Raw genomic sequence first — 68,662 nt, 5'->3', positions numbered from 1 at the left:
TGTGGGAGGCAATGAGACTCAGAGCAGGAGAGTGACTTGCCCACGACACACAGCAGACCTGGGACTCAAGACCCCAGCTGCCCCGAGGGCTGTGCCAGCCTGGGCCAGACAGAGCCTCTCTGAGCTGGTTCCCTCACTGGAAAGAATGGTCCAAACGCCCCCCCTCGCAGCTGCGTGGGCGGCAGCACAGCGGCCCCTGCTCTGGGGCAGGCACAGGTGCCCCCCCTCCCGCCTCCCACCAGAGAGGGGCAGGGTGGTGGTGCAGACCTCCTGGCGAGACCCCTTTCTCCGAGGGGGAGGGAAATCGATTTCTGGTTTCAAATGTGCCCAGACTAGAAGGGACCCAACAATGGTTAGCTCTGTACCCAAACATCTGAAGTAGTTTCTGGGGTGCCCCAAGGGCACTCACCAACCACGGATGTTGGTGATCTAAGTGTCAGAGCACAGGGAGTCCTCTGGGGTCCCAGGAAGGACTGTGACCACCAGCACTTGGGCAGTGAGCCCCAGGGTCAGGGTGAAATCCTCCCCCCATCCCCTGCCCAGGTCCGCTGCAGCCCGGTACACCCCGTCCTGTCTGCTGGAAGGGGGTTGTTAGAGAGCAGCCCTGAGCGTATGCCCCCAAACAGGGAGTACAGTGCCATCCCTGTCTGTCCCTTCCTTCTGGTCCCCTTCTCCACGTCCCTCTCTGCGGGTGCTGGTCATCCCTCTCTTCTCTAAGGCAGGAGCTGGCCAGGCCAGGACGGACTTCCTTCTGCTCCCTGACCTGTGGCCTGCTGGGTGCACAGCACAGGGTGCGGCCACCTGGGAGGGGCTGAGAGGCGGGGTGGTGGTCCTGGGCCAGGGGCCAGGGTTCTGGCTCAGAGCTGCTTCCGTTTGCACCTGTGTCTGTGGCCATCTTGGCCCCTCACCCTCCCCAGTCCTGGGGGCCACAGGTCTCCCTGCCCCACCCTCCCAGCCTGCCTCTGACACCTTGGGGCTGACGGAGCAGGGGGCGGCCCATGAACGGAGGAGGCAAGGGCTGAGAGCGCCAGCCCAAAGCAGGTGCCAAGGGGAAGGGGGTTTAGGAGACCAAGAGTTTTTGTGTTTTGTTTGTGACAGCTTTGCTGGTGTACGTTTTACAGTTCACAAAATTCACCCGTTTCAGTGACCGTTAGCAGTTTTTCCAAGGGATGTGAGGGTCCCAGTCCATCAGCTTTGGCACATTTCCATCCCCTTGCTGCCATTCCTCATGACCATTTACACTCCCTCCTCTCCCCAGCCCCCCCGCACCCCCTCCTCTACTTTCCCTGTCTGTAAATTGGCCTCTATGGACATTTCACACGAGGGGAGTCACACCACGCGTGCTCTCCTGTGTCTGGAGCATGAATGAGGCTCACTGATGTCACGGTGCACATCAGCCGTTCCTTCCTTTTCATCTCCGAAGGCTGACCCGTGGGAAGGGTGTGCCGTTCACCAGTCGGTGGACATCCAGGCTGTTTCTGCTTCTGTTCTGAATAATGCTGCCATGAACATTCACGCAGGAGTCGTTACGTGGACACACGCCCTTACTTCTAGACGTCTAGAATGGGACTGCTGGGCCATGCCGTAACTCTGTTTGCCGCTCTCCCAGAGTGCAGACCGCTTTACATTCTCAGCAGCTTGTGAGGGGTCCCCGTTCTCCCCATTGTCGCCAGCGGCTGTCATTCTCTGTTTTTGTGGTAACCATTCCAATGGTTGTGACTTGATGATCTCATTGCGCTTTTAATTTGCATTTTCCTAGTGACTAAAAATGTTGAGCATCTTTTCATGTGCTTGGCAGCCATTCATGTGTCTTCTTTGGAGAAAAGTCTGTTTCTCTCTTCTGCCCACTCTTGATTGGGTTGTTTGTCTTCCTATCATTGAGTTCTCAAGAGGTCTTTGTAAATATCTTCTCCCATCCTGTTGAACATTGTTTTTATTTTCTTTGCTGTCTTTTGAAGCACAATATTTTTAATTTGGATAGGTCTCATTTACTATTTTTTTAAAGATTTTATTATTTACCTTTAGGGGGACAGGGAAGGAGAGAGGGAGAGAAATATCAGTGTATGGTTGCCTCTCATGTGCCTCCTGCTGGGAACTGGCCTGCAACTCAGGCATGTGCCCTGACTGGGAATCGTACTGCAATCCAGTGGTTCACAGGCCCGTGCTCAATCCACTGAGCTATACCAGCTAGGGGTCATTTACTGATTTTTTAATTGATGGACTGTGCTTTTGGTTCCATGATAATTAATCTTTGCCTAACCCAAGGCGGCAAAGTTTTTCTTTTGTGTTTTCTTCTAAAAGTTTGTTTCATCGCTTATGGTGAATTCTGTGATCCACTTTTGAGTTAGTTTTTGTGGATGGTGTGAGGTGGGGCTCTGACGTCATCTTTTTGTGTGTGGGCATCTATTGTGTGAGCGCCCTTTGTTAACGGACTGCCCTTTCTGCTATTTTCCTTAGTACCTTTGGAAAAAATCAGTTGACTGTACACAAAAGAATCTACTTCTGGACTCTTAAATCTCTCTCATTGAATGATATGTGTCTATCTTAATGCTAAAACCAAACTGTTTTTTTAAAAGATTTTATTTATTTATCTTTAGAGGGGAAAGGAAGGAGAGAAGGAGAGAAATATCAATGTATGGTTGCCTCCGGTGTGTCCCCTGCCGGGAACTGGCCTGCAACCCAGGCATGTGCCCTGACTGGGAATTGAACTGCGATCGTCTGGTTTGCAGGCCCGTGCTCAATCCACTGAGCTACACCAGCCAGGGACAAAACCAAACTGTTTTGATAGTTGTAGCTTTATAGTATGTTTTAAAATGAAGAAGTAAAATTCCTCTAACTTTTGCTCTTTGTCCAAATTGTTTTATGGCTTTCCTATATATGTTATATAAATATTAATTATAAATTATATAAATTTGGGGCTATTTGCTATAAATTTATTTATTTATTCTACATAAATTTTATAACCTGTTTATCAGTTTCTGCAAAATATGAAAAGGCCTGCTGGAATTTTGATAGGGAGTGTGTTGAATGTTTATATCAATTTAGGGAGGATTACCATCTTAACAATATTGAATCTTAACAAGCATGAATATAAATGTCTCCCCATTTATTTAGATAAATATTTCCTTTGGCCACGCTTTATAATTTTCTTTGTATAAGCCTTGCATTTTTCTGTTAAATACTGTTCTGGACATTATTCTTTTTGATACTACTATGAATAGAATTATATTTTTAATTTTCTTTTTGGATCATGAAAACTGTTTGTAGCAAAAATATAATTAAAACTGTGCCCCGTGACCCTGTTGAACTTATTACTTCTGATAGTCTTGGGGACTCCTTAGGATTCTCTACGCAGAGGATCATGGCATCTACAAAGAAAGACCATTTTACTTCTTTTCTTGCCTGGGTTTTCTTTCCCTTGCCTTATTGTTGTGGCGAGGACCTCCGGTACTGTGTTGAAAAGAAGAAGTGAGAGTGGACACTTTTGTATTGTTCCTGGTATTAGGGGGTAGGGCATTTATTCGTCACCATTTTAATACAATGTCCACTATAGATTCTTCATAGATGCCATTTACCAGGCATCCAGGCGGTTTTTAAGAGCTCCGGGCCAATCTGGTTCCGCCCTCACGCGAACTGCGTAGATTCCAGCAACAAAGCTGGGCTTGGCGGGGGGATCTGTCTTTCTGATACAGAGGTGAGCGGTCGTGACTCAGGTGCACTGACCCGCTTGCTACACCACTTACTGCGGCCCCTGACGAGGAGTCAGGTGTGTTTTCCTCAGTTCCCTGGGCATCCCCTGGGGAGATGCTTGTAGACGCAACCATCCAGGGGGGTGGATTTTAGGCTGGACTTTGCCACTGCCCAGCAGCCAGCCACTCAGCCCCCTCAAGAGCCAGTTTCCACGAGGAGCAATAATCCCTTTCCTGCTGACCTCCCAAGTTCAAGTGGGACAAGGCAGGTGGAAGAACTCCATAAACTGGTGCAAGGGATCATCATCATTTTTCTAGTCCCAGGAAGGAAAAGAACCCAGAGGTTCTGAATGCCTCCTCTAATGTACTGAGAACCGTGGTCCTCTGGCCAGGACAGGGGGAGAGGCCTGGCTTAGCCGCAGGCTGGAGAGGGAAGGGGAGGAGCAGAGAGAGAGGAAGGGGTCTGGAAAGTGCCCCCTGAGGGTTAGGCGGTCTCTCTCCCGAGCAGAGGGAGAAGCCTCACTCCTTGGCCTTTCTCCCAGGACCGAGTCTGGCCACCCTCAGGAGAGGCGTTCGGTGGTGCGCCATATCTCGAGCAGAGGCGACGAAGTGCTCCAGACTGCAGCAGAGTCTAAGACAAGTGCGTGGCCCCTCTGTCTCCTGTGTAAGAAGAAACTCCTACCTTGAGTGTATCCAGGCCATCGCGGTAAGTCAGCACCATGTGTTGGGCAACTAAATGGAGTGGAAGGGAAGTGAAGAGAGGGGAAGGGAAAGGCATGGAATGAAATTTTAAAAAATCCGCGTTCCCCTCCTCCCTCTGCTTTTCTTCCGGGTGCTTGTCAGTTGGGGACAGTCCCCGCTCATGAGACAGGAGGCTCTTTGGCATGCAGAAATTAACATTCAGAAGCAGGGAGACCATGTGTGAGGGGGGACTGGGACCCCAACATGAATTGTTGGCAACGACCGTGCAGAAAGGACACAGCAGCAGTTATACCAGATGAACGTGTAACACTGGCAAACGTCAAGGTCACCCTGCACGGTAACACCTCCAGGAGGCCGTGACCTCTAAGCCCAGAGAGCAGTGAGCTCAGCCGGTCACGGCCACCACATCGTGTTGGGGACATGAGACACGGGACATGGGACACAGGAAAGACATGTGTCCTAGACATTCCAGAGACAGAACAGAGAATCGTGACTTTTGGATGACTTCAGATTCCGTTTGTTTGCTGGGACGTGAGACCTACTGAAATCATTTTTGCTGACTCGCCCCACACGTATGTCCTGTGTGCCATGGTCATGTGTACTGGACTCCAGCACAGGATGGGTAATTGTGTAAAAGTCTTCAAGAAAAACCAGGTTATTAGAACCAGTACTCAGGGGAAAGAATCCAGTTTGAGCAACATTTTAGGATATAACTTTGTAGCTATGGCCCGTGGACACACAGCCCCAGCCTCCCTTGCTGGTTTACAGTGCTGATCCCCCAGCTCTGTTCTGACCTGTTCGACCCAAATGCCTGTGAATGAGGTCACAAAATCTGCCTTTTCCACCAGCGTCTGACTTGAAATCAATTTTACATACCATATACCAAACTAAAGTCGGGATAGATTAAAGGATTAAAAAGAAAACGTGCATTATTGAAAAACTGGAGAACTGATTCACTAGCGGCACTAAAGCAGAAAGAGACAGCTCTTCGCTTTTAAGCAATAAACTAAACGATGAAGTAAGCGGACAGATTTTAACCCATGGAAGTATTGGTTCATAGCCAGTAGAAACATTGATACAAAGACTGTAGAAAGCATCAGAGTGACCACGCACCAGCCCTGACAGGCAATCACAATTCACGTTCCAGAAAGAACGAATTCAAACAGGTAAGAAACGTGGGGTCACACGAGAAAAATGATATGAATGGAGTACTCACAAGCGGAATTCATAATTAATAAAGATACTTACACAACATTTTCCTTGATAATCGATGAAAAAGAAACCCAAGCAATTTGTTAGCACTTGCATTTTCTTTCTTTTAAAAAATATTTATTTTTAGAGAGAGGAGAAGGGAGGGAGAGAGAGAGGGAGAGAAACATCGATGTGAGAGGAACATTACTTGGTTGCCTCTCGCACACGCCCCGACTGGGGACCAAACCCGCAACCCGGCAGGTGCCCTGACTGGGAACTGAACCCACGACCCCTCCCCTTGCCGGACGATGCTCAGCCCACCGAGCCACACCGGTCAGGGCAGCACTTGCATTTTCTAAAGTAATAATGTCCCGAGATGCAAACCTGTCCTGCGGTGATTCTGTGGCATCCGAAGCCGGCAGCAGGAATCTGCTGGAGAGCGGCCTGGCAGCAGCCACCAGAGCCGGGAAGATAAACGGGCTCCTTGCCTGTGTGACTTCGCCCTCAGGTGCCCGTCACGTGGCGACAGGTCATCAGAAAGGAAGAAAAGCCAGCCACCAGGACAGGGCTTTTCCTGCAAGCGCTGTTTTGACCGTTAACGTGTCAGAAGTTTCCCAAGTGCGGGACATGTGGGGGAATTGTTTAATAAATTATGGAACCACCACAGTATAATAAAACAGTACAAAGTCAGTAAAATCCGTAAAGGCTCCACAGAAGTAGGAAAATGGGTGGTTTTAGATGAACAAAGCAGTCGACAAAATATTACCTCCGACAGATTGCAGATACAAGAAATACGTGCGCACACGAGAAGTAATAAACCAAAGAGGATAAACATGGGTTGTTAGGATTCCAAGGTATCTTAATAAATAATAAATAATATCGTATTTCTTCTTCAGTAAAAAAGAACGTGAAGTGACTATACAGCAAAAGCTGGGGAGAAAGTGCCCAGGACGTAAACTTGAAACATAAGCCCCTGGGGAGGGGTGTGTTCAGCAGAATGACACAGGTGGGCAAAGGTAGGCTTACAGTTGTCCAGACGGAAAGTCACTCAATGAACAGCCAACATAATACAGGAATAAACTGTGTCTCACACACTCCCAGGATAAGCCTGCTATTGCCCCTCCCTGCACAGGGGGGCAGGCACATGAACAAGTCAGCGCACCCCCCTCAAGGGCTAAAGCAGCTGGGCTGGTGCGAAAGAGGGACCCTCAGCTCGTGCCCCCGTCGCGGGGTGTGAGCGGACGTGGGCCAGAGCTGACCCTTTAGAAGACCCTCCCACCACACAGAGCCTTCCTCCTGAAGCGGGTCTGGCCTCTCTGCTTTCAGGCGAACAGGGCAGATGCTGTGACCCTGGACGGCGGTCTGGTGTACGAGGCCGGACAGGACCCCTACAGACTGCGACCTGTGGCAGCGGAAGTGTACGGGACCCAGGAGGGTGAGCGCTTCCTGGGCACCCGGAGCTGGGGGGCTGCGCCTTGGCCCTGGGCTCTGTGGAGTCAGAGCCGAGGAGGCGCCGCTGCGGGGTCTCGGCGGCATCACACTTGACGGCATGGAGTCCCTGGTGGGCACACTGGGGCGGAGGCTGACCCACGGGCAGACACCCTGTGCTCCCTGGGGAACCAGGGCAGGCCGCAGGCAAGTCTGCCCCAGAAGAACCTGCAGCACACGGGTCCCCTGCCCACCAGGGTCTGTTTTTCTCCCTGGGGTCCGGGCTGAGAGCGTTCGTTTCTCCCTGTCCGTTTGCAGCACAGCAGACGCACTATTATGCGGTGGCCGTCGTGAAAAGGGGCAGCAACTTGCAACTGAACCAGCTGCAAGGCGTGAGGTCCTGCCACACCGGCCTCAACCGGTCCGCCGGGTGGAACATCCCTGTGGGCGCGCTCCGTCCGTACCTGGGCTGGACAGGGCCACCGGCACCCCTTCAGGAAGGTGAGCTGGTGGGGGGATGGTGGGTGGCCTCAGGCAGGGGTTTGCACTCTGGTGCACACACAGCCACTTAGGAGTCACACAGGTGAATGTCCAGGTGACTCCAAGGTGGGGGGTGAGGTTAACCTGGAGGGCTCACTGCACCAGCTGCCCTTGGGAGCTGGTCTCTGAGCTCCGAATGTTGCCCCAGAGGTCACACACCTGGCAGGGGTGGAGGAAGGGGCTGCCACCTGCCCCTGGCCCTAGGGGAGGGCACACTGGGAGGTGCAGCTGGCTGTGGCCAGGGCTGCCTCACACTCCGTCCGTCTCTCTGTGTCCCACAGCCGTGGCCAACTTCTTCTCCGCCAGCTGTGTCCCCTGTGCGGATGGCACACAGTACCCCAACCTGTGTCGCCTGTGTGCGGGGGCAGGGGAGGATAAGTGTGCCTGCTCCACCAAGGAGCCGTACTCAGGCTACGCCGGCGCCTTCAAGTGAGTGAGACGGTCCTCTTCTCTCTAGCGACCCAGGTGCCACATGTCCTCAGACAGGAGACCTTTTCTCTGGCTCCCAGTAGAATTCGGCCTGCTTGTAGGGACTGGCGAGGCGGTCCAGCCTCCACTGCGGTGCAGACAGAGACCCTGTGCAGCAGGAGGGTGCCGACTCTGCCCGGGGCGTGTCCCCTCACCTATACTCCAGCAGCAATGGCCCCCTCTGTCTCTCCAGAGGACCCCGAGTCTGGTGTTGCCCTGTGTGGTCCTGGTTCTGCCTGTTGACTCTGATCTCTCCCTAACCACACAGATGGGCTGAAGGAGCCTTGTCACAAGAGAGCCAGTCCCAGGCTCCTGGCTGGGCAGGGGGCAGGGAGTCTGTGCTGACATTGGTCTGTCATACGTGAGCCTCCTCCCTGAGCTGGTGACAGCAAGCCCTGCATGAGTGATGAACCTGTGCCCTCTCTGCCGCCATGTGGAGGCTGACGCTGCTCCCCTGGTGCCCACCTGCCTCCTGGGCTAGGCAGTTTTGCAGACGGGGGCCTCCCCGCCTCTCTGCCAGCCAGGGCACATTTGCCCACTTAGTCCTGGAGGAAGGAACCACGTGGCCAAGGATATAGAGACTTTGTCTTCTGGTGCAGAGGCTCCAAAACTCTCTTTTACACAGAAAGAGAAAGTTTTGCCCTCTCAGCTCTCAAAGCAAAAGGTGAAGTCCTCTGGCCAGCTGCAGAGCCCTTCCTCCTCAGAACCCACCAGAGGTGGCCCCTGCCGCCTGCCCCGTCAGGCCGTCCCTAAGCCTCTGGGCCCTGCACCGCAAGAAGCAGATGCCCACAGGAGACAAGCCCCTGTTCCCTGGGGAGGCTGCTCTGGGCTGACGCCCCTGTGTCTTCATTCACAGGTGTCTGCAGGACGGGGCTGGAGATGTGGCTTTTGTCAAGGACAGTACAGTGTTTGGTAAGAGCAGAGAGAAGAGCTACAGGACAGCCTCCTTTCACTTTATTTGATCATAGTCCTGCCTATCGAGCTAATTAGATTCCTGGCACACTGTGTGTGTAGGCTCCATACAGGGTGCGGCGCTGCCTTCCCCTCCCCCTCGCAGACACCGTGCCGGGGTTCTGGACGCCTGTCCTCGAGATGTGTGTGGTCTTGTAAATGCCTGTGTGGGGCTGGGCTCCTGGGCTCTGAGCTCGAGGAAGTTTCACTGGGCATGAGGAACCTCAGGCCTGAGCGTTGGCGACCGTGCTCCGCCCAGGTTTTCCACCCAGCATTTCCTTTTGGAGGTTTCTCTGCGCTCCTGTACACATGTCCAGTTTGGTGGCTCTGACCACAGAGGGACACTCCACAGAACGTGTCCACCAGAGTTTACTTACCCACCATTCTTGGGATGGCCCGGGTCACCCTGTTCTTCCCTTCCCCGCAGACAGCTCCGTGACTCATGCCTTTACCTGTGTCCTCTTTATGTCTTGCTGGGGAATGTCCCCATGGGCCACACACTGCACACTGGAGCACAGTAGCTGGGCACGCTCAGGGACAGGCCTACTGCATTCTATCTATTTTTATTCTTTCTAGAGATGTGGCTAAGGCAGCACCCCCAGCTGGTCCCTGGGTTTGTCTCCATCACGAGGTGCTTTTCTAGGTGGGGTTGCCATGGAAACAGGTGGGGTCAGACGGACGTTCCTTGGCCCACCAGCACCAGGGCAGCCCATATAATCCAGCCACGGCATCGCTGGGCGGGGCCCCAAGGCTTTCTGAGCCCTATCTTTACCTTTCTGAGTGTTCTGGAAAAATGGGTGTCTTTCTTTCTGACACCCCCGTTTTGTCAACTGGGCAAGACATCTCCTTGAGCTCAAGTTCTTTGGGTGGTGGTGGGAATCTTTAGCTCAGGGCTGCTGCCTGGAGCAGGCTTGTCTGGGTCCCCCAACCCCTTCCCTCTCCCTCCCCCAGAGAACCTGCCAAACAAGACCGAGAGAGACCAGTACGAGCTGCTCTGCCCAGACAACACCCGAAAGCCGGTGGATGAGTTCAAGCAGTGCCACCTGGCCCGGGTGCCTTCTCACGCAGTCATGGCCCGGAGTGTGGGTGGCAAGGAGAATGAAATCTGGAGGCTTCTCAGCAAGGCGCAGGTGCCCACACCCCCATTCCTCCAGCCTGCTCGGGTTGCTGCTGGAGCTTCCTCTCTCCCCCAGCTCCCTGCCACGCAGACGCAGAGCTGTACCCGCCCCCCTGGCCCCGCCCTGGCCGCCCACACAGCAGTGTCCAAATTCAGGGGACCGCTTGCCTAGGAGGGTCCTCTGGACAGCAGGCACTGTGAAGCCCTCTGGCGTTACTGACAGATAGCGTCTCGTGGGTGGAGAGGAGCAAGGAGGACCACTTTCTGGGGGCTCCAAGGGGCTCGAACCCGGGGACACTCTGCAGACTGAGCCAGCACTGAGCTGTGTGGCAGAAATGGCCCGAGTCCCTCACGGGAGGAAGTCAGCCAAGGTTCCGCTCTCAGAATCACCCCTGCCTTCCAGACACTCTCTTTTAGTGTTGTGTGTGTGTGTGTGTGTGCGCACACGCGCGTGCATTTCCTTCTTTAGCACTCACATCCTCGATTCTCGATTCTTGTTTTCCTTCATTAGGAAAAGTTTGGAAAAGGCAAGTCCAGGAGGTTCCAGCTCTTCAGCTCCCCTCCTGGGCAGAAGGACCTGCTTTTCAAAGACAATGCCCTCGGGTTTTTGAGGATCCCCTCGAAGGTAGACTCTGGGTTGTACCTCGGTTCCAGCTACCTCACGGTCATCAAGAATCTGAAGGAATGTGAGTGAGGGTGCTGGCGGTAGGGTGGTGAGCTGTGGCTGAGTCCCCTGGGGAGAGCTCGGCACACCCACTGCCCCCTAGTGGTCACTACCCAAGTCACAGCCACTGGACATCTTTGCCAGGGTTGTGTTGGATGCAGGTGCCTTCTGTTGACCAAGTAAAGACACTGTAACATGTGGGAGAGTCTCCACACGCATGTGTCAGCCACATGGTTAATGCCACCACCTGTCCTCATAAACCTCAGGCTCCCCAGCCCTGACTGAAAAATCAATCTTCCTCCTACGAAGTGAGAAATATGAGCAGGAGCCAAGAGAGCGGGGGCCCCTCTTGGGGTGAGGCCAGAGGCCTGGAGGCACACTGCCCTGTGCCTGGGCCCCGGCTGTGACTCAGGTGCCACAGTGGGCCCGCACAGCCGTGGTCCCTCCCCTTCGGGGGGCTTAGGGTGGAGTCTGGTGAACCCAGAGGCTGCACCGTAGTTGCTGGTGGTGACTGCCAGCTCTCGGGGAGGTCGGATCTGGACTTGACTTTTGGGGGCTGTTGCTGCCTCCACGTTCTGGAGCTTTCGTCCTGCGGGACTGAGATATTAGGCCAGTCGTCCTACTGAGGATGGATGGGTGGATTAGAAACCAGGAGAAGAACAGGGTTCAGAAACAAAGGGGGCGACCCTGCCTGAGGAAGGTGCTGGGCGCTGATGGTGGAGGGAGGGTGGTCGGGTGCAGAAGACTCTTTTGGCAGGAAGCAGAGGAGGTCAGGCAGGAAGGGGGCGCAGGGTGGAGCTGGGGCCCCAGGGAGGTGAGCAGAGCTGGGTGTCGGGGTCTCCGGGGCAGGGCACAGCCCCCTGCTGACCTCAGTGTCCCCGCGTAGCTGCCGCGCAGGTGGAAGCCCGGCGGGCCCAGGTCGTGTGGTGCGCGGTGGGCCCCGCGGAGCAGCGCAAGTGCCAGCAGTGGAGCAGCCACAGCAACGGGACGGTGACGTGCGCGACAGCCGCAGACGCCGAGGACTGCATCGTCCTGGTCCTGGTAGGGGCCCACCCTCGGGGGAGCCTGTGTTGGGTGCAGGTGGGGCCTCGGGCTCCGCGCAAGACCCCAGGTCGTGGGCATCTGCTGAGAATCTCGGGCTTCTGCTTAGCAGCGACTGGGCACTGAAGGGGCACTTTCGGGGGGTTAGGGAGGGTGGGCCCCAGGAAGGGCTCCCTGGGGTGGCGCACAGTGTGCCTGCAGGCACAGCTTCCTGTTAGAGAGCCATTTCTTGTGGGGTTGCTGCCCCTCTGATTGTAAGTCAGCTCACAACGACTGCAGCTAATTCGGAAACTATAGAAAACTACGGCGTAAAACAAGTAGTAGACACCAGGTGTGACTGCACACACAGAGACACCAGAGCGGAAGTCTGGGCAGTGACCCACCCAGGATTTCCGGGGGCATCGGTGCACAGGCTGGCCACGGCACTGGCTCCCACCACCCGTGAAGTGGGTTTTGAGTTCTTTTCACTTAACAGTGTATCGTGGCCATTTCCCCACGTGAATACAGAGTCTCTGAAAACACTTTTGAAACAACCACTTCAGGGTACCTTTTATGAAGACGTGGCTGGTTGTGACCCTGTTCCTTTTGTCCCCTTCATCTGTCATTATGGATAGCCCTGTGATGTGTATCCTCGACTAGAAATCTCAAGGCACGTCTCCAGTCACTTTTAGCACCTTTGTAAAAACATGTGACTGGGCCAAAGAAAGAGTCTGGGATCTCGATGGACCCATGTTCCCAGGCTGGAGCATGGGCTCATTCATCCTGACGGTGAGCCGGTGTAATCAGAAAGTCCTGCTTCTTTGTCAACCAACTTTTGCATAGTTCTCCGAGTGTAGCCAGCTGGTCCCATCTGTGCCCTGAGCGCGGGAGGCCTGCCCAGGAGGGGGTCCCACGTGCACGAGCAGAGGTCAGGAAGGGCTCCGTTCAGGGGACGAGGGCTCTTGCGGCCCTGGTCGGGTCTTTCCAATGGAAGTGACGGCATTAAAAGCACATGGGCTGGCTGAGGGCTGACAGCGCACGTGGTGTGTCCTTCGGGTGTCAGTTCAAACGCTCTCTGCTGCTTCAGTGGGACAGCTGACAAAAGGTCATTCTCCTAGAGAGCTGTCGAGACAGGCGGGACACGAGACAGCCTCACTGTGATGCCGAGACTCGTTCTGTCTTTGCAGAAAGGAGAGGCTGATGCCATGAGTTTGGATGGAGGATTTGTCTACATCGCCGGCAAATGTGGTCTGGTGCCCGTGCTGGCAGAGAGCCAAAGTAAGTGGCGGGGGGGGGAGTGTCCTCCCTGGTTGCCTCCACCTGGGCCATGGGGTGGGGCTGTGGAGGAGTCCCCCCCCCCGTGGCAGGTCTGGGGGGTGGGGAGACATTGAGAAGGATGGATACTCTCAAATGGGAGAGGCTCAAATGGGAGAGTCGGGAAGAGTAAACAAGAGGCTGTGTCACCTGACGAAGCACACAGCGGCTTCCTCTCCTTCACTGTGTTTTATAGTTTAATGTATTTTAATGGCAACTGACAGGGACAGCACAGAGGACAGATGACACTAAAGAAACATCCTTGTGTGTAGGGCAATGCAGAAAAGTGTAGTAGTAAGTGGATGGAATCTGCGGTATGATAAAAATGCTACAATCACCATTTAGCTGCCATCAACAAGAAATTCACTTGTTTTTTATTTTTTTAAATGCAAATGCTGGCATTGTCCGCAACAGAGTGACAAGTTTATTGACAATTGTTATAAAGTTGAAGTGCAGAAACGTGTTCACCGAAGCATTTTGACTTGCACGAATGCTTCATGTCGCTGCACATGTAAAACATTCACACACGAGTGAAAACGGAAGACTGCCACTACCCGATTTCGGCCCCTGTTCCCCACTTGGTGTGTTGCACTTAGGCACCTTAAGGCCCCATGGGAACAGAATCTCTAACACGCAGAGCTACCAACCACAGGAAGGAGAGACTTTTTTTTTAAAGAATGAAATGTTTCCTGTCACAGTGGATTCTTAAGCACGTGCTCCACATAGGGGCTTACTAGCTGGATGTCTTTCAACAGCACAGAGGTTGGTATCTTCAACAAGGCACCCCACTTGCCCCCTGCAAGGCACCAGTAGCAGCTGCACTCCAGAAGTCCAGACCTGTTTTGAAGTCCTGAGCGATTTCCCGCACCAGGTGCCGGGGGGAACTTTTCGAATCAGACGCTCAGTGGACTTATGAAAATGTCTAATTTCTCTGAGTGCCGTGGTAATGGGCCTGTGATGAAGAGCTTTCTGCACCCCTCAAGCGGAGGGTGGGTGCAGAATTTTAATCATTAGTTTATGTGTGCCACGAGATGAAAAAGTTGAAAATCTCTGGCATAGAGCCCTCTTCCCATACGTCCCCTTTCCTTCAGCTGGAACTTGGCGGTGCGGTGGTGGCTGTGAGCACAGTGGCCTCTCTTCTTAGTTTTTGAAAAGCTTTAAGTAAGGTATAACATATGTACAGAAAAGGCACGCAAGTGTCCGACTCAGTGACACCCCACGCACTGTCGCAGCCCCAGGCACTAGTGCCCAGATCCAGATGCAGCCTGTGTCCCAAGTTCCCCTGTGTCCTCCCGTCACCAGCCCCCTTGCTCCAGTACGGGTGATGACTCCTGGCTTCCACGGGCACAGATCAGTTCTGCCTGTTTTTGAACTTCCTGGGAGAGGGGCTGCACACCCGAGCTGTTTCGTGTCTCTTGCTCAGTGTTGTATTTGTGCTGCTCCTCTGTGTGGTGCGTAGTTGTAGAATATCCAGCCTTGTTGTGTAGCATTCAGTTGTGTGGCCCTACTGCTGCCCTTTACCCGCACTCCTGTGGACGGGTGACCGAGTGATTTCTGGTTGGTGGTGTTGTGCACAGCGCCCAGGCAAACACCTGTGTCTGCCTTCCGGGGAACTGAGGGACGCACGTCTGCTGCCTGGGACCACCAGGACGCTTTCTTTGTGTTTGACTCTGCACGGTCGAGATGTAAAAGTTTGTGATTTCTTGATACAGCTGAATGTTCCACGGCCTTTTGCTTGTTTTTATTCTTTCAGAATCCAAAGAAGGCAATAACTTGGATTGTGTGAATACACCAGCGGAAGGTGAGTTGGAATCATGTTCAGGGTCAAGGGTAAGTTCTTGTTGCTGGAGGAAGAGCTGGCAGGAACTTAAAAAACCTCACAGAAAGAGATGCAGCAGAGTTCTTTTGATGATGCAAATAATTCACAGATAATCATCATTGATGTTTACATTGACCTTCACACTTGGCCACATCTCGGCCATGTGGGAGGAGTGATGCCACAACCCCATGTCTATGGATGCAGACAGGTGGCTCAGAGTACCTCCCGAAGGGCCCCGGATCTCGCTCATGGGCAGCGATGACGAGGCTGGGGCAGCTTCTGTCCCTCCTGCGAATCCTGTGCTCTGGCCCCAGCCCCCTCTGCGCCCCGGAGCTGGGGCTTGCTCAGCTTTGGAAGAGCTCCTTGTCGCCCAGAGCGGGAGTCGGTCAGGTGCACCGGCAGGAGAGGACAGCCTCCACACGGGCCCCCTCATAGTGCAGGACCCTGAACAGGGCGGTCCTGGAGACACACCCCTGCACCCAGACAGCCCTTTGCCTGGTGGCCGCCAAGGCTCTGGCTCGGTGCATGTTGCTGCTGGGGATTTGTGCTCTATTGGGGTCACACTAGATGCTCAGTGTTCGCTGCTTTAGTAGCTCACACCTAACGTGAATTTGCTGGTTTATAACTCAGGGACAGTGTGTGGCTGGTCAAGGACAGTTCGCAGAAATCACTTAAAGGATCCGCTTTTCTTACTGTCTCATTTCCCAGCCCAAGTTAATCTCACCTTAACAGAGGACAGCATCGATGCCTCCTGGTCTACCTAACAATGCATAACCTGGCGGAGGGGATCGGGCGGGGGGGTTATTGCTGATGATGCTTCTTGACCTGCTTTGGCCTGAGGTGCAGACAGGTGCCCTGGAGTCCATATGGCAGGCCCCCTGGAGAGTAAGACTTACTCTTCTGTCATCCCAGGGTATCAGGCTGTGGCAGTTGTCAGGAAATCAAACGCTGGCCTCACCTGGAATTCCCTGAGGGGCACGAAGTCCTGCCACACCGCCGTGGGCAGGACGGCGGGCTGGAACATCCCCATAGGTCTGCTCTTCAACCAGACAGGCTCCTGCAACTTTGGTAAGGAGTCCTGAGAGAGGAGGGCGGGCATCCTGGGGGGCGGGGCCCTCCGGGAAGGGAGGGCTGCCCTCCGTCCTGAGGCTCAGACTGGCTCTCCGCACAGCTGCGCGTGCCCGGCGCACCCCACTCCGAGGTGAAACGATGGCCTATCAGCCTGTTTCTCTGCACCCTTAGAATGGATGCGGTCTCTGAGTAGCCTAAGCGGTACTTTTCTCCTCTTGGCGCTCCAGATCTGCGCTCCTCACTGGTGCTGGCTTCCTAATTTGGGAAAAGGCCCTGTCTGCTCCATGCGACTTTTGTTACTGAACAGAACCGGCTTCTTAGTCTGCCCTGCAATGGAAAGAGAATAGGACCTCAAGGCTTCGGGCTCAACCTGATCTGGGGCCCTTCTCTGCCCGCCATACCCCATGCCTAAGTCCCGCCCTAGCTGCCTGGTGACGTGGAGGTGTGTCAGTGCCTGGGACGGTGACTGTGTTCTCTCTGTCCTGGGCAACAGAAGGAACCTGCACCAAACTGTGTCCCCTGCTAGGTAGAGGCCACGCACGTTTACTCAGGTAGGAAGATCTGACTCCCCACGCTCCTCCTGCACAGGTGAATTCTTCAGTCAAAGCTGCGCCCCTGGGTCGGACCCGAACTCCAACCTCTGCGCCCTGTGCGTTGGCAATGAGCAGGGCCAGGACAAGTGCGCCCCCAACAGCAACGAGAGATACTACAGCTACAGTGGGGCTTTCAGGTGAGCGCAGTGGCCAGGCCCCAGCAGGGCAGGGCCTTGTGCCTCCGGCGTTTCCAAGGGGCCAGATCTGGCCGGTCACAGCAGAGCCGGGGATCCCTCGATGAGGGCTCCTCCCACCACACTCACTGCCCCAGCAAGTGGAGGCGGGCCCTGGCTGTCTGGTCTTGGCTCTGCTGGGCTCCTCCCTGATGCCTGGAGGCAAAGCCAACCTCCGTGGGCCGCAACGTCCTCACCCCCAAGGCAAACGGATAGAACAGGCGGTAGCTTAAGTCCTACCCACAACCCAGTTTCATGGGGAAGAATTTTTCTTTTTCCCATGGTCACCATCCTCTCCCCTACTCTGTCATCGTGTGCCATGTTCCATTTTTCTCTTTGGTTTTGGCCTTAGAAATGACAAAGAAGACAAGCAGTAACGCAGTGCTATTCTCCACGGGTGAAGTGAAAAATAACCAAAGCATAGGCTTGCGGAATTCTTGGCAGTGAATATCCACCACCCACGTTTTGTGACCCCGTTCACTGGGACGCTGCTTCGCAGTGACCCGCAGTGCCACCAACTGCGTTAGGTGGGGTTTGGGAGACAGAATCCTCTCCTACCCTTTTCTCCAAGCTCCAAGAATATATTTCGCCACCAGATGGCACCGTGTGTCGGAGAGCGATGTGGGTCGAACTGTGGCCTCTGAACTTTCTAATGGGAATTCAGTAGCCTTCTCCCCTGCGGCCAAATGGTATAAAACAAGCTTTCACGTACCGCACTCTGAGCGACTCAAACAATATTTTGTGAATGTACAAACCTATCTTTCAGGGACGATGGATTTGCAAATGGAAAAGTTGTGATATGATTTTACTCAGAAATATTGAATAGACACATGTCTGATTAAAAACCCAAAGGAAGCATCCAGGGCTTTTTTTTTTTTGAACCCATGGCAAGGCATTACTTCACTGGAAACACTCAGGCTTCTGCAGTCTTATTTATACTGGGGGAAAATGCTTTGCCCTTTTATTTTGACTTTTACTTTTCTATTATTTGGAAACTTCTCAGGCAGACATTCTTCCTAATACTATATATTTTTTCACATTCGCTAGTGTTTATTCTATTCTGAACGTAATAGAAAACTTGCGGCCGCTTCTTTGCCACTGAAATAACTCACGTCACATTCTCATCAAAACACCACGCTTTGCCTTTTGTTCAAACGGAAGCTGGGGCCCGAAGTCCCGTTCGCCGCCATGTTTATAACGCCCTCCCATGGCCGGCTTTTCATTTTGGACTCTCAGCTGTTGCTGGTGACTTGCCCCTCAGGGAAAAGAAGCTCCAGGCCCTCATTCTGTTCCCTCGTTCTGCTCATAGCCCCAGACTTCGCTCCCTTATAGCTCCCAGCAAGATTATGTCATATTCAGTGCTTACATTCTTACAAATATGTAAGTATTAGTCTCCTATGAATACGTGTTCTAATAAGCTATTTCCCTCATTGTACGAAGGGTCTGTATGCTCTGTACACAGTTGACAGGTGCCCCACAGTGAAATGCCACCCGTCGGCTGCCCAAGAGTGAGGCCCATTCTCGCCAAGACGTGGCGGCCGACGCAGACCTAACAATGCCGGTGCCTCTCTCTTAAACGTGGACAAGCCGCCGGGGAGCCCCGGCTCTTGGGAGGAATGTCAGAGGCGTGGAAACCAAAGCGACGGCAGGCAGGGGATCCAGGGACAGTAGAAGGGAGAGAATAAAACTTTTTCATTTATGCTGCAATTAACATCATTGAAGAGGGGAAAGGTGGGGGGCAGCGTTCTACATTCTACGGAACAAGAACAGGAAGGTCTGAAAAGGAACAGCCCGACGACCCAAAGAGCTTTTAGGAAGTAAAAAAATAACCGTACAAATTCTTTAAAATGACACCGTGATGAGACCATGAAACTGAGTAAACACCTCAGACACTGGAAGGGAAAGAAGGGCAAATAGTACAAAACTATAAAGAGTTAGGAAAGTCTGTAATTGAAGAATTAAAGTTTAAAGAGAAATCAGAAAAAGAGGATAGACATTATCAAAGAGATAGTGCAGTAAGGGGCTATGATTGGAGCTTCCAGGCTGCAGAGTTTCACTCCGTTCCTCGATTTCCTGTGGGGACGGTGCCCTCAGCTGTGGCTGCTTCTCTAGTCCTCAGCGGTGGTCGGGTTCAGTCTCCCTGGGAAGAAACCTCCGCCTGGGTGAGGGGGGCGCTGCGTGGGATAGGAGGAAGCCTAAAGGCACCCGTGTAGGCTCGATCCAGTCCTCCTGTTGTCAGTCATTTTCAACAACAGCCTTCTAGTTACGGGCCTTTCCGGGGTTCTGCACTGTTACAGCCTTTGTCGCTCTGCCAATTATGCTCCTCCATTGGCTTTCTGGCTTCTACCGTTGTCATTATTATCTTCTCTCTTTCTCTCCTTGCGCCACTCACTCTCATGGGTTTGTAGCTTTAAAAAAAAATCCCATGAATGTCATTTTATTGGGGCTTTAGAAGGAGGGAAGGCATGCATATGTGCTCAGTCTTCTATTTTAAACCCCAAAGTCCGGAAATATTTGCTTTTATCTTTTCCGTGTTTACTTCAATGTTTCAGATTTTGGAATGCATATTGTAAACATTTATGAAAATTCTAATAGTTTCTCTTCCCTGGCCATATGTTTGTCTTCTGGAACATTTTAGGTGCCTGGCTGAGAACGCTGGAGACGTGGCCTTTGTGAAAGCCGCCACCGTCTTGGAGAACACGAATGGTGAGTGAGGACGTTTCTCGTCCCCTTCAGTGCAGAGTCTTTGGTGTCACCGCGCCTCCTCGTGGCCATGTCCGTGGTGGGGAAGAGGGCGCACGGTTTTCCAGACCCTCAAGTTAGTCTTGAAAGTTTTTACTTTGGTATGCGACATGGTGATGTCTATAGTGTCACATCGATCCTGAAACAGTCCCCTCTCTCTGTCTCTCTCTCACACACACACATACCCCAGCGATACTCTAAAGCAAATGTCTCCTGGCTTTGTCTAGACAACCACAAAAACACATGTCCTCCTACCCCAGCCAGTGGGAGACTGAATATGAATGATATTGCAAAAAAAAATCAAACTTACGCAAATAAAATTGCCCTCTTAAAAAGGAAGTAGGGAACCTCCATTGGGCCCCATGCCAGTCCCTGTCTAGAAGCTTCCTGGGAGTACACGGGGACGAGACTCACAGGCAGACGCAGATGATGGAAGAAGAACTACTGGCCCACGTTGAACAATCACTTTCTCTCGGCATCTCTAGATGGAAACCATGGTGCCCAAATTCAAGACTCCCCACTGTGCCCCTCTCAGGCGTCCCGCTCAGCCTCCCCTCCCCTCCTTGGCAGCAGGGGCCTTGCCATTTTGTCCCCTAAGCAAGAACTGCCGGAACTTCTGCCTCCCTCCTTCGAAGATACCGATGGCCATGGCTGCTCCTTCCTCCTCACATCTTTTGGGGGAGGGATGGAGGCCAGACGTGTAAATTTGGAATGACCTCCATATCAAATGGACAAAGCCAACAGAAGGGGTGGAGTGCTTTCTGGAGGGGAGGTGGCAGGAGAGAAGCGGGGGCCTGAACAGTGGACCGGTGTCTGCACGCACGCAGACGAGCGTGCAATTCCCTTGAGAATTTGTGAGCCGTTCACCTAAGTGATCTCCCAGGATCAGATGTCAACTTTAGTTTTAAACTTCTGTAGGATGTTACAGCTGTACTTCATTGGAATTGACTAAGTGTATTGGGGAAACCCAGAAAATTTCCTTCTTTTCTCTGGTCGCGCTGAGAGCGCATGAATGGGAGAGGAACGAGGAAGTGATTTCTCCTTGAACATAAGCCAGCTGTTCTTTTTTCTGGAACTCACTGAAAAAAGATGTAACAGATGGAGGGTAAAAAATTCAACGGCTTTGTTGAGACACGACCCGTGTACCATAAGCCCACCTGTTCAGAGTGCGCAGCTCCGTGGTCTTCAGTGCAACCACCACCACGGCCCCATTCCAGAACACTCACGTACCTGCGTAAAGGAACCCCACATCCACACGAGCACCCAGCCTGGCCAGCACCTTGATGTCGGCCTTGTAAATGCTCTGAGCAGAAAACACAGGCACTCAGAAAGAAAGAGAAAAAAAAAAAAGAAACGACACCCGGTAGCTGTTGGCAGTCACTTCCCCACGCCCATAGCCGGCAGCCATTCCCCTGCCTTCTGTCTCCCGGATTAGGCTGCTCTGCACCTTTTGCCGGGATGGAACCCTGCACTGCCTGGCCTGCTGTGACTGGCTTCCTTCCTTGAGCGTCTCGCTTTCAAGGTTCACCCGCCTCGTGGCGTGTGGGAGCACTCTGGCCGGGTTCTAGCTCGCTGTGAGAATACGGTGTTGACATTCACTGTGTTTGAAGCTCACACAGCCTGTGCAGAACAGTGATTTCGTCTCTGCCCTTCACATCACTGAGACCCCAGGGCGTGCATTTCGAGAGGCCAGTGGGTGGTGACACCCAGAAGGGACCCTTTGCCTGATGCCACCTTCTTCTCTCCCCAGGAAGGGGCACCGAAGCGTGGGCTAAGGATCTGAAGCTGGAGGACTTTGAGCTGCTGTGCCTGGATGGCACCCGGAAGCCGGTGGCGGAGTTCGAGACCTGCCACCTGGCCAGAGCCCCGAGTCACGGCGTGGTGTCTCGGAAAGACAAGGCGCCGTACGTGGAGCAGGTGCTGCTGGACCAACAGGTGGGACACCAGGGCCTCCTGCCCTGTCACAACTGCGTGGGCTTCTGTCAGCTGGGGCAGTCACACAGCTAGGTCAGCCAGCCAATCCCGCGCCTTCCTCTCCAGTCCCTCTGCTTGAAGCTGGTAGTGACAGTATTTGTGTCACCCAGACTGCGGGGGGACCCAGAGTCTCAGTGAAGACGATAGAGGGCTTCTGTCCTGGGATCTCTGGGACTGACCTAAGCTCCACCCGGAGTCTCATGCCCCTGAACTTGTGCTCACTACCTGGCTCCGACCTGATTATTCTCCTTGTTGGTTTTTTTGTTCTTCGAGCCGATGAGGGTGACCACTGAGCCTTCCTCCCACAACCAGAAAGAGTGGCTTTCTCAACGCTCCCTGAGTCTTGGCTGACTGGCCAATGTTCTAGACGAGGCAGCCATGTTTGTCCTCCCTAAAGACACCAACCAAACCCAGAATTTCTGTTGCTTTAAGGCCTCCTATGAGAAGTGGCGTGAAGGAAATCCCACCATTTCCTTCAAGCCTGTGATTCTCTATCGAAACTTCTAGTTTGTGTTAAAATATCATGTCTCTGAGTGTGCTATAAAGACAGGGGCCCTGGGATGGCACCAATAGGCACATTAAGCAGCGGTTATGGGGCCCTCATGGGAGCGAGTACACTGGGGCTGGTGAGAGGTCAGCTGCTGTGGAGGAGCTCAGTGTCCCCGCTCAGCCTGTGGGCGCTCTGGGCGTGGAGGGGGAGCGATGGCCAAGGGAGGCTGCGTGACCTGCCCGAGTGGCCTCATCAGTGGCAGAGGTGGTTTCCGACACAGACTGCCTTTCCGGGAGAGCTGGCCGATTGGAATGCCACTGGTGACCCACTTTGGGAGCAGGTCTCAAAAATCCTCAGCTGTCACTTAGTCACCCCTAACAAGTTCTAAGGAAAGAGGCCACAGATTAAGAAGGAAGGAGAGATGGCAGGAGGGGAGATCAGAGAGGTTGAGGGCCTGGGTGCCGACCAGGGTGGGTCTGCCGGCTGGGCCGCGGGGGCAGCAGGAGGACACGGAGCAGGAGGACACTCCGCCAAGGCAGTAGGACAACTTCAGAACTCAGCTCCTTTCGGCCCATGTTTGTCTCACTGTTGATCCTGGGGGTGGAGGGAATGTCCTTGGCCTCTTTTTTGAATCCATGAACTTGCCCTCTTCCTTTCGTCCCTCACTTGCTGTCGGCCCCTTTGACACAGAGCAAGTTTGGGAGAAATGGCAGCAACTGTCCAGGCACGTTCTGCTTGTTCCAGTCTGAAACCAAGAACCTCCTGTTCAACGACAACACCGAGTGTCTGGCCAGACTCCAGGGCAAAACGACGTACGAGCGGTACCTGGGGCGGGAGTACCTCACTGCCGTGGCCAACCTGAGGCAATGCTCCACCTCCCGTAAGTGCCCCGGAGGTGGCCTCTCTGAGAAGCCAGGGAGGGTCAAGGCGGGGGAGGGGGCCCAAGGGGCACTAGAGAGGAAGACGGGCATTAAAAGGTTAAGGCAGTATGTTATCTCAATGCCTCCGGAAGTTGCAATCTCATTGATGAGGTGAAAGAATGAGAGAAAAAAATAAAGTGGCAAATAATAAGCTAGATTTTATAATTCTGATAGTGACTGTTATGGAGTTTTAAGAAACTGATAATTTTATTCAAGAAAATGGAATGTGGGTGCATGCATGTAAACATGTACATACACTTGTGTTACCTATGTATAAATGAATACACACATATGTGCATATAGACACACACACATTTTTTAAAGATTTTATTTATTTATTTTTAAACCGAGGGGAAGGGAGAGAGCAAGAGGGAAACATCAATGTATGGTTTCTTCTTGTGTGCCCCCTACTGGGGACCTGTCCTGCAACCCAAACATGTGCCCCGACTGGGAATTGAACCTGTGACCCTTTGGTTCACAGGCCGGTGCTCAATCCACTGAGCTACACCAGCCAGGGTGACACATACACATTAAGAAAGGACAAGTTATGATTTCTAGACAGTTTCCACAAATGCCAACTATAGAGAATACAAATGCTCAAAAAATATTTTAACCAGAAAAAATACACTGACAGTAATTCAGTCTTTTAAAAACATTTGGGTGTCTCGGGAGCCCTGTAAGGCCCTAGCGAGGCGGTGAGTCTGAGATTCCAGTATGCACGGCCTCCCCTGTGCCAGGCACCTGCCCCCTGCCCCATCGAGGCAGAGCGCTGGATGGAGGAGGTGGTGGTCTAGGATTGGGGGCACGGCTGACAAGTCTCTATCAGTGGCTCTCGGCTCAGGCGACTTTGCCCTCTAGGGGACACAGGGCAATGGCTGGGGGTATTTTTGATTCTTATACGTTAGGGGATGCTACAGGAAGCGCAGAGCAGCTCTCCCAACAAAGATTTCCCGGATGCACCTGTGCTGCTAGGGTGGCAAGGCCGGCTCTCCGCCAGCTGCGGTCCCAGGGAGTCGTGCTGCAGGTGTTTCTAGAAATGCACTTGGAGAAACCCAGCTGCAGGCCATTCTTGCCAGCAGCCAGCTCACGCTGGCATGGACTGCACACCCCGGAGGGCAGCACCTGTCTGTCCCAGCTGAACCGTCGGCCCTTAGCAGCGCAGTGACCCGTTGGCGAACAAAAGAGCCCGTGAACATTACTGCAAACAGACTGGCATAAAGATGACACATCAGTTGCTCACAGTCCAGAAGTTAGGGGACGGTCAGTGTCAGAGATGAGTTGGGTGGGGGGAGGCCAGAGCAGGGAGTCAGCCAGGGGAGCGAGGGCCAGAGCAGCTGCGTGTTTTCCTGGGCCGTGGGGATGTGGGAGTGGAGCGTCAGCCCACGGTGGTGGGGAAAGAGCAGAGGAAAGTTTATCCTTAATGGACACATTGAGTAAAACAGAACCCGGCGTCTGAAGCTCCTGCTCCTTTCTCTCCCACAGCCCTTCTGGAAGCCTGCACCTTTCTGTCGCGCTGAAACCAAGAAGGCGGCCCAGCCCCCGCCACCCCCGCCACCCCAAGCTGCAGCTGCCACCGCCTGCCCCGTCCCCAGGCCCGCCGGCGCCTGCTGCCCTCTCCCTGAGGGGAGGCTTGCTAGTCACGCCTGTTTTCACAATTTCCTGCTGTCATCTGAACAAGAAATAAAACCGGAAATGCTGTTAGTTTTCATTCCTTAGTAAGCATTGTTCACCTTTTCTAGAATTTCATACTGAAACCTTGCGTCTGACCAAGTCCCTGAACAGTTGGACCTTCCCTGCTGAGGTTTTTGGTTCCGAATGACCCTCGTTCCTGCAGTTGTGGGTGTGGGGCCAGATGGTGTGGGATGTAAGGCCGGGCTGGGAAGTGTTCCCCCCACGGACCTGTGGCTGGACAGTGGCAAGGTGGTCCCTGCCTGTGCAGCTGTGCATTGTGTGAGCATGCATTGTGTGTGTGTGTGTGTGAGGGAGTGTGTTTCTCGGGCAGGGGGAGGGAACAGAAGACAGGAGTGACAGGATCAGTGAAGGACAGTGGATGTCAGGAAGACGGGTGAGTATCTGATATTTTAAGTAAACAGTGGCCGGTATAGGAAATGCACAGTAAGGGCGTCATAGAAAAGCGTGGGATACTTCTGTCCCTCGGCCTTACTTGCCCTTGCCCTCTGGTTAACCTCCAGTTACTAGTTTCCCCTCCACCCCCTTTTCTCAGCCAACATCTTCGAACATGGTCTAAGCAGTCACCTTCACTTACTTCAGCAGGTAGGGTGGGTGGTTGGGTCACTCTTGCATTCTCCTCCCTTCCCCTCCCCCCGCCCCCGGATAATTTGATTCTAACTGTTCCCTCTCCTACATCGTCTGGAAAAAGGACGCCCCCGCCTTCCCGAACTGCTGGGTCTGAGAGCGTTTTCGGATGTCTCCCTCCGGAGCACCTGGCTGCTTCTGGTCCTGTTGACCACACACTCCTGCTTGAAACCCTATTCCCTCAGCTTCCACGCCTCCTCCTCTCACCTCCTTTGTCTGCTTTTGGGGGGCCCTTTAAGTGTATCCCCCATGGCTTTCTTCTCCAGAGTGTTGTTTCTGACCCCTGTCTTGATGCCACGGGAAGGAATTAAGGGAGAACCAAGTGGCTGGGTTTCAGCCACGAATGCACAGACTCCTCCACCAGGGAGTGGAGTCCGGTGCTGAGCAGGCACGTGCTCCCCTGGTGAGTCACTGGGTCAGTGGTTCATGAGTAAACATCCGGGGATGTTCGTGTGCCTGGGAGGCATACGGAGAGAGGCCAGCAGCCCCCAGGATGGAAAGGGTGGTAAAGATCAATGACTGGGGAGCAGCTGAGATGTCGGGGGAGGGGAGATGTCCAGCAGGGCGTGAGGCCCCCCGAATGCGTGCAATTCTGAGAAAGACCCGGAGCCTTGTGCAGTGCAGGAGGGTGCCAGGGCTTATTATCTGAGTTTTAAAGGGGAGTCTCACCCTGGAAAGTCGGAGGAGAGGCAGACTCTTGGGTCAGGTCGGGGCAGGTGGAGAAAAAGGGAAGAAAAGCACGCTTCTCAGCTTCGGCTTTCCCGGGCAACACTCAGAGCTCTCTAGTCTTTGGAAGGAGCCAAAGTGTGGACTTGGTCTCTGCAAGAGAGACCCCCTCTGAAAGGTTGCTGGGAAGTGTGTCTCACAGCCTACAATGGGGTGAGGGGACGAAACCCCAAACCCCATCCACAGGAAGTCCCTCAGACAGCCATGCTCACCCCTCCATGCAAAGGTCAGAAACAGGCGTGTGGAGCCATTCAGTGCCTCTCTCTCTCAGTCCGCTCTGCGGCCAGGCTGCACAGTTCAAACCCCAGAACCACAGCCAGACCTGTGGTCCCTGCCGTTGTTCCTTCTCACACTGAATCTAGCACGGACTCTGCTCTCACATCCTCAAACACCAAGTTCCTTCCTGTCTTCAAGGGGAGCTCATGCCTCTCATTCCACACAGTCGCCAGTCCCGGAGTCTCCTTCTCTGCTTCTCTACCCCCCAGCAGGGCCATGAGGACGTCACATACTGTCCTGTGTGTGTTACCACGGACTCTGCCTTCCTGCCTGAGATCCCCTCTGCCCCTGGGCCTAGTCCCCGGGGAGGTCTGCCTCCTGGCCTTTGTCCACTTGCCCTGGGGGAGAACGGCCTCCAGCAGATTTGGGAATGTCATCTGGCCTCCTTGCTGTCAGACCTTTGTCCTCAGAAACCCACAATGAGATGCTTTCTTTGCCTAGGGTTCTGCCCGAGGCCCCGTGTTTGAAATGTTGCATTTCCTAGCACTTGGCTGTGCTACTTGAACTGTAAAGTACAACAGCAAAGAAAAACAAAACCCAAACAATAGTCTTAACATTCTGTTTCCTCCTCACTGAGTTGGGAGAGAGCCCGAGGGGGTTATTCCCTGGTCATACCCCAATCTTTCAAATTATTAAACTTAAGATACATCTTCTCCACTACCCTCTACTACCAGAGAAAGGGAGAGAAGGAAGACAAGGCAAAGAGAATATGCCCTGCAGGGTGAGAACTCTTGTCCCAACGGGCTTGGCTCCAGGGCCAAGAAGGGCGAACACACTTCGCAGACCAGGGCCAAGGCAATGAGGGGCAGCATGCTGCTCTTCCCTCCACCTCCGCCTCTGGGCATGGTGGCTCAGCCCTGCTTTGCAGAGCTGAGAGGAAAGGCCAGGACGGTAGGGAGGCATGTTCTCTTTTCCGAGCCTCGTCAGAGGAAGTAACACCTTCCTCATCTGCCCTGAAGTGGGACTCACTTTCTGTACACCTCAAGAGTCTTCAGCCAAACCAAACCCCCGAGAATCCCACAGGAAAAGATTGGGCACACGTGCGCCCACACAGGGCGGGCCGTGCCGGGGTGCGGGGCTACTTTGGAAGCAGCAGCTGCAGAGCGATTCGTGGCTCCTGGTCCCAGAGCGGTCAGAGGACGGCTTGGCGGGCCCATTAGGGCCTCTGGGCAATGTCCAAGGAAGGTGGCCCTGTCCTGGGCTGTGTCCTCAGCAGGGACGGTGCCCCAGTGTGCAGTGTGGGCTGGATTTCAGCCCCTGTGTGCCCGTCGTCTGGATGCCGCAGAAAGGCTTCGCCTGTGCAGCTGCTCTGGCTGCCACAGAAGCAGAAGAGTGACCAGGGAGGAACAAGGTAGCCCCAACCCCCCGTCCTTCTCCCAGTGACTTCGGGCTCTTTCATAGTTTCGCTCGAAGCGATGCTACTTCCCCATGCAGAGAACCGTAGCGTGGCTTCCACGGCGGTGTCCCCGTGGGGGAATCACTGGCGTTTCATCTCAGACGCCCTCCAGCCAGGCCCCTGCCTGACCTTGTTGTGTCTGTCACCCGTGACTTGCCCTGGCCCAGCAGTGACTCCCTTCGCCCGACTCCAGGCCACGTTTTGGGGACTGTTTTGGGTGCATGTCCTTCTCATTTTTATATCAGATTAGTGGGGACTGCCAGTGGAATGAGTGTAGCAATTCCGAAATCCTTTATGTGTGAGCAGGAAACTTTCTCATTGAGAAAATGAGTCAATGTGTTGACGTCTGGGGACCTGGAGTAGCTGTGAGAGAAGGAAGGATTGTGGAAAGAGATAGTGGGTGGAGCCTGTGGGCTGAACTGGGATGGGAAACATTAGGGCAGAATCCTCTTTTGGCTACCATTGTTTTGGGGTTTTTTTGTAATATGGGTCCACTAATGAGAAGGATGGAGTTCTTTTGGGGGGATAAAATTTTGCTTAATTGGAGTTCAGAATCAGCATTCTTTATTGTGAAAATTGATGGCATGTGTTCATTGGTTAATACTGGTCTGTGGTGAAATTTTACATCAGTTCATTCCTGAAAATGTCTTCTCTGACAGGCGCTGCCGAGGGCTACTGCCCGTCTGCAAGCACGTGATTTCAACTGTGCGTGGTTGTCGCCAGGAAGGAATGTATCGAATTGTGGTAGGTGCCTCTCTCAAGGTTTGCCTTTGAACGTGGCGTGTTGTTACATTGTCCGCCACTTCCAACCGAAGATTAGATCTTCCATTGCATAAATTGACTTTAAAATATGGAAATCTCTTTTGTTCTTGCATTGAGATCTAGAAGACTCCTGGGCCAGTAGTTTGAGCCCTGAAAATATGTCTAACACAAATTTGTATAAACACGGAAATCTCCTTTGTCTGAGCTTTTAAAAAAAGGTTTTAGTTATTTACTTTTAGAGAGAGGGGAAAGGAAGGAGGAAGAGAAGGAAAGAAACATCAGTGTGTGGTTGCATCCTGTTGGGGACCCCCAACTGGGGACCTGGCCCACAACCCCAGGCATGTGCCCGGACTGGGAATAGAACTTGGTGACCCTTTGGTTCGCAGGCCAGCGCTCAATCCACTGAGCCACACCAGCCAGGGCTGGCTGAACGTGTATTGTTTGGGTAATGTGGCTTCGCACTTCCTGTGACTCAAGTATTAGTTGTCAAGTCACTTTACTGCGGTATATGTTTTATATCTAAGTGCGATTTAGCCTTGTATTTCTAGGTTGAGTTTATTAAGAGACATAATTAATTTTGCGGAGCCTCTCAGTGTTTGTAAGGTGGATAAGGGCAGCCCTTCTTCAAAAAAATTGGATCCTGGCCCTGACCTCAAAATACCATAACAAAATGGCCGACAGTCACTAAGACTTCAAACTGCTGTATGGTAGGGTGAATCAGGATGTTAAATTTTTATTTCTGAAAAAAGGATTCACAGAAGTTGGTGATGGTTAAGTCTATAAGAGCAAATGACGTTCGTGTTGACACTGCTGGTTTAATCCACACCCTGAATTATTGGTAAAATATTTTCCACAAAGTCCCACTGATGGATAATCCCAGACTTTAAACACCTTCCATTTTCAAAAAAAAACAACTTCATAAATTTGTCCAACGAAGCCTTTTTTTGCTTAATATACATTTTAGCCACCATCAGTTGTAACGTGTCTTAGCAGATTTCACTTCAGACTGTTCTGAGTTAGTGTTTTCTCAATTTTCTCTGACAATCTTTTTGCCTGGAGTTATTCCAGGCAGACTATATACGGAGGCTCATTCTTCCCTCGCTTCAGACTCGCTGCTGACCCCTCGGGCAGCAGTGGGCAGCATCCAGAACGGCTGCCAACCATCAAAAGCCAAGGAAAACCACGGAGAATCATTTGCTTCATTTAAAACAAAATGACTATTGGTATTGCCCCCAGTGTCCTCAACTCTTCCAGCAACCGTCATCAATGAAAAGCTTAACCAACTCAAATGAGTTTATTTTCTCTGGACACTTTTTTTTATACTGCTTCAATCAAACGTAATTCAATGAACTCAGCATAATTAAATGGCTTTCCTTGCTTGGCTAACCAATGAGCCATTCAGAAACTTACTTTGCTTGCAGCCTGGTTATGTGCAGAATGAGTTCGTAACACAAGTACTTACATTATGAGAACGAGACTATTTATGTAACTTTAAAATCATGAAAAACAACACCATGTGTTGCCTGTGGGTACCAGTGGTAAAATAAATAATGTGGTGGGGAGGGAGGAAGCAGATTCACCTGCCCTGGGCAGGTGCTTCTTCTGCTCGGAGATGCACCAAGTGGGTCCCTCCAGAAGCAGCTCCTGGACTAGGCCTTGACCTGGTCGGGGAGGGGTCAGCCCTTGGCATCCTCACGCCTCTGGTGGGATCTAAGGTTGAGAGTGCTCTCCCTTGGAGGTGTGTTGCTGGCCTTCCCAGCTGAAAACAAACAGCTTCTGATGGTCTTTACTGCTAGGATTAGAGAAAAACATTGTTACCTGCAGACCAGGGGCCGGGGCTGAAATTCTGAGTTGCTCTGGTGTTGAAACTACATCAGAAACTGCCCTGCAGATGGAGTCCCCACCTGGTTAAGCTCACGGGGGTCCATGGGCATCCTCCAAGACCCACCGGGCCTCTGCACAGACCGAGTCGGCCATTCCAATGGTGGTGCAGTCCTCCATCTTTCAGGTTTCTGCAGGAATCGCTGCAGACACGGAGTGTTGTTTCTGGTCAGCGCCGTGGCAGGTGGAGGCCATTCCACGGGCTTCCACTTGGTCTTGCCCATGATGACCGCCCTCGTTCCATGGGTCCGGGGATCAATGTGGGGGTTCTGTCTGTGGCTGAGTGTATCTATTCCAGAACCGGGAAAACAGCTTGTACATTGGATCAGGGACCCCCTGGCCCACAGCGGGATAGGCCTGGCTAACACTGCAATGACCCTCTGATCTCCAGCTGCCCTGCCAGGGGAGGGCCTTCCCCAGTTATCTGAGGCTCAGGGGGGTGGCCAGTTGGCTCTCGTTAGTTCCCACAGAGAGAGACAGTCACCGCTTCCCAGTCCCTCATCAGCCGCAGCCTCTGGGGAAGTGACCCATCCCCCAGCTCATAGCTAAAGGCCAAACCTCAGGGCAACATCAAGGGGTTTAGAGTCTGAAATTGTGATCAAAGATTTTCTTCTGTTTGTTGTGTAAGGATAGCTCTTTGGAGAAGTTTGCTCTTCTCAGTGTCTATAAATGGACAGCCAGGGGAGGGGAGCAGCGGCCCTGGGACCCGCCTTCCCCCGGTCCTTCGTTGTGAAAAGTGCAGTGCAGCGATGCACAGGAACCCACCCAGCTCTGCAGGCGCCCAAGAAGGTCCTGGGCGGAGTCAACGGGCCAGCGAGGCAAGAGCGCTGATGTCAGAAAGTGACAAGCCGGGATCATGACGTGGCAGCTGGGAGATTTAAGCCTTGGTTTCTACTTTTCTAAAAAACAAGGCTGAGGAGACTCAGTTTTCTCCGTAAGAATGTTAAGTGGTGCAGATAAGATGTCTGTGGAGGCACTTTGTAAAGGATAGAGGCCTACTGGAGTTCGGGCTCGGTGGGGGAGCCTGAGACCAGGAAAGGGTGAGCAGTTCCTAGGAGGGGCGGTGACATGGGCTCCTGGGACTGCATCGCATTAGAAAAAACGGGAACAGACGAGATAATTTATTGGGTAAGGGAAATCCAAATTTAACTGGGCATCCTGTATTTTTTTCAATGTGAAGTGTTGCCGCTTTTTCATTCACCATATTAACCGTTTTTCCTGTTTTCAAATGTGTTTCATTTGTGCCCACCAGCAAGTAGAATCAAGGTGAGCAGAAAATTGTTTGTGGGATTTCAGATGTTCTCTCAAGTGTCCCAAGTCACAGTACCTTGACTCGGTCGGAAAATTTTTGTATTAGGAAATAATTTACAGTCAAAGCAGAGACACGGTCATTTTTTTTTTTTTTTAAATACATTAGCCCTTTTCTTTTCACGGGTTGTTAGTTTTCAAGTGCAATCATTCATAGAGAAGCATGTGTTATTTTTACCCTTAAGATAACTGTCCTCTTATTCTGCCACGGGAGGAAGACCTCGCTGAGTTATTCATGTTCTCGCCATTTACACCTCAGGCCGTGTGGTTGGATTGTGCACCTGAAGTTTTGGTTTCCAGTGACCGTTTCGCCCTCAGTCACCGGAAGAGTTCGTGGAACTTTATTCTCTCTACACGGTTTTCATTCTGAAAACCGCAATAGGATTTGTTCTTTAAGTTCATCGCTGCGTCTGTACACAGCTGGGAAGGATGTCATTTCCTCTGAGGTTCTGTCCCGAGCGTGCTAGGGGAGGTGGATGGAGGGTCCAGACCCACACGTATAAATTCCTGAAAAAACCTCTGTCCCTTTTCCTTCTCGTCTCCAACAACGAAACCCTCTTTCCACATCTGCTGGGATGCTTTGTCCCAAGGTCTCATTTTTGACACGTCATGGTGTTATTTGCTATTTAGTGTCATTCTGGAAGGGTCTTGACTTAGTCTGCCTGGGCTGCCGTACAGGATACCATGGACTGAGTGGCTTAAGCCACAGAAGTTTATTCCTCACAGCCCTGCGGGCTGGGGGAGCACTCTTCCTGGCTTGCCGGTGGCCACCTTCTCACGGTGTCCTTGCCTAGTGGACAGAGAGAATGAGGAAGCTCCCTGGTGGCTCTTCCTAGGAGAGCACGAATCCCATCAGGAGGGCCCCGTCCTCATGACCTCCTCTACTCCCAGTGACCTCCCGAAGTCCTCATGCCCCAATAGCATCCCACTGAGGGTCAGGGCTTCCACATACCAATGGGGGGCACAGCTCATCCGTAGCCCCCACCAAGACATGAAGGAGCCAGTGCTGGCTATAGATTGTGTTCCTATGGGGTCTCCCCAGGGGTCACCTCTGCCTCCCTCCTCGGTGATGGAGGCGAAAGGTGGTGGCCCATGGGCATCCTGTATGTCCTCTGTCATCTCTACCCGGGGCATGCAACAGAAACGCGGGCATTGGATTTTCCCCGGGCAAACGCTCATGGTGACGTTTTGTAACCATAGGCCTCCGAGGCCTGAGGCATATGCTAACTGAACTGGACAAGACATGTATCATGTTAAATATTTCTTAACCTAATCGCACACCGACGATGGTTAAATGGTGGAAAGAACTAGAAACATGGGAGGCTCACAAGTTGGGAAGGAGTCGGGGCCTGGGGGTGTGGGGAGCAGGACACTTTCCCGTCTCTATCTGCAGCCTCCAGCTAGCTGGTTCTTTCCATGGCCAGGAAAATGTGCCTAAAAATTGTTTCTATGTGAGTGGGTCACTTCTAATTTGACATGTGGTCCCATTGATGTTGAAAGTACATACTCATCGCATGGGTTTCCTCACCCAATATCTGGAAGTTGGGCACACTGGGCACAGCATGGGCTCTGGAGTAAGTGTCACCAGGGCTGCTGTCCCAGCCCTGCCACCGTGCGCCTTCTTAGACATACTTCCGAGCCTCGGTTTCCTCCTCGGAAAAATGAGGCTGACAGCACCCACACCATGGATGGGAAGTGAGGCGTGAAGGGGTTCCTGTTACAAGGAGCCCAGCACAGCGCCCCAGGCAAACCGATGCTTGGTAAGTGTCTGCCTCCCCGCCCCCTTTTCTGTCTGACTTCGTATCCAAATGTGTAAAACAATCATACAAAACCATGTGGCAAGACCAAGCGGCAACGTTTATTGATCCCACTTTGATGGAGGCTGGTTTACATACTAGTGGACCGTTGGAGTTCCTCCCATGGCCTATCGTGTGCAGGGTCTGCGGCAGGTGGCAGTGGGGTGTCGCCACCCAGGTGACAGCAGCAGCACAGGTGTTTCCGGAATGCCTCGTCCAGGAGCATGCAGAGGAGTGGATTGAGACAGCAGTGGGTGCTGGCGATGACTCTCGTCACCTGAACACTTCTGTCCAGGCTGTAGCTGCCCCTGCAGTCGTGCAGGGAGAAGGACTTCTTGAAAGCAGACAGGAAAAGCGCAACGTTGTAGGGTCCCCACATCAGAAGGAAAACACCCATTATGGTGAAAACAAGCTTGACAAGGTCCTTCTTCCTGTCCCCGGACCTTAGCGTTTTTCTCGTCCGCATGAAGAGCACGAAGCAAACGGTAAAAACCAACAGTGGGACCAGAAGTACCACAATGTTCATCTTCAAGGTCAGAGAACGCTCCCAGGAGGCATCCTCGCCTGGCAGGAGATGAGGCCTTCTCAAGAGGCATTGGTATTGCTGGGTTCCCCCCCAAGATTTGTGAAACAGGAGTTCAGGCCACGTGACCAGGATGGCCATCCCCCAGGCCAGCACACTTGTGATGATGCCACAGGGCACCGTCCTGGCAGCTGAGGAAAAGCTGCTCTGGAAAAGCCCCGGGCAGCTCTGCAGGCTCAGGAGGGCACTGAAAAACGCCTCGCCGTGCAGGCCCACGGAGCCCAGCGTCACGAGAATCAGGCACATGGGGTGGCCCAGGCTGCCCCCGTTGGAGGCAGCGTGAGCCCAGAAGGGCAGGGTAAGCAAGAAACACCAATTAGAAAGGACCAAGTTCAGGAGGTAGATGTTCTCCACGTGTCCCAGGCCTTTGTGTTTCACCAAGGCCAGCACGGCCAAGGAGTTGTCCACGAACCCCACCAGGAACACCGTGGCGTAGAGCTGGGGGACCACGTGGGCCAGGAGGGCCGTGGCGTCGTACTGGTGGCACTGCTCTGTGTCACTGTTATTCAGATCGCCCTCGATGAGGATGTCGTAGTAATCTTCGTCTGGTGCCAGTGTGTCATTAGCCATCTTCAGGCTGCCCTGCAGAGAAGTGAAAAAATTATTATTATTACTATTATTGTTATATCCTCACCCAAGGGTATATTTATTGACTTTAGAGAGAGATGAAGGGAGAGGGAGGGAGAGGGAAATATGTATATATCTGTGCGAGAGAAACACTGAATGGTTTCCTTCTGCATGGGCCCGGCCAGGGATCGAACCAGCAACTTTTCAGTACCCGGGAAGATGTTCCAGCCAACTGAGCCACCCAGCCAGGGCAAAAGGAAAAATGATCTTCCTGCATGTAGCTGCGTGGTCCTGGGGGGAACCACAAAGAATGAGTGCCCCGGAGCCCTGCTTTCTCTCCTCCAGGGCTTCATGGTAGCCAGAGGAGGCTTACAGTTCGAAAGAGTGAAAACAAACATCTCTGTACCACGCACCTCCTTCCCCAGGGCAGCTGCCGTACCGGATCCAGTCACAGTGCCCCTGGGTGCTCAGGAGTGTGCTAATGCCACAGGCAAACCCAGGTAAGCAGGACACTGCTTCAAAGAACGTCGTTCTCTTGCTGGGAGCAAGACTGCCCACTTGGAGACAGTATGTAAGCAACGTGCCAGGAAAGAGAACCGAGGACCGGATTCACACCGTTGGTGCCAGTCATAACATGTACGTGCTTAAAAAGCTTGCTCGCCCCGGAACGGCTTCCTGTGGCAGGCTGAGAGGTCTGAGTTCTCCTCTCGAAGGGTCTGAGCCAACGTTTGAAAAGCGAAACCACCCTACGGTCCACGCAGACGTCGCTGGTTAAGGACAGAGGTGACTTACCACTTGGCTGGGCTGCTGTGGGAACGGCCGGGGCAGTGGAAAGACTGGCTTCCTTCCGAACACACTAGACGTCCTGACCCTTAGGGGCAAGAGAAACCACTGTTTGTTCCCGATCGCTCCTGCCCAGCAGTGAAAGCTCTCAGGGACTAACTGAGACTAAAGCCCCTTGAAAGCTCCCCCAGACCCCAGCGTGGTTCTTAAGCCTTGGAGGGAAACCAGGAAGTTGTTTCGTCCTCCGCCTCCCCCGGTACCCCGCCTCTGATTGCCCCCAGCCTTCGCACGGGCCGGCGTCCTCCTGGCTGCCCAGATAAGGGAACTAAGCTGTGCTGCTCCTTGCTGATACTGAGGGAGGCTGGGAGGCACTTCTGACCTGGATCACCGAGCAGGGGACAGCCAGCAGCGGAGGAGAACAGTGTCACCCATCATACCTGCAGACCCCAGGGGCCTGGTGGTCCCCTGCAGCCTCTCATCATTGGCAGAAGCCCCTCCCTGAATCAATATGGGCTTCCAGAACTCCTAGGGAGAACCGCACTGACCAGCGTGTGCTTGGGTTTTTATTGTCGCTTTTGGGAAGGAGGTATGCTTTGGCTGACGGACGGGGTGTTGAAGAGAGGATTTCACCGAGATGGCAGCCACCGAGTGATGTCAGCTGGGAAGGGTGGGGTGCAGGGAATGTGGGCTGCCAGGAACCCTGACAGGGGGTGCCAGGGAGTTAGGTGGCTGTTAGGCGCTGACCCTGTTCACAGAGCGGGAGGCCAGCGCAGGAAAATCCCATGGTCAGGACCCTGGGGCGTCATCAAGTTGGGGTGGCAGAGATGTAAGGGGAACAAGCTGAAGCGCAAGCAAGGCTGGGGTGGGGGGAGGCTGGAGGCCAGAGAGAGGAAACGGTGACAAGAGTCTGCATTTGGGGTGGAGGGAGAGGGTGAAGGGGAAGGAACCGGGGTGCTTTGGAGGAAAAATGAACTGAGAAGAGGAACTGGAAATAAGTGAAGAATCTGGATGAACTCCCAGATCAGGCCTCCGTACCTGTGACTGACCTGGCGCGGGGGTGGGGACCAGTCTTGCAGGTTGGTTTAGCATTCACATTGCCCGTTAAATGTCCATCCTGCTAATGACAGAGGTATTCCAGGGAGCAGTCGATACGAAATGTGGACCTGTTAAAATAGAACTGGAAATAAGGAAACTAGAAAGGGAAAAGAAAAATAAACACAGGGAGGGCCCAGCTGAACATGGGATTGAGCATTAAGTTTAACTCAAAGGGAAGCAAACGCAGGGCTTTACTCCGCATTCGGGGGATGGCCCTGCTGGGAACTGGCCCTGGGACCGATTCCCAGCGCGTCCTCCCCCTGTCCCCAGGATGGGCTTCTGTGAGTGAGTGAGGGTCACTGCGTCCTGGGACACTCTGTCCCCTGGTGGCAGCCTCACCCCTGGGACCAGCAGGGGTGGGTCTTTCCTCCTGGGCTCTACTGGCTGCAGCCTGGCTATTTGGAGCCACGCCCCCACCCCCACCCCCAGCATGACCTGCCCCGGGCCCCCCGGCCTCGGACCTTGGTGAGTAGGTGATGGTCCACCGGCTCCTGATGCTCTGTTGCCTGAAGGCCACTGGTCAGTCCCAGGCCAGGGGCTGAGAATCAAGTCCAAAGTGGAGACTTGAAAAACCCCAGGAACTTCTACCGTGCACATGATGTGGTTAAGTGGCGGGAAATACCAGGCAGAAGTCAGAAGAAATTTGAAGTTTTTCTAAGAAAAACACTGTGAATTCAGAGCCACCCTAACTTCCGGGTATCAGCATGGATTTTGGTTTCAGGATTCTCTTATTTTGGCTGGACCCCAGCATCCTGTTTACCCGCACTCCAGCCACGAGACTCTTTTTAAACTGTGATATGATTGACATGGAACGTTGTGTGTGAAAGTGCGCAGCCCGTGGGCCTGAGACGTGTGTGCGGCGGCCCCATGGCCGCTGCAGTGCCGGCACTTCTGTGGCTTCCCGTCATTATTTGTCCTCCGGGTGGGGACAGCGCACGCCTCGTCCCTTACCGAGTTTGGTGTTTATAATACTGTCGTGTTGTCTGCGATCACTGTACTGTGGATTAACTCTCCAAGGCCATGGGGTTCTGGAAACTTCTAAAGGGGCAGGAAGGAATGGTAGAGAGGTCTGAAGTTGAGGCAGGAAGAAAGTCTTACTCAGCATTTGAGCGTCTGGAGGCACAACAGGGCCATCCCTTGGGTGGAGTGGCACCACCTTCTGGAGTGGTGTGGCCTGCGGTGCACAGACCTTCGCCCTGAGTGCGTGCTCCTCCTCATCGTCGTGGGTTAACCCCAGTTTCAGTCCAAGAAGCTATTGTGTTACACGTAGGTCTCGTTTCCTGGTACACATAGATCCCCATTCATTCGATTCGCTTATTTAACAAGTATTCTTGGAGTGCCCGGTGTGTGCCCAGCACTGTTCCAGGTACAAACAATACAGGCAGACATCCAGTCCTTCGTGTGGGTTACATTACACAGACAAAAGCAAAATAAACCAGTGCGTCGTAGGGTGGTAGGAGTCCTATGAAGAAAAACAAAGCAGGGAAGGAAGCCAGGGAGGGCCAGGGTGGCCTCGGGTTCTCGCTGCCCACAGGGTAGTCAGAGGCGCCTGGCTGGTGAGGGGCGGTGAAGCAGCCCGTGATCAGGCCCCGTGATTAACACTCGTTTTCTCATTCCTTCTTGTTACTAAACTTTCACATCAGGGAGGTTGGTTGAATTCTGGTAATGATATGTTGCTACCTAGTTAAGAGTCTTGATTCCTTACAAACACATTTTTTAAAGATGTTATTTATTTATTTTTAGATAGAGGGGAAGGGAAATAGAAAGAGGAAACGAAACATCCATGGGCTTCTCACATGTCCCCTACTGGGATCCTGGCCCACAACCCAGGCATGTGCCCTGCCTGGGAATCGAACCAAGAGCCCTTTGGTTCGCAGGCCGGTGCTCAATCCACTGAACCACACCAGCCAGGCCCTTATAAAACTTTTAATCAAACCATGAGTTAATCAAATCTTCCAGGTTTAATTGTGCTTTGTGAAGCTGCCTACTGTCTCGTGGGGGTCCGTTTCCGCGGTATGTATCCCCTCCATGCGAGTTCGTCTTTCCTGGGGGTTGTTTTCTTTACAACAGCTTTGTGTGGCCTGAATGGGGCGCACTCCCTTTTGGAGGAGTTTTGCATCTGTTTCAGCCAGAAGCCTGAGGGACACTGATGGCCCGAGATGAGTTTTCTTGGTCTGGATTTGGGGGCCTCCCATTCTGAGCATGTGATAAAATGAAACCTCATATTTGCGTGAGGCACAGGCTCGGATTTCCAGAGATTTCCCCTCTGCTGCTCGGAGCCTCAGCAGAAACTTCCTTATCGTCCTCTGCCCGTGGGCGGACTTTTTCCAGTCCACTTTCCCTCCCACCCCCCAGCCAGCCTCTGCCGGGACCACTCATTCCTGCTCCCCAGCTCACATAGCCCAGGGCTTCGCCGTCTGCCCCATGTTGGAGTCACACTTAGTGGCCTTTTTATGTGTGCGGCCTTTGATTGATTTATCTGCACCAGACCGTGACCAACAGGATAAACATCCATTGAGTAGTGTTTCAGTAAAAAAGTGTCATCAATTTTTCCCTCTGTGTCCACTCTCCTCTACCCTACTTTATGTCCAGGGAGACTTATCTTACTAATAGCAGGCCCTTCCCCCACCCCCTTCACCCCCTGCCTCTGGTTTTCAGCTGGGTTTGGCCAGTGGGGAGTTTTAGGAGGGACACTGGAGAGCGAGGTCAGGGGATTGAGCTCCCTGGCTCCTTCCTGGTGGGGTCTCAGAGGTCTCCTTCCTGGTGGGGCCGACCTGTCCCTCGACCCAGAGGCAGCTCCTGTCACACGGCACCCTCCCACTGCCCCTAGTGGCGGCAACAGCGGCCCACTCTCGCCGGCACAGGGGCAGCAGCGCCAGGTGCTGAGCTCCCCGTGTCCAGTCTAAACCTTCCTGAAGGGCCCTCTTACCAGCACTTCCTTGGCTGCCCTGCTTGCATTGCCGCGTGTTTCCTAGTGAGGTTGCGGGACACACTCCCACGGGCCGGAACCTCACCCTGGGAGGACAAGGCGAGACACTGAGCCCCCTTCGCTGCCCTCATGGCGTTGACCTGCCTGAGCAGCGGCCCCCAACCTTTTTGGCACCAGGAAAGTTTTCCACAGACGGCGGGCGGGGGGTGTAGGGGCGTCAGGAGGCAGGGATCCGGTGGGAACGGGAGTGAAGCTTCACCCGCTCACCTGCTCACCCGCCACTCGCCTCCTGTGATGCGGCCCAGTCCCTAACAGGCCAAGGACCACTGCCCGGGGCTTGGGGACCCCTGTTCCAGATGGAGATGGTCAGGTACGTAACTGATTGTAATTGAGGGGGGCACGTGCCATGCCAGGGAGGCACGTGGGAGCTGAGGGGCAGTCAGCAAGGGCACCGGGCCCAGCCCTCGGGGTCCAGGTTCCCTCGGGGCAGGCGTCCTCAAGCCTGAAGGCCTGATGGGAGTTAGCCCGGTGAGAAGTGCCTCAGCCCTGGCTCCTGCCTTTTCCTCCCACTGTCTCCTTTTGCAGGCCCTGGAGGGCCCCTTGACTTTTATGTCGGAAATGGGTGGAGGGCAGGGAAAGTAACGCAATTCAAGGTGAGACACTGCGTTGCTTCCTGGCGTCTGTGACTGAGTGCTGGTGGAAGAGAAAGTGGGAGCTGGAAAGCAGGCTACTTTAGAGGGCAGCCCCGGGAATGCCGAGTTCCAGGAGGTCTTGCTGGGGAGGGCTCCCTGCAGACGGCCTGGCAGGGACCCAACTGAGGCAAGCCCCAGGAAAGGGAGAAACTGACCTCAAGAGAGTCTCAGCTGACCCTGCAAGGAGCCCCGTTGCTGGGCCGGCCCTGCAGTGCGGTCCTACCTGAGGGGAGGGGCCCAGGCTTTGGCATCCAAAATCAGCCAGTCACTGGCCTCCGCTGTCCCCTGGGAGGGGGCACAGTCCAGCAGGCAGGTCCCAGTGGCCGAGGGCGGTTCCCAGGGAGGGGGGGCAGCCTTCCTATCTCAGCAGCAGGGAGGGTGGGAGCACCAACCCTGAAGAGGGGACCCAGGTAGAGCCCATAGTGCCCACCACACACGCTGAGTGTCCTGGGTTTCCCGCACACGTCACTTACCCTAACGACAAGAAATCGAAACTGAAATGTGCAAAACCACTGTGTCGTAAGACCCAGTGGGAGTCACATGAGCTCATTCCATGTGAGCGGCCTGTCCCTTGGTTGCCCACCTGTGGTCATCAGGACAGGAAGAGAGGAGTTGACAGAGAAGTAAAAAGCGACCCCCACCCCCTACTGCTCCGGCCACCCTTGGTGCCATCCTCCACTTTTCCCCTCCTCCTTCTCCATCGAACTGGTCCCATGGCAGCCCTTGTAGGGTCAGGCGGGTGGGACAGTCGCTGCTTCCATATCAACCGTATTTTAAAGAGGTAAGGTCTTTTCTTATGAACACAGGTGAGAGGTGATAACCTAAGTAGCATCCTCCCTTCGTAGATACTCCCTGTAACGAAATGAAGCCACGGCAGGTTCTAACTCTGCAAGACTGGGCTGGGCCCTGACCCTCAGCCCAGGCAGTTGCCCCAGGCCCTTTAGGGCCCAGGCCCGGTGAGCACCATGCACTGGGGACTGAAGGCTGTGCTCCCTCCATGCCCCGTGCTCCCCCGGGGAGGGTCCCTGAGGCCCCTCCGAGGCTCTCCGCCGTCCCTATAGACTCTGAGGACTTGACGTGGGCGGGCTGCTCTCTGTGCCCCAGGGTCTGAGGTACCCACCTTTCCCATCTCCAATGGTTCAGCCATGCCTGCTGGAAAGGGTCCTAGCAAAGGGCCCCTCCCTTTCCCAGCAAAGCAGGACCTTCAAACCACAAAGACTGGTGCTGTCCCCTCTGGAGAGACCAGAGAGAGCTTGGGGACAAAATGCCTTTCTAGGGGAAGGGCAGATAGGATTCTGCCCTTCTCTGCGGTGAGCCGGCGCAGGCAGGCACGGGCTGGAGACGGGAGGTCGGCTTGTTTTTCTGACTGCATTCCACGCCCAGAGGGTATTTTTTCCGCCCTTATCTTGCTTGGCATCTGACATCGCTGACATTTCCTCTCCCCCCTGAGCTCTCTTCCCTGCTGTGGCTCTGCCTGTCCCTGCATGCCTTCCCCTCCCAGGGTTCTGTCCTGAGCCTGGGTCCCCAAACCGATGCGGTTCTGAATGAGGAAGAGTGTGTTTGGTTGTGACGTGGCTTCATCTGTGCTACTGAATTGGGGCCTGAGGCAAACAGATGTCCGAAGGCTGCCCCCGGGTTCTCCAGCTGAGCCGCCGTCCCTGCCAGGGAGCCAGCCTGACTGCGCCATGGCCCTGGGAGTGTCCTTGTCTGTTTACCTCCAGGTCCTGTCTCGAGACTCTTATGTCACCCCTCAAATACAGGAACCAGGGCCTGCAGCAACCCTGGCAACAACATACCAGCTTCTCTCTAGGCATTGGGTGGATAAGTGGTTAATTTAAAGTGCAACTCCCCTGCATTAATGACCCTCTTCACTTACTCTGAGTGAAAGACAGGAGAGGAGGCAAACGATGGGTGGGTGGGGATGTGGGAGGCAAGAGTGACCTTTTTTTCAATAATTGATACGAGGCAATTTGGAAAAGGACAGGCAAACACCTGTGGAAGAAATGCCCGTGTCTTTCTCAGTGTGTGGTCTGCTACAGCTGATTATAATGGGCTGCGTGGCTCAAACAATAGGCATCCAGACCTCGCAGACCTGGAGCCTGGGGTCCGAGATTGAGGTGCTGCTGGATCCAGTGTCTGGCAGGAGCCCGCCTCCTGGTTTGCAGGTGGCCGTCTCCTCCCTGTGTCCTCACACAGGCAGAGCAGAGAGGGCAAGCTCTTGTGTCCCGTTCGTAAGTCAGGGCACTAATCCCACTGGTGAGGGCTCCACCCTCAGACCTACGCACCTCCCAAAGGCCTCCCCTCCCATCACCGTCACGTCGGGGGTCAGCATTTCAACAAAGGAGTTTGGGGTCACGGACATTCAGTCCACAACAGCCGGTGAACACATCCCTGGACCAAGAAAGGGGCAGTTAAAGGTGGGGAGGGGAGAAGGGCTCCTCGAGGAGCAGGTGGCAGGCGTGGGGACTGGGCACGTGCGTTGGCGAGGGTGCTGCGGGAGCCAGCGGCAGGGATGGGCTCCGGCTCCCCTGGCCGCGAAGGGGGTGCTGCGAGATTCCTGCGGTCAGTCACGGGAGAGGAGGAGTGGCGCGACCCAGGCTGGCTTGGTGTTGCGACATCTCCCCTGGGTGGTCACGAGTCATCTCTCCAGGGCACTGGCAGCCACGGTGGGGCTCCGTCACAGACACTATTTCTGGGGTCCAGGAGGTGACTGACTGGCCTAGACTGCACGGTAGGCAGGTGGCCTCTCTCATTTGTGTCCCCGGCAGTGGCTCTTGAATGGCCATCAGAAGCTGATGGGGACTTTGTAACTGATCTGACAGCCCCTGAACTCACTGATCAATGTTGACATCACAGTAACGGTGGCAGTGCCCCCCAGTCCTGGCAGGTGAGGTAGAGCGGTGGAAGGTCCCCCCCCCTGCCCCACAGAGGGGTCTTATGGGGGAGGGGCCTGCGATGATGAACTGTTGTAGACCGCTCTGCCTGGTTCTAGAAATTGTATCTCGATCCCTTGTGGCAAAGGGTGAGGGACGACCTTTGGAATGCTAGCCACAGGAGACAAACCTTGTCTCTGGTAGCAAACACTGCCTCAGTTTCCTCTCCCTGCCCCCAAAGCATGGTCGGAATTCAATGGCGGGTAAGGCCCCTCACAGTGGGGGGCAACCTAAGCCAGACTCAGTCACTTGGGAGGCCTTCATGGAAGGACTAGGGGTGGGGGGCTGCAACAAAGAGGGAGCAAGGGACTCTCATTCCTCCCCCTGGCTTTGACATAGTCCGAGTCCCCATGTCCTCTGGGAGAAGCGCTTCCTGGCTCTAATCCCCTTAAGCCTGAATACCTGTTGGGGAGAGGTGCAGCTCCTTGCCTTGCTAGAGTGTGTCCTGGGGAAAAATCTGGCATCACAAAGACTTGCTGATAAACCTGTGAAATCTGCTGTGCTAAGAGTGCTTTCATTCATGTTAAGGGTTTGAGCAGGAAACCCTAAAACTCTGTTCCTGACAGACTCTGAAACCCTCAGATTTCTTTGAAATGTTATCTACTGTTTGATCCTTGCTGCCCTGTATTCCTGTGTATTACAACCCAATAAAAACCCTGGAAGAGGGGGCTTGGGCCCTTTTTCTCCTCGGAGAAACTGGCTGCTGCTGGCCTTTGTCTCCCCCGAGAAACTGGCCACCAGTCCATGGCCTTTTCCCAGCAGGGAAAACGGCTACCCCTCCTCCCCAAGCAGATCACGTCATGTCTCAGTCATATTTACACACCTCGACCATGGCACCCGGGGCAGGGGGGACTTACGAGGAAGTCCCTCCCACAATGAACTACATGTTAAAAAAAAAACACGGGGCACAGAGTTGGTTCTCTGCGTCTGTGAGTTTGCTTCGGTCTTGTTGGTTCATTTATTTTGATTTTGGGTTCCACTTATGAGCAGATCACAGGGTGTTTGTCTTTCTCTGTCCAACCCGTTGCACTCAGCTCAACACCCTCTAGGTCCATCCACGTCGTTACAACCGTAAGACCTCATTCTCTCTTTAGTGGCTGAGTGGTATTCCACTGTACATGTGTGCTGTATCTTCTTCCTGCATTTGGGGGGTCAGAGGGCTAGGTGGGGAAGGTGAGGGGACTAAGAAGTACCAGTTGACACGAAACAGTGAAGGGGATCCAAAGTACAACACAGGGAATATAATCAATAATATTGTCATAACGATGTACAGTGTCAGAGGGCGCTAGACTTACCTGGGGCATCACTTTGGAAGTTTTATAAATGTCTAACCTCTACTTGGTACACTAGAAACTAATATTATACTGAATATTAACCGTAATTAAAAGGTAAACATTAACTGCAGAATTATCGTTGCCTTCTTCAGGGCTGACACAGACTTTTAGACTTTTCCGGCTCTTTAGGGAAAGTGTTTTACTGGACAGAATTGAAGGGATGGTTCCCCGGGGGGAGAATTCTTTCACCAACATAAGTGAGATCTGTATTCACTGGTAAAATATCCCCCACAGCACCCCCTTTTCTGCACGAGAGATGCCCTCTGGAATTTGAACGCACAAGCTCAGCACGGGTATCAGACACCCCACTTTTTCGACGGTTCACTTGGAACGAGCGAGTCAAAGCATAATCCAAACCCAGCTGCGGACAGGAAATACGTAGAGGCTCTGATACAGATACTTTATATTTGCCAGTGAACTCCATTCACGTGCTTTAAAGACCAGCCGGCGGGAAGACAGTGCTCATATTCCGCTGCAAACATCAGGAGCCCAGTCGACACGCTCGCTGGATTCCACCCGCTTCCAGCCAGGTCAGGTCTTCCTGGGACAGCAGCCCTGGCCCCGGATGCTCAGCAGGACGGGCTGGAAGCAGGGGTTTTCGGACCTGCTACACTTGGAACCCCCAGAGACCTCTAAAGGTCAAAAACGCACAGGCCATGTTGCAGCCCGATTCAATCAGAATCCCTGGGGGTGGGAGTCAGGTGTCACTGTTAGTCACTGCCCCCCCAGTGCCATGACTGCAGTGTGCAGCCTAGATTAAGCATGGCCCCCCTGAATTCCAGACCCATCGGTCCTGTTCCCACCTATCCTACTCAGGGGCTCTTCGCTGGCTGCCCACGTGCAGGGTGGCGGGGAACAGCGAAACACCTACACCTGTTACACCAGCAGCTCTGGGGCTGGCAGGGGGGTGGGGGTTGGGAGTGGGGGGCAGTGCAGTGCGGGGGCAGGGGGTGGGGGCTCTGCTCGTCCTCTGTGGAGTCAGTGGGTTGGGCTGGCTGGTCTCCACAACCTTTCCGGATTCAAATTGTATGATTCCATAAGGGTGATCAAAACAGGGTGATAACAGTGGGGGAGACAGGAGGGTGTGAATGAAAGCCAGCTGCGTCCCAACTGTATTTGATGGCTTCAAGCACTTGGCACCTGGAGTCACTTGGCACCTGCCAGAGATATGTGGAAGGGGCTTGTGGCGTTTTAGGGACTATGAACAAGCTTTGTCACCAGACCTTTTCTGACCTTGTTGCAAGACGGTGAGTTCAGCCGTCTGCAGGGATTGGCAGGGGCAAGCCGGGACCTTTGCTTCACTGCAGGCGCCCACTTATGTCCTCCCCCGAGGTCCCTCTGGTTCTTCAGAGACAAACCTGAAACAGCCGCAGGGGAAAACGGCCCCATCTTCGCTCCATGCCTCACCCTCTTCTTGGTTTGCTAAAGCGGCCACAGGGGGGCAGTAGAGCCCTAAATTCCTCTTGCCTTTGCCGGCCTTTCTGTTGAACCGCGCTTGAAAAAGACTTCTACACCTCTACTTAAAAAAAAACACAAAACTAGTTACCACTCTCAGAAGTAGAAACAAAAATGAATTCCTGAAACACGATCAAATGACAATGACACAGAACTTAGAGTCACATTAAGGCAGTAACAATACAGAGTCACACAGAAGTTAAGACTTGTAAAAATGCTTGACGGAGGAGAATTTGGCACAATTATGACATATATAATCTGAAACATTAAAGTCTGATGATGTTTTGGAAAAGTATGAGCGAGATTTCTGTCGTGAATTTTATCTGAAAGCAAAGGGGCTGTGGACATGCGTTCCCATTTTGGCCTTTGCTGTCCGCTCTCGCCCGATGGACACTTCCCACTGGGCCTGTGAGGGGCTGTGTCACTGGTGGGAAGGGCAGTTAGAAAGTTCCCACGTTCTCCGGCTCTTTTCCCCACTTCCTGCCTCCACAGTAGCTGGTGAGTCCTATGCGTCCTCGGGAAAGTTAACCCTTGAGTTGATGTTTGTTTGGGAGTCTGTCCTCCCCTCCGATAGAAAAGAATCAACTTGGACCTGTAATCCTAACTGTGGCCACACATTTTAACGTAGAGCTGCTTAAACTCAAGAGCCCTTGGAACACAAGTGTCAGCGGAATTCTTGCTCATGAATTTGTGCCTCAGCCCCTCCCCGGTGAGGACGGTCACCCTTGCTTTGACTTTTTCCGTAGTCTGCACACCACGCCCTCCTTGGCAGGGCCCCCTGCATTGAGGAGCAGGGTACGTTCCATGAGGGGGAGGTGAAGGGAGTCAGAGCTCCAGAGAGGAGTGGGCAGCGGGGGGTCCGGGCAAACCAGGATTGAAGAAATGGGGAGGGGGAGCTGGGGGGGATGGGCCCGGGTAGCTATTTCTTCATGTTCATTCTGGAGTCACTTATTATCAGCCTTAAAAATGGACACCTTCCAACCCCCCTCTGCAGCTGCCATCGTTGTACAGGGCAGATCTCCTTCTCTTTCAGCCCTTCCCTCTACCCCCTGCTGCCTCTCTGCTTTCCTTGGCTCAGGCCTCCTTTTCGCCTAGGAGATGGAAGGCAGCCCTTCAATGTTGTTTGGGAGAAGTTAGTATCTTAAGAGCCGGCTCCAGCGTCCTTGCGTTCTGCCCATTTCATGGACCTCCAAGTGGGATGGTCGCTGGCTCTTCTGCCACCTGCTGGAAGGGGAGAGCACAGCAGGCTGAAAACCAGCGTGTTCCCAGCTGAGTGCTCACAGCCCCTCCCCTCCACCTGGAGCACCTGTCCTCTGTGAGGATGAGAGACACATGAATAGAAACCCACACGGGGACCCTTGTCATCACCGCAATGCCAGCCAGGTTGTTGGGAGGGATTTTAAAGAGAAGAAAAGGAAACTTGGTAGCAACCAGCCCCATCCTCCTGCGTCACACTGAGGCCATGACACTGTATGTTGTCCTCATTCTCAAACGCACACAGCTGCCGCGTGCGTGAGCCTGCGTGGGTTTTCTCCTTTAAAAGCACCTGTCAATTCTTTTCCTGGTGTCGTAGAATTAAATTTGAAACGCGGACATTTTTGGGTCAGTTGCTCAGAAACTCCATCCTGGGGACAGCATCTTCAAATACAAATTATTCTGGCCATTTGACCCAAGTACAGGGTCAGCTTTGAAAAATATTTAAAAAGAGATACAGTTCTCAATATGTGTGTGACACTTTCCCAAACAGCTACTTACAAAAGGCTCTTACAGTTTTATGTGCTATGCTGTAAATGTACACATGACCAAAAGAACAGGAATACAATAGGTTATTTTATTTTATTTTTAAAAAATGATTGTATTTATTTACTTTTTCGGAGAGAGGGAAGGGAGGGAGAAAGAGAGGGAGAGAAACATCGATGTGAGAGAGATATGTTGATTCATTGCCCCCCAACCCAGGCATGTGCCCTGACTGGGATTTGAACCAGCGACCTTTTGGTTCACAGGCCGGTGCTCAGTCCACACTAGCCAATCAATTAGTTTAGAGTGTGAACTCTAAACTAATTGATTGGACTCCAATCAATGAGTTTAGTATGTATGTGTACATATACCTACATATATGTACACACAGACAAAGAGATCAGAAGTCCAAACCCACCCGGAGGCCCAGGTCCGGGGCTGTGGGGCCCTCTCAACAGTCTCTAGACCGGGGGACAGGCACTCCCAGTCACTTGCAGTTGTCAACCACAACCCTCAAGGCTCAGGTTTCAGGGTCTGAGAAAGATCAGTAACACCTCCTGTTATTCTGACACCTTAATCTCCTGATTCTCACTCCTTCGTGCGTCTTCACCTCATGCTTGTTGCCATGGTTTCTGCTGTTCTGGTTTCAAAACATTCTCACGTACAAGGTAAGCGAAGTGGCGACTGCCGAAAGCAACAAGGCCTGTAGCTCTCCCTTGGAACCCGACGGTTCCCTTAGAGTTTGGGGACCGTTTGTCTGGAGGAGGCCCCTGGAAGGGGTGTCTGAAGGCCCCACACTCAGCCCACAACGCAGAGGTTGGCCAATTGTGCTTTTGTGGTTTCTGAAGCTGGAGACAGCTTGCTTCCAGATGAGTGTGTCTCTTCTCCCTGTTGCCTGCTGATAGAATTCTATCTGGAAGGCGATACCTAAGCAGTGATGTGTGTGTGTGTGTGTGTGTGTGTGTGTGTGGCAGACAGACACTTAGCCATCTGGGCTTCCCTCACTTCTGGGCTCATGCCCACAAAGCTCTGGATTTTCATGGACTACGTCCTACCCGGCCTGGAAGTGTTCCTGGACCCCAGGCACACGCATTCCCAAACGTGTTGTTTCAAAGCCTCTGGAAGATGCCTCGTGATCGAACTCAGGTCGGGGGAAGGCATTTCTAAGAATGAGCCCATCGTGACGGGCTGCCTGGGAGCTCACAAAAGCGACCCAACCTCTCCACCCACCCTCCTGATTTCCACCTGAACCTCCCCTCCCTTCCATGCTTGGAGTCTCTTTTAGGGCATCTCCAATCCGCATGTTTGAAGCCCAGGGTCTCTCCGACTCCTCGGCGCCCCTCACCGCCCACCCGCCCAAGTGGGCCCAGTTCTGCTGACTCTTATCTCAAACACTGAATGAGCACCCCCCTCAGCTACCTTCCTGTGCCCCGACCCACGTGGAGGCCCCCTCACCCTGACCTGCTTGTCGCTGGGCTCCCTGCCTCACAGGCTTACATTTCCAGGTCATCCTTAGGGCACGGAGTGAGCCCCCTGCAACACCGCCAAGGCCCCATCTCTGCTCTCAGACTTGGGGGAGCAGTGCCGCCTAGGTTCCTCATAATCCAGCCTACACCGCGCCTCTCCATGCCTTTGCTGCCTGCAGTCTGGAGCTCCGCTTCCCTCTCTTCCACTGACAGCCAATGCCCCAGCCATCCCCCCTCACTGAAGAAGCTCTGCCTGAGCTCAGCTGGCCACAGGGCTCCACCTGGCGCCCTGTGGAACCAGTAACCCACCTGGGAGGGAGATCACATGAGGGAGACGGCCTCTCGAGACAGACCGCGTTCATGTCTCTTCTCCCCATGGAAGACAAGGACCTGTTTTAAACACATTCACCACCTGTGTGTTGGTCTGTGCAGGAAGAAACGATACAAGAAACGATGCACATTTCTCGATTCCGTTGGTTGTTCCTGGCCAGGCAACCAAACTCAAGAATCAGCAGTTCCCTGGGGATTTTGTTTTCCTAATGAACTTGTACAGTGAAGGGACGGTCTGCCAACGGTTGAAGTACGTGGAGGGGAGATGGCCAGGTGGCTGTTTCATCCACGTGTTTTGATTCAGGATTCTAGAATTGATGGGCCTGAAGTATTTACCAACCTTCCAGCAGATTTCAGATAGATGGACTGATCTCGGACTCACCGTGACAGCAACTTCCTTTTTAAAATAACCGCTCCTGCCCCCCAGTGTGTGTCTAAAGGCCAAGTCCAGGTCACAGGCCAGTAGACAGTTCCTGCTCCCCCGTGGATCGAGTGTAGACGGAGCTTCCACGCTCGGGAGCCTCTCGCTGGAGGATCAGACAGTGTTTGCAGAGGCGTCTGGCAATGTGCTTTCGGAACAAGAATGACAGGTGGTTTCTGAACTTCTCGCCGACGAAGGCGTAGATGATGGGGTTGATACAGCAGTGCGTCATCCCCAGGGTCTCCGTCACCTGCATGGCTTGGTCCAGCCTATTGGAACTACTGCAGTTGTTCAGGCCAAAGGCGTTCTGGAAGGTGTTCAGAAGCAGGGTGATGTTGTAGGGGGTCCAGAAGAGGAAGTAACCGATCATGATCACGAAGATGAGCCTCATCGCCTTGTGCCTCTTCTTCTCGTTTCGACACCGGAGCAGGGTCTTTAGGATCCCTGAGTAGCAGACGACCATGACGAGCAGTGGCAGGACCAGGCCCAAGATGACCATCTTTAAGGTCTGGAAGCTCTTCCAGAAATGATAATTATTGGTTGGGTAGTGAGGGCTGCATGTAAGACGAGACCCCTCTTTTTGGGATTTGGTGAAGATGATTCCTGGGAGAGAGGCCAGCATAGCGACCACCCACGTGACCCCACTTGTCACCACCCCGAATGTGACCGTCCTGGCTTTTATAGCAAACACAGCGTGGACGATGGCCAGGTACCTGTCAATTGTCAGGAGGATGATAAAGAAGATTCCAGAGAAGAAGCCGATTAAATAGAACCCCGTCAAAAGCTGACAGGCTCCATTCCCGAAGACCCACTGGTCCGCAGCGTAGTAAGCCCAGAACGGGATGGTGAGGAGGAAAAGCAGGTCGGAGATGGCCAGGTTGAGCAGGTAGATGTCAGTCATGCTCTTCAGCTTCTTGCAGTTTATGAGGGTGAGGACGACCAGCAGGTTGCCCACAAAACCAAAGATGAACACCAGGGTGTACAGCGGAGGCAGGAGCTTGGCTGCGATGGCTCTCACGTCGGTTTTATGGCAGGGCGCTGACTGAGCGTAATCAATGTAATCGGCTGTAGTTGACATGATGTAATCCATCTTGCTCCACCCTGCAAATAAGAAAACAGTGATCTTTTAGGAAGTCCTAGAAGGTATGTAGTGGTCCACCAGGAGTGCGATGCAAGCCATCTTATATATGAATAGGTCCTTAAAATCAATAGAGAGACTTCTACGTTTAACGGAGCTCCCCTTTTTGTTTTCCCCAAACAGTGGATTTTTGTAATAAAGGAAAGTCTTGCTGCTGGCTTCCCTCACTCTGTCTGGGATAAGTGATGCAGGCAGCATCTCACCCAGTGAACCCTGGTGCTCCACAGCCTCACAGAGTAAACGAAGCTTTGAGAAACAGAAATTCAGAGAAACCGAGTCCCGCACCGTCTGTTCAACACTGTCTTACAACCTATGCTGGAGCCTCCACATCCCTGGAGCGCACTCAGGTGAGCCTCACCGTGGGTGTGCTATGGTCACTAACAGCTCCCAAGGGCACGATGCCTGCCAACTGCTGTTCTAGGCGTCACATCCAGTTATTCAACTAATCCTCAAGGTCACCCGGTGAGGCAGGTCACATTATTGTCCCCCTTTTGCAGAGGAGGACCTCAAAGCCCAGGGAGGGACCTACCCAGAAACACACAGCTGGGAAGCAATGGGTTTTGAACGCAGGCAGCCTGCACTCGCCCACCACGGCTCCCTGGCTCTCACTCCCTGGCGAGAGAACGAAGGAGCGGAAACGCTGGTGCTCCATGTATTCAGAAAGAAACGGGCTGGTGCTGGGTCCCCAGAGAAGGTCATAAGAGCCAACAGCCATTTGGAAAAGCCAGACTGGTATTGCCCCTTTTCCTCTGAAATTTGGGTTTATTGTTCTTGGGATCTCAACGTCCACAAGAAATGTCCGAGTGGAAAATGTCCCACCCACTGCCATACCCCCTGGGCTAGCTCAGTTCCTCCAGAACCCACCGGCTGGTCTGGTCTACTGATGAATAGTCCCACCTCTGGACTGAAAATTCCCTCCAGTTAATCCTAGGCAGCCGGGAGAAGTGCCCCCCCAATTCCCCTTTAAATTCTGAGCCCAAAAGAGTACATACACTACCACTGCGCTGTGGAGCCCATACAGTAAGGGAGGCTTGAGTTCATACTTGTGATGATGTCAATTTGGACAATTTTTAGCCTTCCTCTTTTCTGGGAAGTAGAACACCCCAAAGAACCAGAGTTAGACACAACTTCTGGTTGGGCGCATATTCAAGGGGCATCCTGCCTGGAGGTTTTAGTTCTCCTTATCAAAAGACAATCTCTACTAAGATTTTGGCCAAGAATCACTTCTCTGAAAAAATCTCTCTTTTGAAAAGTGAGGGCTTTTACAGAGATGATCTCGTCCCCTTTAAACTCTTTCATTCATAAACATGCTTTGGATCTTTGATGCTATCGCCGTCTGAAACCCATTCTAAATTCCAACCCTTATGGTAAAGATTATATTCTAAGATAGTTCGGTGAGCACTTGTTGTTTGTTTAATGTCTTCTATGGGTTTCCTGTAAGGGCTCGGGCTCCTCACAGGCGCTGAGCTAACTAATAATCAAAGTGGCTGAGGGGTGACTTACCGGGCAGCGTCTTGTGGGGAGAGCGGATGTCTCGGATCCTCTGACCAGCTGAGCTGAGCAAATGGAACATATAGTAGCAGACGAGTAGGAAACGCACGGTTTCTACTAAAAGGGGGGTGGAGTTTTCATGCCTACGTATGTTGCAGGGCAAAAAAAAAAGTCAGTAAATAGTTCTCCTTTTCTTTTCTTTCTTTTAAAAAAAATTTTAGCTTTAAATAGACTGGAGAGTAGTTCTCTGGTTGGGAAGCTTCTTTGCAGGCTGCCCATGTTACACTCTCTTCTTTTGGTTCTCTGTTGATTCGACTAGGCAGAGTCTGTTAGGAAATAGAACGAAAGGAGATTAATGTGCATGTATCTAGTCAAGAGACCCCATTTTACTAAAAACCAAAAAAACCCCAAAAGACCTGCTGTCCGAGAGGCAACTGATTTGTAGAAGACCACATGGCTTATTGGTAGGGGGGCTACAAGGGCAAGACGTTCCCACCCTCTTGCTGTGTGTCACCAAAGAAAGCCACTTGAACAACTTGGACTTGAGAGGGGAACACTGCCTATTCTCCCCATGAACACTTTTCACCCTTTTTATCCACCCTTCTCCCATCCCCCTTGCCTACCGCAACTCACACACATGCTCACCACCCAGCGCGATTCTTCTCTGTAATACAACTGGTTGTCTAAGGCATTTTAACATTATAGGTTCACCCGTGAGCTAACCATGCTGCCCACTTTTCCCTTGGGTATCTAGTGGGACACGTCATTACAATTTCTTTCTCTCCCTACTCAGTGTTTTGCAGCCCTCCAAACCAGCAGGCATTGACGGGTGCCTGTATCGCACCAGGTATACAGACGGCAGGATTCTCACTTTAAGGTCTATCCGGATCTAGGAGAGATTTTCAGCATGAAATGGGCAGCAAATGCCAGAAGACTAGGATCAAGTTCAGGATTACATGACGGTGTCATGGGTGGTTACATCAAGCTTTCTTGGTGGTTGGTGACTTGCCTAAGAACCTCGGTTGACAGCAGAGCTGAGAACACAGCGGAGTCATGCCCGAGCCTCAGGAGCACCCTCTAAGGGCTTCCCTTCCCTCCACTCTAGACCGAGCAGGTTGTGGTCCGTGGCAAGGCCAAGGGGACCCCAGGCCTGGGGAGGCGCCTGCCACAGGGGCTGGCGGTAGTTGCTTCAAGGTTTTGTTGGGGGGATTACATGAGGCATCCGAGTGAAGAACTGAGCACATAATACACACTCAGTAAACATCAGACTCTTAGTCATTAAGTGATCCTTCCTTAGAGAGGTTTGTTTGATAAAATTCTCACAGAACTGGCTCCCTGTGGTCCTTGCGTGCAGCTGCTTAGTATCAGCAAGTGAGACGCTGAAAGGGTCCATGAAGCCAATGCCTGGTGCCTGGAGAATAGGAGCAAAGGGCTCTGGGGAGGCCGGGAGAGCACAGAACTAGCCCGTGGAGGGACACATGTTTGTGTTACTGCAGAGCCCAATACCTGCTGACCCTCACCGGGACAGGGAACCATAAAGACGTTCAAGTCCATCCAGCCCGGGTAATTCAAGAGGCAATGATTAAGAGCCAGACTCTGCGGTCACGTGGCTGGATTTAAACCCCAGCTTTGCTGTTCACTGTTTGATCTGGACAAGTGAGTGAGACTCTCCAGGCTTTGGTTTCTGTTTATCTGCCATATGGGGCAGAAAACCAAACACACAAACCTACTTGATAGGTCTGCGGCCAAGATGAAATGATACACAGACCTGTAGACTAGAGAAGAAGCTGGTGGTTGCCAAAGGGGTGGGGGTGGGGGGGGTGGTGGGGGGGTGGGAACGAAAAAAAGGAAGGAAAATTCTAGGTGGCCTGGAGTTTTTCAACAGAGCTTAGAAAAATAACATTAACATCTATCACTTATGTCGTATTTAACTATGTGCCAGGAAAAAAATCAAATGAGGTAACGAGCGTAGGGCCTTTTGCAGACACCTGTCCCCTGTGGGTTATTGAAGCAGTGAAATAACAAAGTATGCTTTAGAAAGAATTCACAAAATGGGTAGTGAATCAATGAATATAAAATGTCACAGAAAGCAGGTAACAGTTTTGGTTCTGGGAAGAGTGGGCCTGTGTTTGCTCATAGCACACCCGTGTAGAACACTCAGGTGCTGCCGGACAAGGACAAACGTGGCTTTTCTGTCTGAGGCCGCGGTTGTTTGCGGAATTTCCCCACACAAACCTGCCCTTCGCCCAGTGTCTGTCTGTGTCCACCCTTGGAGGGGCTGAGGTTATGACACTCACCCCCAGAGGGCAGTATGGAGCAATGGAGCAGGCTCGCCCAGACTGCAGCCGGCTCCCCCGGTGCTGTGGGCAAGATGCTATTCCTCTCTCCGTTTCCATTTCCTCCTCCGTCAAGTGATGCTGTAGGCCTGGGGGGTCCAGGAGGCAGCTCCCCACTTAAATAGTAAATGACTCCATGGCCACACTGGTTTGGAAAACACATATGGGGTGGGAGATAAGGTGAAGACTCACAGGAGGGGACAAGGAATCACAGCTCAGCAGCATGCCTTACCCCCCTCAGGTTCCTGGGTCCGGAGGAGAGTGGAGGTCACCTCTTGGGGCAAGGGATGCACCCCAAGATGCACTTCAGCATTTCATCGGTGAAACAACAAAGGACGTAACTACAGTGACGCCACATTAGCAGTTTAGTGTGCTGTGACTTAGTTTCCTGGCCTCTGCTTCTTTTTTAAATCTGTCCCTCCCTCTCCTCAGGGCTCTTGTATGTGTGGCATTCAGATCCCCCCATCCCCAGAAATGACCTTTCGACTGGTTTGTCACCCTTGACTAGATGTCTGTATTGGAGGGTGTCTCGTGCCAGCCCTTCTTTGAGGCACTGCCAGTTTTTAAATAGCTGCTGTACTTGGGGCTATAGCCCCCACGTTCCTCTCTCCCACCAGCTCTGGACCACGCGCTCAGCATTGTCTGCAGGGTGGGGACAATATCCAGCCTTCCCCTCGGGTCCGAAGGGCCACCCGCATGAACACAGTGAGCCGGAGCCCAGCCACCCAGCAGCTCCCGTGGACACACCGGGGGCTCGAGTTGACTAGGTGGATGTCAGTCAGCAGTGAGATGGGCTGTAAAAATTGCGAGTGCGTCCTTTAGTTCTTAAAACAAATGTCGAATTATGAAACCAACACATGCTCATTGTGTGAAGTTAGGAAGAACAGGAAACTAGAAAGCGGGAGATGAGTTAGGCATATTCTTACAATCGCAAAACAATCTCTCTCAACATAAGGTGCATTTAAATCCAGACCTTTTCTTACCCTTCCTTTTTGATTCACTGTTCTCCCGTGGACACCAGTTCTGTGGGCTGCTCTTTCTATTTTCATACTGAAAATTATATCATAGGCATGTCTTCACATTATTAAGCATTTTTTGGTATCTCTCTGTTATTTTTACTGAGCTATAAGTTACCTGGGGCAGAACACACTAATCGTAGGGGCACAGCGTGGTGAGGTTTTGCCAAGCGTGTACCATGTAACCACCACCTGGGTTGAAAGGATAGGGACTTGCCCGGTCACCCTGGAAGACGCCCTCATGCCCGCCCAGCGGCCAGGGCCACTCTGACTTCCATCGTTAAGGATTTGATGTGCCTGTCCTTCAACTTCATGTAAGTGACATCACAGGCCAGACTCTGCCTGCTTTATGTCCTGCTCCTTCTGTTCAACAGAACGGTGTCATGTGTGTGACAGAGCCCTGTGACACAGCTGGGCTTCCTCCAGGGCGCGCTGATGCGGACAGCATGTTGAACCTTACCAGCAGTGCTCTGCTAATGCCGTCAAGGAAGGAGCCCCCAGGGTCCCTAAAGGCATCTTCACCAGGAGAGCCAGAGTCCCCGAGGTCCTTGAAGAAAAAGGAAGGAAACCTCCCTCCATTTCCCACCAGGGCCACACTTTGTCACCTGTGTGCCGGCAATGATGCTGGGGCCCTGTGTCCCCCATCACCCCTCACCTTCTGCCTCAGACACCTGTCACAATGAGCAGAGCTGGGAGGTCACTGTGCTGTCCTCTCTATTTCTGATGTCCTAAGACCCTTCCCAGGACAGCCCTTCCCTCAGCCCATGCACCAGGTCCCCACGCCCTGTGAAATCATCAACCAAGTAGACACTTGCAGACTGTCCACCTCATCTCCTGGTGGGGACCCCTTAACTCCCCGGAGAGTCGGCTGTCTGCTTTTTGTGTGTTTTTCCCCAATCACTGCCTAGTCATGGGCTGATGCAGCCTGAGGTTCAGTAACAGAAGTCCAATGGGCTGGTCAAAGTGCACAGTAGGCTCGCTGTGCCCCCTGGGGGGGGGGTCAGGTCACACCTGCCACTCCATAGTCAGCTCCGTGCATAACAGGATATTATGTGGGGCTTTTCCTGTTGCCCCAGAACCGGCAACCATAACCTGAGGCCAAGGGCAAAGAGGTGTTAGGCACCCTGTGTTTCTAAAGGAAACCGCTGACACAGGGGTGGCACTCGGTCCCCAGGGCTCACCGAGAGTGGCGGAGTCAACCCTGTGACTTCAGTCCCCACTCAACTCCTCCCACCCCTGTCTGCCCTGGGGAAGGGGCGTGGCCTGTCCTGTAAGGAGATAACTGGGGGCAGAAAAAGGTGGTAGGAGCGGGTGGGATTGATGGGGAGCAGTGTGGGGGTGCCAAGGAAGGGGCTCGGGGAGACGTGCGTGAGGGATGGGGACTTGGCAGAAGAGGAGGCCAGCACCAGGTCCCTGGGTGGGGCGTCCACTAGTCAGCAGACCAGCTGAGCAGGGGAAGAGGGCATTAGAGAGGGGGACAGTGAAGACAGGGCGTGGCACCGAGGCAGCAAGGATGTCCCCAGGAGGTGAGAGCACCCGGTGGAGGTCACACATGCTGCCAGAGCAGCAGAGTCAGAAGAAGTTTTCAACCTCAGTCACTCACCACACCCAGGGCCAGGCCTCCCCTAAATTCACTCGCTGCCCTGCAGGGGTCAGCTTGCACACCCTGGTGACTCCTCTCACAGCGTGTCCCCCCTTGGTGGCCCTAGGCGACCTTTGCCTCTGGTTAATCGCACCTGAAACTATTGCAGTCTGTGAGGGAAATTTTAATAGTGGGGTCCCTTCTGCTCACTTTCCATTGGCCCAGCCATGTGTAGACGGGGTGGGGTCTTGTTTGTAGGGCACATGAAAGTCACAGACAAGGACAGGCATGTGTAAAATCACACAGGGGAAGGAGTGAGAAGGTGTGATGGTCTACCACAAATCCGTGTAACGAAACAGGCCACTTGTTTTCAGTTTTATTGGGGTAAGAACACAACAGGAGAACTACACTCTTAACAGATTCTGGAGTATACAACACGGTGCTGTTCTGTACAGGCATAACATACAATGTGGTAAAGCGGAGATTCAGAACTCGCGCATCTCGTCCAACTGAGGCACGATGCGTGTTGGTAAACGAATAAAGAAAGTATGATCTAAACACAGGCTGGAGGATGATTTAGCCTCAGAAAAGAAGAAACCCTGTAACGTGTGACCACATGGATGAACTTGGAGGACACTCCACCAAGTGAGATACGTCAGTCGCAGAAGGACCAGTACATCCTGATCCCGCTGACACGAGACATTCAGAACAGTCAGATGTGCAGGTGAAAAGGATAGAAGGGAAGTAGCCACAGTTGGGGGAGGAGGGAATGACAAGTTTTTTATTAACAGATTTAAAAAAACACAGAGAGCATTGATGCATTTTTCAAGTCATAACAATCATTAAAACAAAATCTAATGCATTCATTAGGATAATACACCCACCAGAAGGGGAGGTGTGCCCTCCTCCGCCTCCAACACATGTGCTTCTTCAGGAAACCCTGTCTGGCCACGAAGCAAGAAAGTAAAACCATAGTAACGGCCCCGCCCGAGGGCCAAAACCCCGTGCTTCCCGTTTGCATCGGACCGCACATGCGCTGGGGAACACAAACGATCATTCTTCACTTGGCTCACCCGAGGTGGAAGTCTTGGCTTTACGGAGGTCAACCAAATCCCACTCTTTACAACAGGATCTGAAAGCTTTGATGAGGGGTCAGCTTGGCTTAGGTGTCCCCCCTGGCCAAACGGGACAATTCAGCGTCAGTAAGGACATCCCCGAAGCACGGAAGTATTCACATATGATTATACCCACGAGTTCAGAAATTTAAAGATGCAAAAAAGAAAAAAAAAGGTTTCTGGCAGCGAGCCTGAGAGAATAAAGACACAGTTGAGATGATGGGTGTGTGCTGTGACCCAAACGATACTATTTAGATGCTGGATCACCCTAAGCTTGTAAGCCCAGCGATGGTGGGTCTCCAGCTCCCTGGCCAACAAGTGTTTGTGTTGAGCAGACCGTCTCCCAAACATGCTCCAAGATTTTAAGGTCAGAAGCAGAATTGTCTTTATGACTGATGTGGCACTTTCAGGCTTGGCACAGTAATAACTCTTAAAATGATATGTTAGCATGCTCACGTGTTACAGTTTTTGGCTTTAACATTAGTTTTAGTTTTTCCCCCCTTGTTTAAATTTTAATATCTGAATTATACCTCTGTACTGAAAAAGGAAGCTCTGGAAAGTAGTTGGGGAACCAATTTTATCCAACCCCTCCAGTCTTCTACATCTAGGCTCACCCTGCCTGGTGACTTTCGGACACAGACACATCGGCCGAGGTAGGAGGGGCAGTGCAGGCCTCTCTCAGTTTCTGGTCCCTTCTCTGTCCCAAGGACACACCCCGGCCCCCACCCGTTGTTATCCCTCCTCCAGGCCCACCGAGGGGTTCTGCGGTGCAGTCTCCTTCACGTCCCCCCCCCAGGTTCACCCTCATGGGTCTCCACAAACTGGACTTGGAAGTCGGTTAGTCCTACGGGCAGGACTTGTGTGAGAAAGGCTATATGACCGAGGGCAGCAGGAAGGCGACAAGGAAGCCATGCCATCAGACCTGAGACCTGGCCTGTCCCTTAGCTCATTCCGGAAACATTCCTGGGGCCTGGGGTGGTCTCATTTCTTTTTTTAAAAAAATATTTTATTTTTTTTTTAGACAGAGGGGAAAGGAGGGAGACAAAGAGAGAGTGAGAAACACCAATAGGTTGCCCGTTGCAGGCCCCCAGCCAGGGACCTGGCCCGCAACCCAGGCATGTGCCCTGACCAGGAATCGAACCCACAGCCTTTTGCTTGGAGGAACGACACCCACACTGCTGAGCCAGGGCTGCTCTCACTCTTGCTACGGCCCTGCACCCCTGATGGGGGACTCATTGTCCCCACCCTTTCTCCTAATCGCTACCTCCAACCCTCCCCTTTCCCTGGAAAAACAAAACAAGGTTTTTTTTTTTTCCATTTCATTATAGATTACACTGATTTCATAAACAAACATTTGTACACATTTTTATACAGGGGGATTGGCCAAAGAAACATGGGGACAGCGGGAATCTATTGGATTGCAATGGTAGGGTGAGTGGTTGGTATAGATTAAACAGAATCAACCAAAAATGAAGTTATGGAGAAGAGGACCATGGGGCTCAAGCAAAGCTGTCAGAAAGTGATTACAGCTCCTGAGCAATCCAGGGCCTGGGGAAGCATTCAAAGTCAAACACGGGCGGGAGATGGGGCTAAGGACTGGTACTTGGGGGGCTGAAGGAGCAACCCCTGACTTTCACCCTCATCCAGGCTCAGCCGTGCTCATGCCCCCTCCTCTCTGCACGCAGCCAACCCCACTCACACTCACTTCCTTCGTCCGCTGCGGCCTTGCTGGGCACCTGATTAAAGAGACTGCTGGAGTCAGAGAGCGAGGGAAGGCATGGTGAGGACTGCGGGGAGAACCAAACACAGGCTGCTGAGGCATTGTCCGGGGAACTGAGACACGCTGGCTGCAGAGTCCAAGTCTCTGCCCACAGTTGTTCTGGAATATTCCCTGGGTACATGTCGGCTGTGCAAGGGGTGACATGAGTCTGTCTCGGTGCATGCAATGCCAAGGTTCTTGGGTGCTTGTTTTACAGACTTGCAGACCTATACACTTCTACAAACCCTTAAGGCGTACTATCATATAGAGATTGCTATGTCCCTTTGAAAATAACAAGCCAACTGCTGTTCATTTACAAACCAGCTGAGACTTCCTGCTCCCCGGTGGAAGGGGTGTATCCTGAACTCACTCGATCCACTGTCTCCCGGTAGAAAATTGGGCATTGTTTGCAGAGGTGTTTGGCGATGTGCTTTCGGACAAACACGGAGACGTACCGCCTGAACTTCTCGCCGACGAAGGCGTAGATGATGGGGTTGATACAGCAGTGCGTCATCCCCAGGGTCTCCGTCACATGGATGGCTTTGTCCAGCTGGCTGGCGGTCTTGCAGCTACTCACGTCAAAGAACACCTGGAAGGTGTCCAGGATAAGAGTGATGTTGTAGGGGGTCCAGAAAAGGAAGTAACCAATCATGATCACGAAGATGAGCCTCACCGCCTTGTGCCTCCTCTTCTCGTTTCGACACCGGAGTAGGGTCTTTAGGATCCCTGAGTAGCAGACGACCATGACGAGCAGTGGCAGGACCAGGCCCAAGACAGTCCTCATTATTGAATAGAAATTCTTCCATTCCACTGGAAAATAAGGGCCGCAGAAGTAAGCACCGTCTTCAAGTTTGGCTTCGGTGAAGATGATTCCTGGGAGAGAGGCAAACACGGCCACCACCCACGTGACCCCACTTGTCGCCACCCCAAACGTGACTGTCCTGGCTTTTAAAGCAAACACAGCATGGACGATCGCCAGGTACCTGTCAATTGTCAAGAGAATGATGAAGAAGATTCCCCCAAAATAACCAATCTGGTATATCCCTGTGATTACTTTACACATCACGCCCCCCAAGACCCACTCATTTGTGACAGAATGAATCCACACTGGCAAAGTCAGAAGGAGAAGCAGGTCGGAGACGGCCAGGTTGAGCAGGTAGATGTCAGTCATGCTCTTCAGCTTCTTGCAGTTTATGAGGGTGAGGACGACCAGCAGGTTGCCCACAAAACCAACGACGAACACCATGGAGTACAGCAGAGGCAGGAGCCAGGCTGAGATACGTTTCACATCAACTTTTTTGCAGGGTTCACTTTCCCCATAGTCAAAGGGGGAGGTGGTGTCCTCATCGTACCCCTTGATGTTCGTTAGAAGCAGAGAATGAGCTGTGGACAGCACGTTGTGGCCGAACTGGGCCAGCACGTCTTTATCGTCACCCATCTTCCTGCGTCCTGCAAACAGAAAGCAAGATGGAAACATATGACATAACTGCTGCCGTGCCAGGTGTTAATCGTCCCCCTTAAGCAGTGCCCGGTCTTTGCCTTTGCCTCACAGATGTCACCTTGAAAACATGCATGTTAGTTCATCACTTCCCTTTATTCCTAGTAGCAGAAGCCCGTCATCTCCCCAGCCACCATTTGCCAACACCCTTGACCTTCCCCCAGAGCCCAGCTCTCATTATGGGCAAACATGCTGGACGCTTGCTTCCTCTACCTCCTCTGCACGTGACCCGTTCCTGGATGGTGACCAGAAGGGGACTCTGGTCAGGGGCTTCTGGGAACACTCTTTTCTGACGAGAGAGATGGAAGACCCTTCCTCAGTTGCAGCTTGTGTTGTGAGGACTTGGTGCCTGGGACCGTGACCGAGGGACCAAGCCTGGTGCTTGGAGCATATCTAAGCAGGGTCCAGATATCAGCCAGTCCCACGCCCACCCTTGTGCTCTGAGGAAAGCCAGCCCCTGTGGTTAAGTCAAGATGAGGCACGTTTTCTGTAACTTGCAGCTGCAACCTTCTGTTAGTCCTCTCGACTTTCTGTCTTTATCCTTTTGTCAAAATCCTCTTATTCTCTTGCCAAGGTTGCAATGACAACCCAGTTTTTATTAAAAAAATTTTAAATTTATTTTTTAGAGAGAGAGGAAGGGAGAGAGAAAGAGAGGGAGAGGAACAACGATGTGTAACATCGATCACCCACCTGGGGACCCAGCCCACAACCCAGGCATGTGCCCTGAGTGGGAATCAAACCAATGACCTTTCAGTTCCCCGGCCAGCCCTCTACCCACTGAGCCACAGCAGCCAGGGCCACAACCCCATTTATAAGTGCCCTGGCTTCAGACTCATCCTCACTGAGCCTTTGAGCCTTCTGATAACTTCTTCCGTATAAAACGCTTGGTGTCCAGGAGGTTGGGTCCTGCCTTACTGCTTCCTGTGAATTTGCTTCCCTGGTGCTTCCTTCCCTTGCCCAGGCACCATCCTGGGCTCCTACCCCTTCACTTTTTCCTCTTTATTTGTGTTCTGGAGCCCTTCCTGAGGCACGCCACCTGATCTCAGGGTTCTAGGTCCCCTGAGTACTGATGCTTTCCGAGGCTTGGTCTTCTGGTCCCATCTTTCAACTTCTACACCTCAGGGTAGAATTTTCCTCAAGGTAGAATTTTCCTACTACGTATCTCCCCTTGGATTTGCTCAGTTAGTCAATGTTTATTGCGCACCTACTAGGAGCCATGCTCTGTTTTACGCACTAGCACTACAACAGTGAGCAAAGCGGGTGTTGTACAGGTATCTCCAATTCCACTGACCCCACGGCAACAGCCCTGGACACTTGCTTCAACCTGTGGATTCCTAAGCTTGGCTATTGTCTTTTACTCCATCGCCTAAGAATCGGAATTTAGCATTACCCTGGTCCCCTCCTCTTTAGATTAGAAACCAAGCCATGGGAGCCAAACAGACTAGATTTGAATCCTGCCTCCAATTTGCAAATTGTGTCGTTTGGGGCTAATTACTTCTTCACCTATCAGTTTCCTTATAAGTAAGAGATGGACCATGCTGAGTTGCCATGAAGGTTCCTGGAGACAAAGACACTAGCACCTGTGTGGAGATGCTCTGCATCATTATTATGACGTCGCCTGACTTCTGGTTCGTAAACACCCCTGAGACTCATCCCCTCTGAAAGTCTTTCAACTGCCACTTCCTTGCCGTGTCTGCCTTTCACTTCCGGCTTTGAGGTGGTCTCTCCTTTGCTCAGAGCTTGTTCCCGGCCACGCCCCCTTTCACCCTGTCCTCTTTGCAGCTAAAAACAGATCATGTCTGTCTTGGCCGGAAACCTCCAGGAGCTTCGTGATGTGTATGCCATGGGACTTCAAAGGTAAAGCCCAGACGACTCATCACGCCTTTTCTGAGCTCTCGTCTCATCAGCTTCATGTCTAATCCCTTCTCAAATCCCAGACCCTGGGCTCCAGATATAGCCATCTCCTTTCTCTTCCCCCCAAACTCACCATTTCCTTCCTGCATTGATGGTTTTGCATGTGTTTGCCCCTCTGCCTAGAATGGCCGGTGAGCCCCTCCTCCTCCTCCTCTCACGACCTCACGCTCAAATTCCCCTTCTCCTTGGAGCCTCCTCTATCTAGTCACTCGTGTCATCTCATGACACAGTGCAAACCTCTTAATCAGCACTTTTCACCGTATCTGCTACACCCTGTGTGCCCCTTGAAGTCAAGAACTAGGTCACAATTCTGTCTCCAGCTCTTACAGTAGCACCTGGCTAACGGGGCACCAATGAAAATATGACATCTAACATCATTCAGCCTGATTCTCAAGAATATTCATTTTTCCTTGGTCATGGCTATGAATTTGTTTCTATCTACGTACACATCTTATCTTTTTATATGTGTGTCCATTCTTCAGTTTCTCCTGTGATTAATACATTTCCCAGAGCTTGCATTTCATGCCACTGAGCCAGATTTCTTGAGATCTATAGTTCTAAACAAGACCTCTGATCAGGCTTGGAAAACAAATGTATGCACCTGAAGTATTACAACTATAATTATTAATGGACCTCTCCTTAGGTTTCAGGTGTTATGCTGCATACTTTGCATGCATTGATTCGTTTAATCTTTGCAACAAATTTGTGAGATAACTATGCATTTTACAAGTGAAGAAACGCAAGCATGGATGGATCAAATAGCTCCCGAATTCACAAAGCAAATAATGGCTGATCTGGAATGGAACCCTGGGCTATTCAATTTCAAAAGCCCCCAGGGGCTTCCACCTCCAGGATCGGAGAGCAGAGCCGGGTGCAGAAGAACAGGTAACAGGTTTTCTAGGTATTCTTCCATGCCTAAGAATCCACACTCATCCACATGAGCGTGCTCCACCCATGCATGCCCAACTGTGCATGTGTGTGTGCACATGCACACACACACAACACTTGCACCAGAACATAAGCTCCGTGAGGGAAGAGATCTTTGAGTTTGCAGCGAGGTACCACAGTGCCCCAGAACCCAGCCCAGCACACGGTGGCTACTCAGTGACAACCACTGGGTAACTGGGTAACGGAACACTCGCAGACTGGCAAGTGGCTGAGAAACAGAATGCCCCGCTGTGGCCAGACTCGCCGGGGGGGGGGGGGGGGACCCAGTGGGAGGCCTAGCACACAGCCCCTTAACTGCAGCACGCTCTCCGGCCGTATTTAGTCAGGGCTCAGTCTCCTCCTTTGTGTGGGAGAATGTGGACTACAGCAGTGGTACTCGATGCTGGGCTTCCGTATCACACGGGAAGTCTGTCAGCTAGAAATACACAGCCCCGCACCTCGCTCTGATGATTCAGATGGGGGCTGACGGGGGGATGGGGTCAAGTGCCCCAGAGCCTCCCACCGTGTGCTCTCTGTGCTTGGTCGCTGACCTGCGCTGGCCTCTGAGATGCCAGCCGCCTCCTCTTTACTACCTCTGACGCTCCTGCCGCAGCAGGCACTCAGCAAGGGGCTGAAATGCACCAGTCCGGGTGTCACTTTCAGGCGTCAGGACACTTCATCCAGAGTCAATTAAACACTGCCTCTCAGAAAAATAAATCCCTCTCTTCAGCCTCTGTGGACCTCCTGAATCAAGGCAAGAAGCACATTTTGGCTGGGAGCCTGAACTGTCACATACAAAAGGACTAGATGGGAAGAAAATGATGGGATGGAAGTTGCAGCCCTTTAAAGCCCTTGGGGGCTGGGAGGGACAGAGTGAGAGGAGCAGTCATGGACATACCTGGCTGTCCTCACTTTCTTGATTCTTCTATATCAGCAGGCTCTCTGCTATCACTGAGCCCTGAAGGGTGGTCTCACCCTGGTTTGCACTTCCTCATTCTCATCGGGTTCTCATAACAATTCTGCTGAAGACACCATCCTCCAGCCCTTTCTCCCACCTTTTCATCCCCAAGTTCCTGGGCTATGCAGACCCCCAGGGTGCTTGCAGTCTCTGCATCCCCAGAGTTGAGATGCTCTGTCTATGATTCCTAAAGTGATGGAAAAAGCACCCACAACTCACCAGTGGATGGCTTCTTCCAGGGGGCACTGGTTTGTCAGGCTTCTCAGCAACAGAACCGAGCAGATCTGGAGGTAGGAACTGGGTGTGCAGAAATAGGAAATAAAGTTTCCTGCAGAAGGAGAAGGCGGGGATACAAGAGTAAGGGTAAAGGTTTGAAGCCAAAAAAAAAAAAAAAAAAAGAATGATATACAGTTCTTCTTTTCCAGCCAGGAACTTTGTACACTAGGTCGAAGTCTCCAGAGTAGGATTAATTTTGAAATCTTGCTTATGCAACCTTAAGAGTCAGATGGGCACACCCTGTAATCTGCTCCTGAGTCTAACGGCTCTGGGCTTCTTCACCTTGTGGGTCTCTATATCTAGAAATCTACACTCCTCGGCTGGTGATAATTTGCATGAAAGTAGCACAAGAGAACTTCATTTCCTAGAGGATAAATGCTAAGGGAGGCTGTTGGTGACAGTGGAGGAAACATGAGAAGGTTTTTATGTGACATTGTGCCCTGGTCTCAGTGGCATCACAGATTTAGGATCAGGTGAGAAATTTCATTAAAGAGAGCATTTTAATTAAAGAGAATGCTAAACGGTCTTTTGGGTCACAGGTGCCCTTGGTAAGAAGGGCGTCAGTCATTACAGGTCCTATTTCCCAGAAGGATGTTTTCTCAAAAGAAAACACCATTGAGAAAATGGTGCAGCAGGAATCACCAGGAATCTCTGTCCCTGCCTAGACCCACAATTTTACTGGGAGAGCCAGTTCGATTGAACTATTTTGGAACTCTTAAGTCTATTGAAGGCTTGTACCTTTCAGGGGTAGGCTTGCATAATTAATTGTAGTTAGCTTTGGTCAATTGAGCTTTTAATACAATAGCAGCTGCCCATCTCCCACACCCCGCCCTCAGGCAACCTGGCACAGGTTCCTGGAGGAGCTGGCGCACAGCTTGCAGGAGGCAGGGTGGGCAAATACCAGGGTGTGCTTTGACCACTGAGTCCTGCTTCTGATCTCAGAGGTGCAGAGGAACAGGCAGAGAGCCATGCTGTTGCATTTCCCCCCCATTGCTGCCAGCCCCTCCTTCTCTGGCTGAAATGACTTTCAGGAGACTTAAAGGGCCAGTGCCCTTTCTTTTTCTCTCCCACCCTGCCCTTTTGGCAGCCAGACCTTAAAGACTAGGGCATTTAAAGGCAACTGCATTTCTGGGGAAACTTAGAAAGTGACCACAATAACCCAGGGAAAGGCACAGGCTAAGAAAAGACCCAAGAAGACCTTAATTTCACACCTGAGGCTGATCCTTGACACAGACATAACTTATACCAATAAAAAATATCACAGAACCCATCCAACGCTGGAGAAGAGGAAGCATTCGATTTCTAGAGTTATCACATTATTAGATTCAAATATCCAGTTTTCAATAACAATAACACCATGATCACAAGGCATACAAAGAAACAGAAAAATACGGCCCAGTCAAAGGAAAAGAAAGAAATCAACAGAACCATTCCTGAAAAGGATCTGATGGCAAATTGACTAGACGTGGACTTTAAAAGAAATGCCCTAAAGACGTTCGAAGAACTAAAGGAAGATGTGGAGTAAGTCAAGAAAACTGCATGGAAAAATGAAAATATCAAAAACTGCCTGGGATAGATCAGAGATAGAAAACCTAAAAGGAAGCCAGAAAGAAATTCTGGAGCTGAAAAAACATAACAAATAAAAATTTACTGCAGGGACTCAAAGGTAGATTTGAGCAGGTAGAAGAATCAACCAACTTGTACACAGGACAAAGGAAATTATTGCGTTTGAGGAACAGATACAAAGGCTGAAGAAAAGTGATCAGAGCTCGAGGAACCTGTGAGAGTCCCAGGAGAAAAGAGAGAGAGAAAAGGGCAAAGAGATATTCCTCCAAGAGGAATAATGGCTGAACACTTTTCAATCTTGAGGAAAGACATAAATACAAATATTCAAGAAGTTTAATGGACTCCAAATGAGATAAATTTAAAGAGACTCATACCAAAACACATTGTAATCAGACATTTGCGAGACAAAGACACACAGACAATCTCGAAGTTGCAAAGGAGAAACAACTCATCGCGTACGGGGGATCCTCATCACAATTAGTGGCAGATTTCCCATCAGAAACTCTGGTTGCCAGAAGGCAATAGGCTGAAGTATTTAAAGAGCTAAAAAAAGAAAATTGTCAGCTGAGAATCCTAAATCTGGCAGACCTGTCCAAGAGGGAGGGAGAAATGAAGACATTCCCAGATAAACAAAGGCTGAGGAAACTGCTCACCACTAACCCTGCCCAGAAAAACGTTCTCAGGCAGTCAGGGGCCCAGTGAGTAGCAGCAGCAGGAGCTTTAGCCCTGTGCTTGAAGGCTTACAGAATCCACAATACCTCCTGAGCCCCGTGAGAGCTGCAGTTGAGAGGTGAAGGCTGGAGGACGCAGCCGCTCCCAGAGCCCTAGCGATGACAGAGCAGGAGCAGACAGTCCCTAACTTTCGGCTCCCACTCTGATCTGCTGCCTGCAGGCGACTGAACCCAATGGGCAGAGAAGCAGCGTGCAGTCTAGGCGAGGTATCCCATCGATGTCACTTCCTGGGGCTCTGAGTGGATCTGGGGGAGAAGGGCGAGTAACCACAGAGCTATTGGGCCAACCTTTAAAAAAAAATTTGTTCTCATGTGTTCCATGTAGATAGTCTGAAAATTGGGAACAAGGGCGCGCACACCTAAGGATCCTTTATACCCACTGAAAGAATTAGGAAAGATGCTTTTCCTGAAGCTTGAGATTCCCATATCCACCTGTGGCACTGGGTTCATAGTTTCTGAAAATCTCAGTCTGCGAGAGGACGATGGCCCTTGGAGCAGACTTGGGGGAAAGCGTGTCCCCAGTGCCTGTCTCCGGTGTGCCCGCTGACCAAGCAGGATCACATAAACGTCATGGCAGCGGTCATCTCAAGGTGACCTGGCAGAGTGGTGAGGGAACACTGAGTTCTTCCACAGACCAAAAAGTTCACGTGCTGGCCACGGGAAGTTTAGATTCTTGCTTGTTTGTCCTCGGAAGGCCAGCAGC

At 52.4% G+C, this 68,662-nt stretch overlaps 4 protein-coding genes across 7 annotated transcripts in view; 1 reads left to right on the top strand and 3 right to left on the bottom strand.

The window, feature by feature from the left end:
• Nucleotides 1–24,574, top strand: part of LTF (lactotransferrin) — a 24,940-nt gene extending 366 nt beyond the window's left edge. The window contains exons 2-17 of the mRNA XM_037030572.1: nt 4,232–4,395; nt 6,909–7,017; nt 7,329–7,511; nt 7,832–7,979; nt 8,875–8,930; nt 9,921–10,099; nt 10,598–10,772; nt 11,637–11,791; nt 12,958–13,048; nt 14,838–14,885; nt 15,816–15,971; nt 16,563–16,704; nt 19,379–19,446; nt 21,233–21,417; nt 22,637–22,826; nt 24,349–24,574. Coding sequence (XP_036886467.1) covers nt 4,232–4,395; nt 6,909–7,017; nt 7,329–7,511; nt 7,832–7,979; nt 8,875–8,930; nt 9,921–10,099; nt 10,598–10,772; nt 11,637–11,791; nt 12,958–13,048; nt 14,838–14,885; nt 15,816–15,971; nt 16,563–16,704; nt 19,379–19,446; nt 21,233–21,417; nt 22,637–22,826; nt 24,349–24,383 — 2,084 coding nt within the window. The 3' untranslated portion in view covers nt 24,384–24,574. The remainder of the gene's footprint in view (nt 1–4,231; nt 4,396–6,908; nt 7,018–7,328; nt 7,512–7,831; nt 7,980–8,874; nt 8,931–9,920; nt 10,100–10,597; nt 10,773–11,636; nt 11,792–12,957; nt 13,049–14,837; nt 14,886–15,815; nt 15,972–16,562; nt 16,705–19,378; nt 19,447–21,232; nt 21,418–22,636; nt 22,827–24,348) is intronic.
• Nucleotides 24,575–33,367: 8,793 nt separating this feature from the next.
• Nucleotides 33,368–36,686, bottom strand: CCRL2 (C-C motif chemokine receptor like 2). 3 transcript variants are annotated; one of them, XM_037030630.1, is made up of 3 exons: nt 35,270–36,686; nt 34,891–35,034; nt 33,368–34,492 (listed from the first exon to the last, which is right to left on the bottom strand). In XM_037030630.1, exon 3 carries the CDS (start codon nt 34,478–34,480, stop codon nt 33,419–33,421), a length of 1,062 nt encoding a protein of 353 aa, XP_036886525.1. In that variant the 5' UTR covers nt 34,481–34,492; nt 34,891–35,034; nt 35,270–36,686; the 3' UTR covers nt 33,368–33,418. The 3 variants fall into 3 exon arrangements, with proteins under 3 accessions (XP_036886525.1, XP_036886524.1, XP_036886523.1); XM_037030629.1 differs by having other exon boundaries at nt 34,891–35,348; nt 36,296–36,686; XM_037030628.1 differs by having other exon boundaries at nt 34,891–36,686.
• Nucleotides 36,687–47,776: 11,090 nt separating this feature from the next.
• Nucleotides 47,777–52,390, bottom strand: LOC118976166 (C-C chemokine receptor type 5-like). 2 transcript variants are annotated; one of them, XR_005064206.1, is made up of 3 exons: nt 52,294–52,390; nt 49,614–50,753; nt 47,777–49,325 (listed from the first exon to the last, which is right to left on the bottom strand). XR_005064206.1 is itself a non-coding variant. In XM_037030508.1 (2 exons), exons 1-2 carry the CDS (start codon nt 52,361–52,363, stop codon nt 49,684–49,686), a joined length of 1,140 nt encoding a protein of 379 aa, XP_036886403.1. In that variant the 5' UTR covers nt 52,364–52,390; the 3' UTR covers nt 49,537–49,683. The 2 variants fall into 2 exon arrangements, 1 of the variants encoding a protein (XP_036886403.1); XM_037030508.1 differs by lacking the exon at nt 47,777–49,325 and having other exon boundaries at nt 49,537–50,753.
• A 7,255-nt stretch (nt 52,391–59,645) lies between these two features.
• On the bottom strand, nt 59,646–65,930 carry CCR2 (C-C motif chemokine receptor 2). The gene is made up of 2 exons (XM_037030509.1): nt 65,606–65,930; nt 59,646–61,538 (listed from the first exon to the last, which is right to left on the bottom strand). Exon 2 carries the CDS (start codon nt 61,525–61,527, stop codon nt 60,403–60,405), a length of 1,125 nt encoding a protein of 374 aa, XP_036886404.1. The 5' UTR covers nt 61,528–61,538; nt 65,606–65,930; the 3' UTR covers nt 59,646–60,402.
• Between the last annotated feature and the right edge of the window lie 2,732 nt (nt 65,931–68,662).

Source organism: Sturnira hondurensis, unplaced genomic scaffold, assembly GCF_014824575.4.
Source record: "Sturnira hondurensis isolate 20B ecotype Veracruz unplaced genomic scaffold, ASM1482457v3 Scaffold0020787, whole genome shotgun sequence".
Classification (NCBI taxonomy): domain Eukaryota; kingdom Metazoa; phylum Chordata; class Mammalia; order Chiroptera; family Phyllostomidae; genus Sturnira; species Sturnira hondurensis.
This window is presented reverse-complemented; position numbering and strand designations above follow the sequence as displayed.

Excerpts from the sequence above, each read along its gene's own strand:
- CCRL2 (XM_037030628.1), bottom strand. The coding sequence starts at position 34,480 with ATGGCTAATGACACACTGGCACCAGACGAAGATTACTACGACATCCTC.
- LOC118976166 (XM_037030508.1), bottom strand. The coding sequence starts at position 52,363 with ATGTTCCATTTGCTCAGCTCAGCTGGTCAGAGGATCCGAGACATCCGC. Across the intron at positions 50,754-52,293 it reads TCCCCACAAGACGCTGCCCG|GGTGGAGCAAGATGGATTAC; the intron begins GTAAGTCACCCC and ends TCTTATTTGCAG.
- CCR2 (XM_037030509.1), bottom strand. The coding sequence starts at position 61,527 with ATGGGTGACGATAAAGACGTGCTGGCCCAGTTCGGCCACAACGTGCTG.